The following is a 72,089-nucleotide window of genomic DNA, read 5'->3' on the forward strand; positions in this document are numbered from 1 at the left end:
TCTATCCATAGTTGTGAGTGGGGTATTAAAGTCTCCCACTATTATTGTGTTACTATTAATTTCCTCTTTCATACTCGTTAGTGTTTGCCGTACATATTGTGGTGCTCCTATGTTGGGTGCATATATATTTATAATTGTTATATCTTCTTCTTGGATTGATCCTTTGATCATTATATAGTGTCCTTCTTTGTCTCTTTTCACATCCTTTATTTGAAAGTCTATTTTATCTGATATGAGTATTGCAACTCCTGCTTTCTTTTGGTCTCCATTTGCATGAAATATTTTTTTCCAGCCCTTCACTTTTAGTCTGTATGTGTCTCTTGTTTTGAGGTGGGTCTCTTCTAGACAGCATATATAGGGGTCTTGTTTTTGTATCCATTCAGCCAATCTTTGTCTTTTGGTTGGGGCATTCAACCCATTTACATTTAGGGTAATTATTGATAGGTGTGGTCCCGTTGCCATTTACTTTGTTGTTTTGGGTTCACGTTTATACAACCTTTCTGCATTTCCTGTCTAGAGAAGATCCTATAGCATTTGTTGAAGAGCTGGCTTGGTGGTGCTGAGTTCTCTCAGCTTTTGCTTATCTGTAAAGCTTTTGAATTCTCCTACATATCTGAATGAGATCCTTGCTGGATACAGTAACCTAGGTTGTAGGTTATTCTCTTTCATTACTTTCAGTATGTCCTGCCATTCCCTTCTGGCCTGGAGGGTTTCTATTGATAGATCAGCTGTTATCCTTATGGGAATCCCTTTGTGTGTTATTTGTTGTTTCTCCTTTGCTGCTTTTAATATTTGTTCTTTGTGTTTGATCTTTGTTAATTTGATTAATATGTGTCTTGGGGTGTTTTGCCTTGGGTTTATCCTGTTTGGGACTCTCTGGGTTTCTTGGACTTGGGTGGCTATTTCCTTCCCCATTTTACGGAAGTTTTCAGCTATTATCTCCTCGAGTATTTCCTCATGGCCTTTCTTTTTGTCTTCTTCTTCTGGGACTCCTATGATTCGAATGTTGGCGCATTTCACATTGTCCCAGAGGTCCCTGAGGTTGTCCTCATTTCTTTTGATCCTTTTTTCTTTTTTCCTCTCTGCTTCATTTATTTCCACCATTTTATCTTCTACCTCACTTATCCTATCTTCTGCATCCATTATTCTACTCTTGGTTCCCTCCAAAGTGTTTTTGATCTCATTCATTGCATTATTCATTTTTAATTGACTGTTTTTTATTTCTTCTAGGTCTTTATTAAACATTTCTTGTATCTTTTCAATCTTTGTTTCCAGGCTATTTATCTGTAACTCCATTTTGTTTTCAAGATTTTGGATCATTTTTATTATCATTATTCTAAATTCTTTTTCATGTAGATTCCCTATCTCCTCCTCTTTTGTTTGACTTGGTGGCCATTTTTCATGTTCCTTTACCTGTTGGGTATTTCTTTGCCTTTTCATCTTGTTTAGATTGCTGTGTCTGGAGTGGGCTTTCTGTATTCTGGAGGTCTGTGGTTCCTTTTTATTGTGGAGGATTTACCCCGTGGATGGGGTTAGACGATTGGCTTGTCAAGGTTTCCTTGTTAGGGAAGCTTGTGTCAGTGTTCTGGTGCGTGGAACTTGATTTCTTCTCTTTGGAGAGCAATGGAGTGCCCAGTAATGAGTTTTGAGATGGGTCTATGTGTTAGGTGTGACCTTGGGCAGCCTGTATGTTGACGTTCAGGGCTATGTTCCTGCGTTGCTGGAGAATTTGCGTGGTATGTCTTGCTCTAAAACTTATTGGCTCTTGGGTGGTGGTTGGTTTCAGTGTAGGTATGGAGGCTTTTGGACAGTCACTTATTACTTAAAGTTCCTTGTAGTCAGGAGTTTTCTGGTGTTCTCAGGTTTTGGGCTTAAATCTCCTGCCTCTGGATTTCAGTTTTATTCTTCCTGTAGTCTCAGGACTTCTCCAACTATACAGCACTGATAAGAAAACTTCTAGGTTAATGGCGAAAAGATTCTCCCCTGTTAGGGACACCCAGAGAGGTTCACAGAGTTACATGAAGAAGAGGAGAGGGAGGAGGGAGATAGAGATGAGCAGGAGGAGAAAAAGGGGGACTCAAGAGGAGAGACAGATCTACGCAGCTGTCTGTTCCCAGAGTGTTCTCTGTAGCCCAGTCACCTACAAAGATTCACAGAATTGGATTGGGAAGAGAAGGGGAAAGGAGGAAATAGAGGTGTTCTGAGGTAGAAAACAGAGAGTCAAGATTGGGAGAGAATAATCTTCGGTTTAAAAATAGGGCTTCTCTTCTTTTTTTTTTGGTAAGGTTATAGTGTATTGAAAATGAAAATTAAGGAGTAGTAGAAAGGTACTAGAGGACTTTAAAAGAAATAAGAGAAAAAGAAAAATAGAAAATAGAAGAGAAAAAGGAACGAAAAAAAAAAAAGAAGAAAAAAGAAAAAAAAAGAAAAAGAAGAAAAAAAAAAGAAAAAAAAAAGAAAAAAAAATTTTTTTCCCCCCTAATTAAAAAAATCATAAAAATCTATGGAAATGAAAGTTAAGGAGTAATGGGGGAGTAATAGGGGATTTTAAAGGTAAATAAAAGAGAAAAAACAAAAAAGAAAAAATAAAAAAAGAAAAAAAAAAAGAGAAAAAAGTAAAATTATATCTAGGAGTTTCTCTGGAGCTGTTGCGGTCAGTGTGGGTTCAGCTCAGTTTCAGATAGCTACTCGTTCCAGCTTACACTTCTTGATATCTACAGGCCCCTTCCGGTGTAGTCGGTGTTTTCTACAGGGATTTTAGTCTGTTGCACCAGTCCCTTCTGAAGCGGTTCCCTTTGTTTATTTGGCTTCTGTTTGCCGGTCTCTTCAGAGCCTCATTTCCGCCCTGACACAGGTGGGCGGAGGTGGACTCTTATTCAGGTAGCTAGTTCCGGCGCGCTGCGGGGAGGGGCTTGCGCCGCGGGGCTTGCGCCGCGGGGAGGGGCTGGGGCTGCCAGGAGGGGCCGTCGCTGCTTTCTCCGTCTGCGCTGCTCAGGCTCCCGGCTGTTCTATATGGAGCGCGCCCCGCGCTGCGCGAGGTTCCAGCCCTCGGGTGTTCCACAAAAGCGCGGAAGGAAAAGCTGCGCCTGCTCTCTGTGCCTTCCCCGTCAGAGCGGACCAGGCAGCGAGGGGCTTGGTGGGCGCACTCTCCCCAGGTGTGGCGCGCCCACTCCCTTCCGCGGACCCAGTTTCAGTTTCCTCTGGCGCCAGTCGGGTGCACGCGCCTTCCGCCCTCCGCGTCCCCAGCCCCAGTCCCCGCCCGCGCCCTGTGTCTCGCCGCGACCTTCCCCTCCCCCCTGCCTCCTGCCTCCAGCGGGGCTGGGCCGGTCCGCAGCCTGCGAGCTCTTCTCTGGACTTTCTCGGTCTCTTTGTTCTGCAAACAGCCGGCAGTGTGTTCGGGCCGGTTAATTTATTCTCCCTCTTTTGGTCTCCCACAGTTCAAGTTGGCAACTCACAGAAGCTCCCTCCGATTGTTCTCAGGGCACTCAGGCCCGGACCCTACCCCAACCAATGCCGCCTGACTCCCTTCCCGGGACGGATCTCCGTCCTTAGCTCTTTTGTCTCACTTTTTATCTTTTATATTTTGTCCTACCTCCTTTCGAAGACAATGGGCTGCTTTTCTGGGTGCCTGATGACCTCAGCTAGCGATCAGAAGTTGTTTTGTGAAGTTTGCTCTGCGTTCAGTTATTCTTTTGATGAATTTGTAGGAGAGAAAGTGGTCTCCCTGTCCTACTCCTCTGCCATCTTGGCTCCTCCCCCACTGAATGGAAAAAGCTATTTGCAAACAATAGTCTCATAAAAGATTAATATCCAAAAGTACACAAGACTTCGACCTCTCAACATAAAAATAAACAAACAATTAATAGTGGACATAGGACCTGAATAGACATTTTCCAAGGAAGAAGATCAATAGCACGTGAAAATGTGCTCTGTATCACTAATCAAGAGGGAAATGCAAATCATAACCACAATTAGATATCATCTACACCTCTCAAGATGGTTGTCGTTAAGAAGATAACAAAAATAAGTGTTGGTGAGGATATGGAGAAAAGGGAATTCTTTGCACTGTTGCTGGGAATGTAACTTGGTGCAGTCACTATGGAAAACATTTTGGATCTTCTTAAAAGGATTAAAAATAGTATGGCCAGGCAGCTAGAACACTGGATTAGGAACCTTAGTTTTGCTGCTGCTTATTACTAATATTTGGGCAAGATTCTTTCTTTCTCTTATATCCACATTTCTTCACCTATAAAATAAAGGTAAAAGACTAGAAAAAAAATAAAATAAATCTTGCATAGGATCCAGCAATTTTACTTCTTGTATTTAAAAACAAAACACTATTTTGAAAAGATTCATGTACCCCTATTTTCACTGCAACATTACTCACAATAGTCAAAATATGGAAGCAACCCAAACTCCTATCAATAGATGAATAGATTAAAATATAAACACAATATTACTCAGCCATAAAAAAGAATGATATATTGCCATTTGGGATAACATGAATGGACCTAGAGCGTGTTATATGTGAAATATATGTGATAGAGGAAAATAAGTACCATATGATTTGAATTACATGTGACGTATATTAAAAAAACTACAAATGAACAAATATAACACAACAGAAATGTGTCATAGATACAGAGAAAAAAGATGGAATGGGGTTAAGGGATGGTTGAAACAGGTGAAGAGGTACAAAATTCCACTTACAGAATAAATGAGTCATGAAGATGAAATGCACATGGTTGGAATATAAGCAATAATAATACATTGTCTTTGTATGATTACTAACGTGGTCAAAGGTACAAATTTCTTGTTATAAGTCTAAATAGTTACCAATGTATATGGAGTATATAATGTATATATGTATAATGTATATAATGTATATATGTATAATGTATATAATGTATAGTATGATTGCTATATTTAACACTGCTGTATATTGCATATTAATATTATTTAGAGAGTAAATCCTAAGAATTCTTATCACAAAGAAAAATAATTTTTTCTTTAATCTAGAATTGATATGAAATGATGGATTTTCACTAAACATATTGTGGTAATCTTTTCATGTATGTGAGTCAAATTGTACCATAAAGAAGGCTGAACACTGAAGAACTGATGCTTATGAACTGTGGCATAGGAGAAGACTCTTGAAAGTCCCTTGGGATGCAAGGAGATCAAACCAGTCAATCCTAAAGGAAATCAGTCTTGAATATTCATTGGAAGGACTGATGGTGAAGCAGAAACTCAAATGCTTTGGCCACCTCATGTGAAGAACCAGCTCATTAGAAAAGACCCTGGTGCTGGGAAAGACTGAAGTAGGAGGAGAAGGGGACAACAGAGGATGAGATGGTTGGATGGCATCACAAACTCAATGGACATGAGTTTGAGCAAACTCTGGGTGTTGGTGAAGGACAGGTAAGCCTGGCATGCTGCAGTCCATGGGGTTGCAAAAAGTCAGACATGACTGAGTGACTGAACACCATCACCACCACCTTAACTTCAAATAATGTATATGCTAATTACATCTTCATCTAATGAAACAAGATGAAGAAAAATCAGAAAACAACAAAATCTCAACAAATTGAATACCGAAAGAACATACCTCAAAAAAAGAATGTACCTCAACATAAAAAAGGCCATATATGACAATTGCATAACATCATACACAGTGAGGAGGTTTAAAAGATTTTCCTTGAAGATTAGCAACAAGGCAATGGTGTTCTTGTTCACCACTCCTATTCACCACAGTACTGGTAGTTCTGGCTAGAACAATCAAGAAAGAAAAAGAAATAAAAGGCATCAAAATCAAAGAAAAATTAAAAATGTTTCTTTTCAGATGATATATTATATATGGAAAACCCAAGAGAACTGTTAAGAGTTAATCAACAAATTCAACAAAATTGCAGGATAAAAAGTATACATACAAATACCAGCTGTGCTTGTATATGATAACAACATACTATCTGAAAAAAAGTAACATTTAAATTCCATTTATAACAACACAGAAACAATAAAATACTTAAGAATAAATCTGACAAAGAAGGTGAAAGATCTGTAGATCTCAAATTATATAACATTGTAAAAAAATGGAAGAAGACACAAATATATGGAAAAGTATACTGTTCATGGACTATCAGAATTAATATTTTAAGTGTCCATACTACCTGAAGCCATGTATAGATTAAATAAAATCTCTATTAAGAGTCTAATGGTATTTTTTCAGAAGTAAAATTCACACTGACATACAAAAGACCCTGAATATCCACAGTAATCCTGAGGATAAACAAAGCTGGAGACATGACATTTCTGAATGTCGAACTATTTTACAGAGCTACAGGAATCAAAGCAGTGTGCTCCAGGTATAAACTCCGGGAGCTGGTGACGGACAGGGAGGCCGGCGGCGCTGCGACTCATGGGGCCACAAAGGGTCGGACATGACCGAGCGACAGAACTGAACTGAACTGAACAGGTATAAAAACATGCACACAGATACCGGAATTGAGTGCTTCAAAACAAACCAGTGCCTCTGTGCTCAAATAATATTTCACGAGGAAGTCAAGGATATTCAATGTGTAAAGATGTACCCTCAATAAATGTAATTGTGAAAACTGAATATTTAAGAGAATGAAAGTGGACCCATATCTTACAATACTCAACAAAAATTAACTCAAAATTGATTGAAAGCCTAAATGTAAGACTTGGAACTATGAAACCCTGAGACAACATAGGAGAAAATTCCTTGACATTGTTCTTAGCGGTAATTTTTTTGGATATGATACTAATAGCACGAGCAACAGAAGTTATTTTTTTGAAAAATTAATTCAATCTGTTAATATCTAGCAAGGCTAACCAAGGAAAGAGACACAAACTGCTAATATCAATAATGACGTAAAAGGTATATTCATGATCCCACAGACATTAAAAGGAAATAGGGAAAAATTACAAATGATATTATGATCATAAATATGATAACAAATGAAATGAACCTAGTCTTGAAAGACACAAAGTTAAGAAGCTCACTGAAGAAGGCATGACTGGCCCTGCATCTACTCAAGTGTGGAGGTGTGCTAAAAAGTGTGTTAAAGATCTCTCCCCAATAAAAAATTCACCAACTTTTTACTAGCATTATCCTAATCTGAAACTGAACTGAACTGAATCTGAAACCAGAAAAAGAAATTGTGAGGAGAGGAAACAACAGCTCAATATCTGTCTTAAACATTGATGAAAGATTTCTTAACAAAATTTGATTAGTAGTTAAAATACAGTAATATATGTAATATATATCTATCATATATATATAATATATACAGTAATATATATATATTCCTTCCTGTAGAGGAAGCACAGCTCAATATCCATCTTAAACATTCAGGAAAGATTTCTTAACAAAATTTGATTAGTAGTCAAAATATAGTTATATATATACTGTAATATATATTATATATACAGTAACATATATGTGTGTATATATATATGGATAACTCAAACTTTTATATATATATAACATTTTATATATATATAAATTTATATGTATACATATATATAAATATAAACATATTTATAACATTTTATATATATATAAATCAAGTTTGGTTGCATTTCTTTTCTTGGCTTAAGATGTATAAACATGAATTAAACAAAGGCCATTTCCTCCATATTATGTAGCATTAGAATGCAAAAAGATATATATATGGGTAATTACAATAGAGTAAGATAAAGTGTACAAAGTTTTAGGAGAGCAAAGAACAGAGGGAACCTAATCCTGGATTTGCAAACCATGGAAGATTTCAAAGAATATATGACATTTAGATAAAACCTTAAAGAAAAATATGTGCATGTATGTGTGTGTGTGTGTGCATGTGAGAAAGAGAGAGAGGGAATGCCTAGCAATACAAGAAATGATGAGCAATTTGATAAGATCAGAGCAGAAGTCACACAGAGCCTTGGTTCCAGAAAGATGCCATGAACTTAAGCAATATTTCAAGAGTAACGGAAAGAGAAATAACTGTCAAAGACAACTATCTGCATTAATGGGAATGCTCTGTAATCTGTGCTATTCAATATATTAGCTATGAGCCACATTTGACTTTAGAGTACTTAGAATGAAATTAATGTAACTGAGGATTTGAGTTTGTATTTTTAACTAATTTATATTTTTATTTAAATAGCCACACATGCAACTTACCACTTATACTGTGAAACTTACAGTCTAGTGAGAATGTGACCACGTGAGCAATTAAAATATAACCACTACTGCAAAGATGAAGTACAAGGCATTATGGAAACATGTAAGAGTTTAGGAAAATCAAAGATTCAGGGAATACTGCCATAAAGAATAAAGTTAAAGTAGATTTATCAGATGACTAGAAGAGAATTGAAGTTACAAAAAAATCATTTCCAAGAAGCATATTATCAGACTGTTAAAACAAATAAACAAAAAACACAGGCATGCTCAAGTGAAAAAGTGAAGGTGTATGTGAGGCAGTAGGTCTGAATGGAAGGAGGGGATCCAGCTTCCAGGACTTTGAATCTGTTATAATTAGACTATTTATACTGAAGTCAAAGAAACCTCCTTTTTTTGGGATATGAGAATTATGAGTTTCTCAAGGCAAGGCAATATTTCAGTTGAGTCAGTTACTTTTTCAGCTGAAAGATGACATAGAAATCTTGTTAATGAGAACAATGAGCTAGACAGAATCTGCTAACAGGGGATAACAGGACATTGGGGCTCTTAGCAACCCACTGTCCAAACTCTCATATTGTCTCTAGCTCACTGATGTCAGGGCAATTAGTTATTCATTTAAAAAGCAAAAAAAAAAAAAAAAAAAATCCATATCTCAAATAATAATAAATTCTGGATGGAACAAAGACAAAAATGTAGAAAGCAAAGTCATAGAAGTGTTGAATATAAGCAGATATTTATAGAATTTTAAAATACTTGCAAGGATGTACCAAGAGAATAGGTCACCAAGAATTCATGGCAGACTGTACAACTTTCAGAGTTGAACCACTCCATTAAAAATTAAAAAGGAAGGATTGTCTCTGAAAACAACCTGCCACAGATATGACTGGGGGTTATGATTCATAACAGATATATCCTACTAATAAATAAAAAGACAACAAAACCAAGGAAAAGTGAACACAGGTTAAAATAGACCATTCATGGATGAGAAATAGAAATAAAAATGTTCAATCTCTCTATTAATTGCAGAATATGAAATTTAAAGTAATATTAACATTTATACACTACTGCAGGTTCCCTGGTAGCTCAGTTGGTAAAGAATCCGCTGGCAATGAAGAAGAACCCGGGTTGATTCCTGGGTCAGAAAGATCTGCTGGATAATGGATAGGCTACCCTATCCTATCCATTGAATACCACTGGAGGCTTCCACTCCAGTATTCCTGAGCTTCCCTGGGGGCTCAGCTGGTAAAGAATCTCCCTGCAATGTGGGAGATCGAACTGAGAGTTCGATCCCTCAGTTTTGTTCAATGCTCAGTTATGTCCGACTCTTTGCGACCCCATGAATTGCAGCACGCCAGGCCTCCCTGTCCATCATCAACTCCCGGAGTTTACTCAAACTCATGTTCATCGAGTCTGTGACGCCATCCAGCCATCTCACCCTCTGTCGTCCCCTTCTCCTCCTGCCCCCAATCCCTCCCAGCAGCAGGGTCTTTTCCAATGAGTCAACTCTTCGCATGAGGTGGCCAAAGTACTGGAGTTTCAGCTTCAGCATCAGTCCTTCCAATGAACACCCAAGACTGATCTGCTTTAGGATGGACTGGTTGGACCTCCTTGCAGTCCAAGGGACTCCCAAGAGTCTTCATTAACACCACAGTTCAAAATCAACGATTTTTCAGCACTCAGCTTTCTTCACAGTCCAACTCTCACATGCATACATGACTACTAGAACAACAATAGCCTTGACTAGATGAACCTTTGTTGGCAAAGTAATGTCTCTGCTTTTTAATATGCTATCTAGGTTGGTCATAACTTTCCTTCCAAGGAGTAAGCATCTTTTAATTTCATGGCTGCAATCACCATCTGCAGTGATTTTGGAGTCCCAAAAAATAAAGTCTGACACTGTTTCCACTGTTTCCCCATCTATTTCCCATAAAGTGATGGGACTAGAGGCCATGATCTTAGTTTCCTGAATGTTGAGTTTTAAGCCAACTCTTTCACTCTCCTCTTTCACTTTCATCAAGAGGTTTTTTAGTTCCTCTTCACTTTCTACCATGAGTGGTGTCATCTGCATATCTGAGGTTATTGATACTTCTCCCAGCAATCTTGATTCCAGCTTGTGTTTCTTCAAGCCCTGCGTTTCTCATGATGTACTCTGCATATAAGTTAAATAAGCAGGGTGACAATATACAGCCTTGATGTACTCCTTTTCCGATTTGGAACCAGTCTGTTGTTCCACGTCCAGTTCTAACTGTTGCTTCCTGACCTACATATAGGTTTCTCAAGAGGTTGGTGAGGTGGTCTGGTATTCCCATCTCTTTCAGAATTTTCCACAGTTTATTGTGATCCACACAGTCGAAGGCTTTGGCATAGTCAATAAAGCAGAAATAGATGTTTTTCTGGAACTCTCTTGCTTTTTTGATGATCTAGCGGATGTTGGCAATTTGATCTCTGGTTCCTCTGCCTTTTCTAAAACCAGCTTGAACATCTGGAAGCTCACGATTCACGTATTGCTGAAGCCTGGCTTGGAGAATTTTGAGCATTACTTTACTAGCGTGTGAGATGAGTGCAATTGTGTGGTAGTTTGAGCGTTTTGGGATTGGAATGAAAACTGACCATTTCCAGTCCTGTGGCCACTGCTGGGTTTTCCAAATTTGCTGGCATATTGAGTGCAGCACTTTCACCGCATCATCTTTCAGGATTTGAAATAGCTCAACTGGAATTCCATCACCTCCACTAGCTTTGTTCATAGTGATGGTTTCTAAGGCCCACCTGATTTCACATTCCAGGATGTCTGGCTCTAGGTTGGTGATCACGCCATCGTGATTATTTGGGTCATTACGATTTTTTTTGTATACAGTTCTTCTGTGTATTCTTGCCACCTCTTCTTAATATCTTCTGCTTCTGTCCTTTAGCAAACCCATCTTTGCATGAAATGTTCCCTTGGCATCTCTAATTTTCTTGAAGACATCTTGAAGACATCTCTTTCTTTCTTTCTTTCTTTCTTTTTTTTTTTTTGACATCTCTTTCCCATTCTGTTGTTTTCCTCTATTTCTTTGCATTGATTGCTGAGGAAGGCTTTCTTATCTCTCCTTGCTATTCTTTGGAACTCTGCATTCAAATGGGAATTTTTTTCCTTTTCTCCTTTGCTTTTCACTTCTCTTCTTTTCACAGCTATTTGTAAGGCCTCCTCAGACAACCATTTTGCCTTTTTGCATTTCTTTTCAATGGTGATGGTCTTGAATCCTGACTCCTGTACAATGTCACAAACCTCTGCCCATAGTTCATCAGGCACTCTGTCTATCAGCTGTAGTCCCTTAAATCTATTTCTCACTTTCACTGTATAATCATAAGGGATTTCATTTAGGTCGTACCTGAATGGTCTAGTGGTTTTCCCTACTTTCTTCAATTTAAGTCTGAATTTCACAATAAGGACTTCATGATCTGAGCTACAGTCAGCTCCTGGTCTTGTTTTTGCTGACTGTATAGAGCTTCTCCATCTTTGGCTACAAAGAATATAATCAATCTGATCCGTGCTGACCATCTGGTGATGTCCATGTGTAGAGTCTTCTCTTGTGTTGTTGGAAGAGGATGTTTGCTATGATCAGTGCGTTCTCTTGGCAAAACTCTATTAGACTTTGCCCTGCTTCATTCTGTACTCCAAGGCCAAATTTGCCTAACTCCAGGTGTTTCTTGACTTTCTACTTTTGCATTCCAGATCCCTATAATGAAAAGGACATCTTTTTTGGGTGTTAGTTCTAAAAGGTCTTGTAGGTCTTCATAGAACTGTTCAAGTTCAGCTTATTCAGCATTACTGGTTGGGGCATGGGCTGCATTACCATGATATTGAATGGTTTGCCTTGGAAACAAACAGAGATCATTCTGTCATTTTTGAGATTGCATCCAAGTACTGCATTTTGGACTCTTTTGTTGACCATGATGACTATTCCATTGCTTTTAAGGGATTCCTGCCCACAGTAGTAGATATAATGGTCATCTGAGTTAAATTCACCCATTCCAGTCCACTTTAGTTCGCTGATTCCTAGAATGTCAACATTCACTCTTGCCATCTCCTGTTTGACCACTTCCAATTTGCCTTGATTCGTGGACCTAACATTCCAGGTTCCTATGCAATATTGCTCTTTACAGCATCGGACCTTGCTTCTATCACCAGTCACATCCACAACTGGGTATTGTTTTTGCCTTGGCTCCATCCCTTCATTCTTTCTGGAGTTATTTCTCCACTGAGCTCCAGTAGCATATTGGGCACCTATCAACCTGGGGAGTTTCTCTTTCAGTGTCTTATCTTTTTGCCTTTTCCTACTGTTCATGGGTTTCTCAAGGCAAGAATACTGAAGTGGTTTGCCATTCCCTTCCCCAGTGGACCACATGCTGTCCGACCTCTCCACCATGACCCGTCCATCTTGGGTGGGCCCACAAGTCATGGCTTAGTTTCACTGAGTTAGACAAGACTGTGATCCTGTGATCAGATTGGCTGGTTTTCTGTGATTATGGTTTTAGTGTGTCTGCCCTCTGATGCCCTCTCGCAACACCTACCGTCTTACTTCAGTTTCTCTTACCTTGGACGTGGGGTATCTCCTCAGGCCGCTCCTCCTGACCTTGAACTTGGAGTAGCTCCTCTCAGCCCCCCTCGCCCATGCAGCCGCCGCTCCTTGGACGTGGGGTAGCTCTTCTCAGCCGCCGCCCTGGCCTCGAGCAAGGGGTAGCTCCTCATGGCCTGAGTTGTGACTCTTTTGCTAATTTATATATTATCATTTTAATCTTTACAGTATACTGTGAATGAAGATTGTTAGGGTTCTTATTTTACAGGTAAAACAACCTCATAAAGCTTAAATCATGTTGGAAAGTTTACAAAGAGCTTGACTCTCTTTAACCTCAAAACCTAGTCATCTAGGCACCATGATGTGGTCTTTATGATATTATCTTTTTATTAAATTAGTTGTGGCGTCATTTTCATCCATTAAAATTTGTGAATGCATCCAGTACTGATTAGGATGCACTGAAAGAGTTCATTCATGTCTGTAGGAGAGACATTTTGAATCTATCAAAATTTAGCATATATGTTACATTAATACTTCTACGTATGCAAAAAATGCATAAAAATAGGCTTAGCATTGTAACCAATAATATGAAATTGGTAGCAGACTAATTCCATTAATCTCAGTCAACAATGGAATTACCAAAATATGTATGTGTCCTCTGGTATTTTATGCAATCGTTATAATGAGTTCCGTCTAGATAATTTGACAACAAATAATATCCATTACATATTATTAACTGAAAATAAAGGAAAATTGCCAATTATTTTCTGTAATAAAGTTGCATTAATGTAAGAAGGAAAAAATGTACCTCTGAGTGTGTGAATGTGGCTATGTTTGTAACTGAATATATAGAAAAATATGTAGCAGAACACAGTACAAATATTTGACACTATATAATTTTAAGCTTTGAGGGCAAACAAAAATTCATCTGGAAACATGAGGGTCATTTCATATGTCACAAAGTGCTGATTTGATGCTGGTTCTCTCATACTTGATCCTCATAACATTAAGCATGTGTAACTATTAGAATGAAAAATACTGAAGTTTCAAGTTCTCTTCTTATTTTTAAAGATATTAAAATGCCTTCTTTATTCATTCATTCTACTTTGTGCTGCTGGAGATGTTAAAATGAATGAAACATAGGTACTACGCTTAGTGAAGGGTCCACTGTGGTGTAACTCAGCCCTGTATTCAACCCACCCCAAAGGAACTGAGGATAAATTATCTCCCAAGTGTGGGCTGAGTGCCATGTGCTTATTAGAAAAATTAAGTCCAACCACAGGAAAACCAACTGGTTGGCACCCTTTTGCTTTTATTCTGCTCTATTCATTAGCTTCTGGAAAAGTGTATGTCATGACGTCACTACATTTCTTGAATTATTTCTCCTTATACCCTTTCTATCTTCCCTCTGGTTTCAGAGATTTAAGCAGTGACCAGAGAAGGTAACATTGTTTAATCTTTTGGTAATAGTCAATCTTCATCTTATCCAGGGAGCTTTGAAATGTTTTATCTTCCAGCCATTAAGCAGTGTTTCTTGAACTTTTCCTTCAAGAACTCTCAGGATTCCAAGAGTAATTTCTTAAAGTTTCAGTCAGGACAATGTTTACTTTTATATGGCAAGATGAAAGAAATGGAAAAAAAAAATTTGTAGCAGAGTTTATAGAAAAGTATTCATGAAATCAAGTCTGTGTTTTCTCCGTGTAAGATACTTTTATATAATAGAGACAAGGATGAGATAATGACCAAAAATCTCCTAATTTTTTGTAAATATTTTAAGTAAAGAAAATCTGGGATTATATTTCTGACTGGAATCATTAGATGTATCAGAAAGTAAGAGTGTTCCCAGTTTTTAAATGTGTATTTCACCTTTTTTCCACCCAAAAGTTTGTCAGAATAAATTAACTTATTTACTTTTTAACATATTTACTATTTACTCTTTAACATATTTACTATTACTTGTTTTGTATTTTAATATTTCAATCATTGTTCAAAATACAGCAATAGTTTCTGCCTTTTGATCTTCCAATTTTGCTATTATGTATAGCAAAATATGTTTATTCTTAAAGGAAGAAAATGCTGATTGTTAGGAAGGACTTAAAGAGAAAAAAGGAGACACTATACAAGCTTTGATACTTATCACCTGTTGACTGTTCTAGAGCCTGCTATAAAAAGAAAATAAATATTAATAAGAGTTTACAGATACAGGTCTGGTTGCTAAGAATAAAGAGAGATCAAGATGAATAAAAATTATATAGACTACTTTTGAACAGTTTTGGTTCCTAGACAGTAAATCTTAAACAGAATTTTATTTATTCTAATGATTTAGCCTCCTAGAAAGAAGTTAATGGGATATTTTGGCATCAGAAGGCTCCCTCTTGTGTTGTGTCCTGTCCTCAGACACATAAGGGTAAAAAGAGTAAATATAGCAAAATTTAAAAAATGAGACAACTGTAAATTTAAAGAGATGTAAAAATGATATAAAAGGATCAGTATGTCATAGAAATGCAATATTGATATAGCTCTATGTGGGCATTAATCAATGTCTCTAATTTCTTCTTTCCTATAATATAGAACTTTGTTCTTATTTATAAGCAAGGCAATTCTAGTTCTATGTATATGTGGTTGTAAACACATTTATTTATTTTGGGCATATTGAAGAAATATATACTAAGAAAGAAAAAATCATAGCTATTATTAAGCTCAGGAATTGTCATTGGGTCATCAGTTGCCACTGAAGCCTTCTAAGCCAATACAGTTTGTACATAGTATCAGAACCATAATTCAAAATTAGATATTTCAATCCTATAAGCACAGCATCCTGGCAACTAGAAGCTAATGTCTTAGTATCTAAACTACAGACTTGGCTAGTAAATAGGGTTGTAGAAAATGTAATTAAAAGATATTTGCTCACATAGAAAATTTAGTCCTATGGAGAAGGAAATGGCAACCCACTCCAGTGTTCTTGCCTGGAGAATCCCAGGGACGGAGGAGCCTGGTGGGCTGCCGTCTATGGGGTCGCACAGAGTTGGATACGACTGAAGTGACTTAGCAGCAGCAAAGGTTTTATGTCAAATCACTAATGTGGGGACTTTTAACATAGACCTGTAAATAGATTTTTCTCTTTAATAGACAATGTGTAAAGTATTTTGCTTTAGTAGGAGTGAGTGGATATTGCAAAAATTCTTATAGGGAAAAAGGTCCAGTGCTTCCTTTAATGAAAGCTAATAATTCCAATAGTTAAATCTTCAATTCTTTTACTATTCACTTATTCTTTGTTTTGTTTTATACCAACAGATTTGGCTTAAAGACAGTAAACTCAGTATGAGAAACCACACAATGCTGACAGAATTCGTCCTCTTGGGCATATCAGACAACCCAGAGCTTCAGGTTGTCATTTTTATCTTTTTATTTCTGGCTTATGTATTGAGTGTTGCTGGAAACCTAATCATCATCATCCTCACTTTAACAGACTGCCATCTAAAGACTCCGATGTATTATTTCCTCCGGAATTTCTCCTTCTTAGAGATTACATTCACCAGTGTTTCTATCCCCAGGTTTTTGGGGGCAATCATTACTAAAGTCAAGACTGTTTCGTATAACAATTGCTTGGCTCAATTATTTTTCTTCATCTTCATGGGTGTGTCTGAGTTTTTCCTTCTCACTGCCATGTCTTATGATCGGTATGTTGCCATCTGCAAGCCTCTCCATTACACCACCATCATGAACAAGAAAATCTGCATCTTGCTAGTCTTTAGTTCATGGCTAGGGGGATTTCTTACCATTTTTCCACTACTCATGCTTATCCTTCAGCTAGATTTCTGTGCTTCCAACATAATTGACCACTTCTCTTGTGATTACTTCCCCATTTTGCAACTCTCATGCTCAGATACGTGGCTTTTAGAGACGATTGGCTTTTACTTTGCTTTTGTGACTCTGCTCTTCACATTGGCATTAGTGATTCTATCTTACATATGCATTATTAGCACCATTTTGAAAATACCATTGGCTACTCAGAGGAAAAAGGCTTTCTCCACATGTTCCTCTCACATGATTGTCATTTCCATTTCCTATGGAAGCTGTATATTCATGTATGTCAAGCCTTCAGCGAAAGAAAGAGCTTCATTGACCAAAGGAGTAGCTATTCTCAACACTTCAATTGCCCCCATGTTAAATCCTTTTATTTATACCTTGAGGAACGAGCAAGTAAAACAAGCTTTCCAAAACTTGGTTCATAAAGTGATATTTTCTAAAAATAAATGAAAGTGTTTATTAACATGAATGAATGCAATTTAACTTCTACAGTATCCACCTAGCTCCATCTCACAGATATCATCTGCACTGCTGAGCTCATTAGCTCAAACTTCCTTTTTAATGGAATTAACTATGCTATGTCTTCCTTTCAAGCTATCGATAGCTTCCATATAATCACTGACTTGCAATTCCAAATAGAAAACCAGTAGCTTTAGAACATAAATTGTTTTATCCATTATTCTGAATAATAAAAATATAATATTTAATAAAAATATTTAATATGGTAATTTCTAAAGGAGTAAACATTGTTTTAATCAGCTTACTCTTAAATTTTATCTTTTGGTACTAATATGGCAATTTCTTAAAGTTGTAAGATATGAAATAATCAACAACTACATTTTTTGCACACTATCTACAGTATCTGTCCAGTTCTTTCCACTCATCTGATGTACTTGGATATTTATTTTCCTACTTTCAGATAACAAGAAGTTCATAATATCTCATAATTCTTAGTTATGCTGAAGGCATATGTGTATTTGATATACTCTCCTTATGTATCTACATTTTTACATAAATACATAAAAAGGAATAGTTAGACAGCTACCATGACTCTAATGCCACCTGAAAATTTAACAGGAATTTCTTGAATAGCATTTCTTCTATAGAGAGCATTCATTCCATTATGTATGCTGAATTAAGTATGTTCTGTTTCATATCTTGTGCAATCTTACAGGTATACGGCAGATTGCACGTGTACTCAGTCACTAACTTGCATCCGACTTTTTGCAACCCATGGACTGTAGCCCACCAGGCTCCTCTGTCCATGGGATTTCCCAGGCAAGAACACAGGAGTGGGCTGCCGTTTCCTCCTCCAGGGGACCTTCCTGACCCAGGGATCAAACCCGAGTCTCCTGCATCTCCTGCACTGGCAGGCGGATTCCTTACCACTGAGCCGTCTGACAGGCTGTCTGACAAATTAGGCATGATTACCTCTTACACAAATGTGTAAATAGATGCCCAGAAAATGTGAGTGTTTTGCCTGAGTGATTTGCCTAATTAATAAATGCTGCTGCAGCTCTTTAGTCATGTCTGACTCTTCTGTGACCTCATAGACTGTAGCCCTCCAGGCTCCTCTGTCGATGGGATTTCCCAGGCAAGAATACTGGAGTAGGTTGCCCTTGCCTTCTCCATCCAATCTAACCAATATGATGGCTCAATTTGAAAAGGCAAACAAAAAGTGTTTATATGTTTGACTGTATACTTGTTTGAAACTCTGTAAGGACCTGCAAATTTTACACAGTGTTTACTAAGGACCTGCATGATTCTATTGCCTTTCACCCCCATCATTTTGCTTGGGTGTGTTTATATTAATATAATTATAGTCTATTTACCCAAGGTACTAACTCCTAAAGTTATGCTTGGCATACAGATTAAAGCTTTAATCAAAACAAGATACTCTTCAAGTCCTGTTGTGCTGAGCAACAGAAGGAGTAGGAAAAAAGTATAAACTATTATACTTTTAATGTATAGCAGTATAATGGTAACACAATTTTTTGTTGGAAGACAGATTAAAAATAATGGAGTTAATGAATGTAGTTAGTTAAATGTGGTAGATTACTAGTTTTAAAAAATGACATGGAGTACTGGGTAGAAATCAGTACTGGAATTAACATAATTGGTTGCTAATATCAGTCTAAAAATGATCTCAAGGGAAAAGGCTTCACACTTAGTGTTGTTTTTTGTTTGCTTGTTTTGGTCTCATTGGATACTGTTCTCAAGCTTTCTTTTCTAATTCCAATACTAATGTGTCTTATGTTTTATATTCCTTCGTGTTTTGTGCACATTTCTGTTTTGGCAATTTTAACTCGCTGAATTAGGTCCCTTGAGCCTGTAGGAGAGAGAATAGATAAAACATTAGTAGCTTTTGCTACTTAAAATCTATACAGAAAGGATTCCAGAGGATGTTTAAACACCTGATATTTTTTTATCTTGCGTATATTTACTTTTTCTCATTCTCTATTGTCAAATAAACATTTCCTCTCACAACAAAAGAGAAATTTAAGACAAAAACTTTGACAATGGAAAGTAAATTTGTGCAATGAGAAGAAATGCTTTTTGCGGAAATGGATTACAACCATGGTAATTGCTAATATGTTTACATTGCAGCCATTCGAATGTTAGCGAACTAATACAAAAATCAGAGGTAAGTTTGGCAAATAGATAGCAGTGACAGTCTCTCAGATTTTATCAGTGATTTATTACTTATCATCTCAACAAATTAAATAGGATAAGACCTTGCTATACAGCACAGGCAACTGTACTCAATACTCTGCAATACCCGGATGGAAAGAGAATCTAAAAAAGAGTGGATGTATGTATATGTATAACTGATTCACTTTGCTGTGGAAGTGGAAGTGTTAGTCACTCAGTTATGTCCAACTCTTTGTGACCCCAAGGTCTATATAGCCCACTCCTCTGTCCATAGAATTCTCCAGTCAAGAATACTGGAGTGGGTTGCCATTTCCTTCTCCAGGGGATATTCCCCACCCAGGGATCGAACCAGTGTCTCCTCAATTGGCAGGCAGATACTTTACCACTGAGCCACCAGGGAAGCCCTCACTATTAAATAAAGGCAGGTTATTATTTCTGTTGTTTGTTTCTAACTGAATATAGGCTTTGCAGTAATTTGTTTAACAGAATAGACTTTAATTTCTGGTATATTCTTTGCTAGGTATATAATACATCTAAGGTACATAACCTAACTTAGTCTAGTTATTTATTTGGGAATAAAGATTAAAGATTCATAGGTATGTTATAAGGGCTAAATGAAATAAAATACAAAAGTTATTATCTCACTGAAATAAGTAATACCTTTTTCTAAAACATAATTGCTATGATTATCCTTCCCAGTGTTGAGAATTAATTACAATCAAAAGAAAATTAAAGTAAATAAAAATAAAGAAAATTAGTATTCTTAACATATATTGTCACATGATTTTAGAATAATTTCATTTATGTTATTGCAATTATTTCTAAGAAATACTTTTGAAATTTCAACTCCATTTTAAACACAGAAAACTGAAGCTTAAAAAATTAATTAGCAAAAAAAAATTAATTAGCTCATCCAGAGTCATACATCCATTAATGGCCCATTTATATTTTTAATTCATGTTTTTCTTACTGCAATGCACATATATTTTGTGTGATTAAAAATTTACCCTAGAATGCTATAACTAAGGAATTAATAGCATGTTAATAATCTTAACATAATAGTAGTAATAATTTTTGTTGATTTACTTTCCCTTCATTGTTCAAATTATAGATCACTAACAAATGAACTGAAAGGGTGAGGTTATGAATTGATATTCACCACAAACCTCCAAAGATATTAATGATACTATTTCTGGACTTCTTATTAAATGTGATTTATCATCTCTTTTTCCTCTTGTGTTGTCTCTGTGAACACTGGTACGTATGCTGAGAAATGAACCTGCCTATCCCTATTGAAATAAAGAAATGTAAATTAATCAGATTTCTTCAAAGAAATAGTCCTCTAAAATAATTGTGGGGGGGAAAAAAAAATCTAACGAAACAATCCTTCCAACCACTTGATTGGTTCACTTGAGGAGTCATAGCTTCATTCAAGATGAGACAAATTCTTAAAGGATCCAGTGTCATGGCCCAAAGTTCAGAATGACTGAGTAGTGTCCAGGATAATATGAAGCCAAACTAAATGTTACATAAAACATGTAATTAAACAACTGCCCTTTTCTTACGGCATTAACCTAAACCCTAACATACCCTTTAAACTCACAAAGTACAAAGAAATAATGATATGATGAATGAAGCACATTGTTTTTCTGGTATGATTTGTCAAAGTTGTCTAATGACCTGCAATGAAGTTTAACTGAAGAAGAGAGAATTAGTAGATGCAGTAAAAGTTGTACCAACTATGCCTTCAAAGTCATTGCATTACTAAGAGATTTTTCCTCCCAGTGTACAAAAACATTTTTCAAAACAACAAAGCACACCAGAAATAAAATGGACCCAATCTAAGATGCCTATCTCAGTCTCTCAAAGGAATATCTTTTGTTGCTTTAAAAAGAATGTGTTCATTAATATGGGTCTCTTTTTCAAGTTGGGTATCAAAGAAATCCTACATTTATCTACAGTTTCATTGTCAATGTTAACATGATAATGGGGGTTTAGGAAGGGCAGGAAGCAGGAATATTTTCAGAATGACATTTTGAAAATGATTTGCAGTCATCTTATTAACAAATTAGAAATAATATTGCTAATTTTAATTTTGAATAGCTCAAAGAGTCTGTCTCAAGGATTCTCAGAAAAGAAGTAAGACTTAATTTTTATGAAATGAGTGGAAGGAAATACAAAGTTTAGCAACCTAAACCACAACTTCCGGGGAGAAACATAGACTTGCGTTCAGAAATAAAAGCTTAAAACATGAGTTAAATACTTGGAGATATAGTTCATATTCTGCATGAATACATCCCTTGGATGGTTTAAATCTTTTGGAATCTTATGTACCCTGTTAAACACTGAAATGTGTTTCTCTCAAAAGGCTGATGAATGAAGGAATGAATGCTGATAAATTTTTATCAGGCTTATTTGATGTTAGTAAATGAGTAAAATCCATTGCATTTTCATAATTTTTTTTACATACAAAGTTTCATATACCACTTCCAATTTTATGCTATTAAATTGTCTCTTGCTAGAGTTTGCCTAAGCCTGTTTTCTCTGGTCCTATAAGACTATGTTAGTGTCCATTACCAGTAATGCTCATATGAATTCTTCCAATGTCTACTAACATCTTTCTTCACAGCTTCATACATTCTGTCTCAAGTTTAGTCAGCAGCAAAAAGTGTAAATCATGATATTATAAGTTCATCAAATAATTAAAATTATGAGGAAACGGAAGAGGAAAATGAATATGTAATGAAGTTGAAATAGGCTTAAAAACACAGTGCAATGACACATAGTTCATCATATAATAGTAATATAATTAAAAGAAACCTGACTCTCCAATGCCTGTAGGTTATTGCATAAATTTCAATCTTGAGATTGAAACCAAAATTTGTCAGTTTATGAGAATGTACCTTGTGACTTCAAAGTGTTATGAAAAACTAGTGCTGTCAATGAAAGGCAAATTCTGATGAAGGAAGAGTGATGTTACTGAGCAAGAGTAGAGTTCATTAAAAGAATGAATTGTAAAGAAATTAAGGATATTAATTTTGAAATAATATTTTACAATTTTTAAATCATATATCAAAAATTTAGCTTCCTTTACATGTTCTTTGTTATAAATTACTCAATACAGGATATTCAACTTAAGCAGATAATGCATCCTAAAAAGCAGGTAAAGTAGGAAAATACATCTTATAAATAAAGGTAGAACTGACATGAAATATAGTCTAGAATTTGGCTTAAAATGGCGAGTTGCACTTAGTTGCAGTATGAAATTCAACAACAAACAGCATTAATTACTTACTTAGCTAAGTGTTTATCTTAAATCTACTCTCACTAGACTAGGCACTGGATCATGCTGCCATAGCTTTGAAGGTAAGTCTTGGTCCTACACAGACCAGAGAGGAGTTCACAAGAGATTCTGTAGTATGTGAGGTGGGTTTGAAAGGGTGAATATAAATTCCTACAGAACTCATATCATGAGTATTACATCTGTTCGGGAATAAGGAAGAAGGTGATTTGAAAATCATTCAAATATTCTACCCTGTATGCTAGTCACATACATATATTTTATTTAATACAACCTTCACAGTCTTTCTCAGAAAGGTTACTAATAGTAATGAGGAGCAGAGAAATGAAGAGGCCACTGGTAGCAACGCTGATGTCTTGGCAAATATCTAACATGCCTCAAATGTGGTGATCAAATCCTAGCTGAAGATGAGAGAAGTGGATTGTTTGTGGAAAGTAGGGGAGCAGTGATGAGTAGAGAAGGCAGATACACTGTGTTGGGAGAAGTGACCATGTACCCAAAGTGGAAGAGTGAGGATAAGATTCACTTTCCAGAATGCCCGACAGGCACTCTACAGTCAGGTGATTCTCCTCTGTTTTCGTTGCCTTTGCTGTTATTGTTATCACGTGACTCCCTTGGTGCTAAATTTATGCACTACTGCGTATCTCAGACATAAGTTTTTACATAGCACAACATCTAAATCCCAAATGTTGTCAGCTCGGTGGTTAGGGAATGTTTTCTCCATTGAACAACGCCTTATATGGGTTTTATTAAATGATAAGCATTTTTCAAAATGCTTCACATGTATTTGCTCACTTAATGGTCAAAATAACTTTATGAGATAGACTTATGTTAGTGTGTATTTATAGATGGGGCATGAAGGGACTGAGTGACTTTCAGACTTAGTAAGTGAATTGGATTAAAACCTACATATCCTCAGTCTTCTGTAATATCATTTAAATTTTACCCCCCAAGAAAGAAAAATTAAAACTCATTATTTCCAAAACATATACTAATAAACATATTATTAACATTTGCTTTCTTTTTTTTTTTTTTTTTTTTCCTTTGTAGGGGCTTGTTTTATTTAGAATGTTTTCAAAGTTCTTTCATGTTGGTAGTGTGGGCCAGTAGTTCATTTCATTTTATTGCAGAATAATATTGTGTTGTTTGGATACACCTTTTATTTATCCAATCATCAATTGATGGGGCTTTGGAGTTGTTTCCTCTTTTTGGCTATTATGAATAATGCTGCTATGAGCTTTCCTATAGAAATTTTTGTGTGGACACATATTTTTATTCTCTTGGTATTTAAGTAGGAGTAGACTTGCTGAATCAAGTAGTCACTATGTTTAACAGCTTTGTGGAATTGTCAGACTGTCTTTCAAAGTGCCTGCACCATTTTACATTTCTACCAGCAGTGTATGAGAGTTCCAATTTCTCCACATTCTTGTTAATGCTCGTTATTACCTCTCTTTTTGATATAGTCATCCTAGTAGATGTGAAGTGATATTGCATTGTGACTTTTAAAAAAGAGGGGATACGTGTATACATACTGCTGATTCACTTTGCATACACCAGAAACATAACATTATAAAGTAACTGCACTGCAGTTAACATTTGCTTTCTTGAAGGGCAATTATCTTACTTATTAATCATCAGCATAATAATAGCATATAAGTAATATTTTAAATATAAAGGGAAATAGGTTGTATGAGAATAAAGTCCATAATGATGACACATACTTATGCTGTAATATTATAAAATGTTGCCAGGGATTAAGATGATATCAACCTTAAGCTTACATTATTGTCTATCTCATTTCCCCCTCTATCTCTAAAACCTGCAGTTGCCAGTGGCAGTGACTTTAGCATTTCTGACTTCCAGTGAGGTAGTAAGAGTTGAAAAAAATGAAGACTTCCTTGGTGGTCCAGTGGTTAAGACTTTGCCTTCCAATGAAGGGGGTGCTGGTTGGATTCCTGATGGGGAATCTAGGATCCCACATGCATCATGGCCAAAAAAACCTCAACAGAAAAAAAAAATTCTAACAAATTCAATCAAGATTTTAAAAATGGTTCACATATAAAAATCTTAAAAAAAGGAAAAAACTGGGTGTTAACAAAACTTGATTGGCTGTTTTGCTGTTGTTTAGTCACTATTGTGTTCAACTCCTTTGCGTCCCTGTTGACTGAGCATGCCAGGCTCCTCTCTCCATTCCCAGGCAGGAATCCTGGAGTGGATTGCCATTTCCTTCTCCAGGGATCTTTCCAACCCAGGGATCAAACCTGCTTCTCCTGCTTCTCCTATATCGCAGGCAGGTACTTTACCTCTGAGCCACCAGAGAAGCCAAGGACAAAATAGTCATTTTTTATTTAAAAATTGCAATATCTTTTCCATTTTAAAGATTCTCAATATAATTAAGCTTTTAAGTTACATGGGAGGAAAACTAGCACAAAGGCAATCCTCATGAAACCTGGTGGGTATGTTTCTGAAAGTTCACAGGTAGTATTTGGTGTCAGAAAAGTATAGAAACAAATTCTTGCCCTACAAGCTTTGTGATATTTACAGTTTTAAACTTCCCTTAATCAAAGAGTTTTTTTTACTTATTAAACAGAGGACACTTAAGGATCAATGTTATTATCAACTTGCTTTAAATTTCCCCTGAAGGTGAAACGACATACTAATTTCATCAAATTCTAGGTCTACACTAGGATATTTGGTAATCCTCTCTTCTAGTATATTCCTTGTGCTTTCTTTTGTAGATCTCCTGGAAGGAGAAAAGCAAACAAGCAAGTGAAGAATGAGGAACCATACAGAAAGAATAGAGTTTATCCTCCTGGGACTGTCAGATGACCCACAAGTTCAGGTTGTGATCTTTGTCTTTCTGCTCATCACCTACACGCTCAGCATCACTGGGAACCTGACCATTATCACCCTGACCCTGCTGGATGCCCACCTCCAAACGCCCATGTATTTCTTCCTCAGAAATTTCTCCATCTTAGAAGTATCATTCACAACTGTCAGTATACCCAAGTTCCTGGCCACCATCATTACAGGAGATAAAACCATTTCTTTTAATGATTGCATTGCTCAGTTATTTTTTTTCATTCTCTTGGGAGTCACTGAGTTTTACCTTCTGGCTGCCATGTCCTATGACCGCTACATTGCCATCTGCAAACCCCTGCATTACATGACCATCATGAATCACAGAGTCTGCACACTGCTTGTCTTCTCTTCCTGGCTAGTTTCATTCTTAATCATATTCCCTGCACTCATGTTGCTCTTAAACCTTGATTACTGTAGGTCTAATATTATTGACCATTTTACCTGTGATTATTTTCCTTTGCTTCAACTGTCTTGTTCAGACACAAACTTCCTCGAAATGATGGGATTTTCCTCTGCTGTGTTTACTCTAATGTTCACTTTAGCATTAATAATTCTGTCCTATACATACATCATCAGAACAATTTTAAGAATTCCTTCTACTAGTCAGAGGACAAAGGCCTTTTCCACATGTTCCTCCCACATGATTGTCATCTCCATCTCTTATGGCAGCTGCATTTTTATGTATATTAAACCCTCAGCACGGGATAGGGTGTCTTTGAGCAAGGGAGTGGCTGTGCTAAACACCTCAGTAGCCCCCATGCTGAACCCCTTCATTTACAGCCTACGGAATCAGCAAGTCAAGCAAGCCTTCCTGGATATGGCAAGAAAGACTATTTTTCAGAAGGAGACTAAATGATGTACTATAATAAATTAGAGATGTTTTGCAGGGCAACTTTAAGAAATATATAATCAAGAATTCTAATAACTTATTCAAATCACAATGGCTTCCCTGTCAGCCTTGTTCATTCTTTTTATTCCTAGGAGTTTAAAATCATATTTGTTTATATATTTCTCATTCAATTTAAACAACTTTTCTTATGCCTTTCTGACTCCCATTCTTCTGAACATTTTGTTAGTTGCAACTTCTTAAATTAAAAATTGTTTAATATAAATTCCTGTTTTGAGTTTGGATGTGATATTTAGTTTACTCAGCACAGGAAATATAACCTTATGAATTTTGTTTACAGTATATTTGACAGAAACTCTTTTTACCATTTTATAGTTTTTAAAAAGTGTGTCTATTATTTATTTGTTGACTGCACTGAATCTTCATTGCTGCTCATAGGCTTTCTCTTCTTGAGGCAAGATGGAGCTACTCTGTTGCAGTGCATGGGTTTCTTTTTGCATTAGCTTCTCTTGTTGTGGAGCAAGGGCTCTAGGCATGCAGACTTCCTTAATTGTGGTTCATGGCATCAGTAGTTGCAGCAGGTGGGCTCTAGAGTGCTGGCTCAGTAGTTGTGGCGGAGGGACCTAACTGTTCCATGGTATATGGGATCTTCCTGTCCCAGGGATTGTACTTGTGTCTCCGGATTGGCAGATGGATTCTTAGCCACTAGAGCTTCAGGGAAGACCCTTCACTATTTATCTGGGTAAATGTTTTTAAATGCTGTATAGTTTATTGAAAAATGTGAATATTTTCATTTATAAACAGAGAGATTATTTATGGCACACTTTAATAAGGTATGTCCTAATAATTTCTTCCCTGCCCTTATGGCAGAAAGTGAAGAAGAACTAAAAAGCCTCTTGATGAAAGTGAAAGAGGAGAGTAAAAAAGTTGGCTTAAAACTCAACATTCAGAAAAAAAAGATCATGGTATCTGTTCCTATCACTTCATGGCAAATAGATGGGGAAACAGTGCTTGACTTTATTTTCTGGGGCTCCAAAATCACTGTAGATGGTGACTGCAGCCATGAAATTAAAAGACACTTGCTCCTTGGAAGAAAAGTTGTGACCAACCTAGACAGCGTATTAAAAAGCAGAGACATTGCTTTGCCAACAAAGGTGTGTCTAGTCAAGGCTAATGTTTTTCCAGTGGTCATGTATGGAGGTGAGAGTTGGACTATAAAGAAAGCTAAACACCAAAGAATTAAAGCTTTTGAACTGTGGTGTTGGAGAAGACTCTTCAGAGTCCCTTGGACAGCAAGAAGATCCAACCAGTCCATCCTGAAGGAGATCAGTCCTGGGTGTTCATTGGAAGGACTGATGCTGAAGCTGAAACTTCAATACTTTGTACCTGATGCGAAGCGCTGACTCATTTGAAAAGACCCTAATGCTGGGAAAGATTGAAGGCAAGAGGAGAAGGGGATGACAGAGGATGAGATGGTTGGATGGCATCACCAACTCAATGGACATGGGTTTGGGTCGACTCCGGGAGTTGGTGATGGACAGGGAGGCCTGGCGTCCTGCAGTCCATGGGGTTGCAAAGAGTCAGACACAACTGAGCAATTGAACTGAACTGAATAATTTCTTCATTAATTCAAAACATAGACTTTTAACAATATGTAATTTTTTCAATATAATGATAGATATATCACTATTTATTTCCAAATCCCATAGTAACTCAATAGATGTCAGTAAACACATACATATGTAGTAGAATATGGTAAAGAAATAGCCATTTTAGATATGTGGATTAAGTTCACTTTCTCCAATTCCACAGAAAGTAAGCTCCATTTTCTGATCTGGCTGAAATATATACACAGCTCCTTCTGAAGTTCAGGACTAGTTTGAGACAGGGTATATATCTAAATTATTTAATCTCTAAAATATTTATTTGTTTATTTATACCTTAAATTATTTTATGACAAAATCACTTAAGTTTTGTAGAAGCTAAAATCTTGATAACAAAACAAAATCTCCCCTCTTTATAGAAAATTATGATTTCATGTGCTAAAATACTTTTCCACTTATTAAGGTCTTAATAGGTGCCTAAAGTATTTGGAAAGGTGGGTGTATGTGTGTAGGTGAAGTGACTACAGATACCAAAAACCCCTCATTTATATAAACCACATTTTAGTAATAGAAAATATAAACCTAATTAGTGGTACAACATTCTCATAATCATTAAGAGATATACACACTTGAGAGATATACCGCAGGTTTTCTTTAAAAAAAAAAAAAGGGAGAGGTGAGGATGGGAGTGATGGAAAATTGAAGGGGATTCAAATGTTAAAGGTAAGTTAATAGTGGGTTCTCCATTTCTTTCTATCCTCTCTCAAACACTATTTGTATATTATATAAGGTGAATATCTGACAGACTTTAGGCCTCTACAACCTCTAAGCACATATTTCCCCATCAGTGAGTCAGGTGTAAGTTCAGGTAAGCCAGGTCTACATAACTTACTGTAGAAATGAAAATGAATTTGCAAAGCATATAACATAATTAGCTATCAATAAATTATAATAATGATTATTAACATTATCCTGCATATCTAGCCATTACAGATATATACAGATTATACTTTTGAGGTGATAAGAACTCTTAATATGAGATTCATCCACTTAATCATTTAAAACACAATACAGTGTTAACTATCACAAATTTTATGTCAATTGATTAGCAATATCCACATTTCCCTCTCCCTCTACCCCCTGGCAAGCACCATTCCACTATCTGAATCTATGAGTTTGAGAATTTGAGGTTTATCACCTAAGTGAATTCATGTGGTTTTTAACATTTTATGACTGGCTTATTATACTTAGCATAAGAACCTCACACTTCATCCATTCTGTTCTATATATTGGGATATTGTTCCTTTTTTAGGGCTGAGTAATAGACCAATACTATTCCATTAAGTGCATTTACTGTATTTTCTGTGTCCATCCATCCTTCCCTAGACATGTAGGTTGTTTCCATGTCTTAACAATTGTGAATACTGCTGCAGGGAACATGAAAATGCTACCACTTAGATACCCTGATTTCAATTATTTTAAATACATATCTGGAGATGGTGTTGCAAGATAACATGGTGGTTCTGTTTTTAATTTTTGAAGAAAATCTGTGCTGTTTCTCATAGTGGCTGCACAATGTGCATTCCCACCGACAATGGATCTGGATTCTAAATTCTCCACACCGTCTTCAACACTTGTCTTTTATCATTTTGATAACAGCCATCCTGATAGGTGTGAGGTGATTTAACATTGTCCTTTTGATCTTCCTTTCTCTGAACATTAGTGGCATTAAGCATCTAGCATATATCTGTTGGCCATTTATCTCCTTATACTTGTTTGTCTTCTTTGGAAAAATGTATACTTGAGTCTTCAGTCCTTTTATTAATTAAGCTATTAGGTTTTGGGGGTTTGTCCTGGTTTTGTTCTACTGAGTTGTAAGACTTTCGTACATATTTTAGACATTAACCCCTTATTGGATACAGTGTTTGTAATATTCTTTTCTATCCTATAGGTTGTTTCTTTACTATTTGTTGACTCTTTCTTTGGTGGTGAAAGTGCTTTTCATTTTGATGTAATCCCACTGTTCTATCTACTTTTGTTGCCTATGCACCTGGGGTCATATCCATTAAATCATTGCCCAGTCCAATATCATGCAGCTTTTCCCCTATGGTTTCTTCTAAAGAGTTTTAAAACTTTATGTCTTATGTTTAAGCTTTAATCTGTTTTGAGTTGATTTTGTGTGCAGTGAAAGGTAAGGGTAGAATTTCCTTCTTTTGCTTGTAGATGCCCAATTTTCCCATAACGACTCTTTGAATAGATTGTCTTTTCCCCTCCATGGGTTTTTGGCACCCTTTTCAAAGATCATTTGACTGTGTGTGCCTGAGTGCTTACTGGGCTCCCCATGCTGTGTAATTGGTTAAGATGGCTATTATGCTAGTACTCCATCAATTTAATTATCATAGCTTTCAATATATTTTGAAATCTGAAAGCCAGCTTTAGTTTTTATTCTTAAGATTTGTTTGACTATTCATGGTCTTTTGTGATTCCTTATAAATTTTAGAATATTTTTTTTTTATTTCTGTAAAAAAATAATTCCATTGGTATTTGACAGGATTGCACTGAATCTGTCGATTTTGTTGGGGAGCAGGACATACACATAAGTTTCCTAATCCATGAGTACTGAATGTTTTCCCATGTGTTTATGTCTTTAGTTTCATCAAAGTTTTGCATTTTTCAGTGTATGTATCTTCTACCCCTTTAGTTAAGTTTATTCCTAAGTATCTTATTCCTTTTGGTACTATTGCAACTTTCATTTTTTACTTAATTTCTTTTTCAGATAGGTTATTAATAGTATAAAAATGCAACTTAAATTTTTAATGCTGATTCTATCTTCTGCAACTTTAAAACTTTTTAACAAAATGTGTGGAGTTTTCTATTATAAATCATGTCACCTGCAATAGAGATGACTGGTTTATTGATTGATCAGTTTTGTCCAATTATCCTGACTAGTACTTTCTGTACTATATTGAATATTAGGGCCTCCTTGCTTGTTTCTAATTTTAGAAAAAAAAAGCTTTCAGTTTTTAACTTTTGAGTATAGTGTTTCATCTTTTTGATGAGGGTGAAAAAGGAGAGTGAAAAAGCTGGCTTAAAACTCAACATTCCAAAAGCTAACAGCATGGCATCCAGTACCATCACTTCATGGCAAATAGATGGGGAAAAAAGTAGAAACAGTGACAGGTTTTCTTTTCCCGGGCTCCAAAATTTTTTTGGCTGTGTATGGTGACTGCAGCCATGTAAATAAAAGACACTTGTTCTTTGGAAGAAAAGCTATGACAAACTCAGTGTATTAAAAAGCACAGACATCACTTTGCCAACTAAGGTCTGTATCATCAAAGCTACGGTCTTTCCAGTAGTCATGTGTGGATGTGAGAGTTGGATCATAAAGACTGAGCCCCATAAAATTGGTGACTTTGAACTGTGATGCTGGAGAAGACTCTTAAGAGTCCTTTGTACTACAGGGAGATCAAACCAGTTAATCCTAAAGAAAATCAACCCTCAATATTCACTGGAAATACTGACGCTGAAGCTGAAGCTCCAATACTTTGGCCACCTGATGCTAAGAGACAGCTCATTGGAAAGACCCTGATGCTGGGAAAGCTTGAAGGCAAAAGGAGAAGGTGGCAGCAAAGGAATGAGATAGTCAGATAGCATCACCAGCTCAATGGACATAAATCTGAGTGAACTCTGGAAGATGGTGAAGGACAGGATCCTGGAATGCTACATTCCATGGGGTCACATACAGTTGGATACAACTTAGCAACTGAACAACAACAGATAATACTAGCTGTGGGCTTTTCATATATGCTCTTTGTTGTGTTGAGGTAACTTCTACTACTAGTTTGTTGAGAGATTTTATCTTGAAAGCTTTTTGAATTTTGCCAAATGCTTTTCCTACATATATTGAGATACTCATGTGATTTTTATCCTTTGTTCTGTTAAAGTAGTGTCTCACATTGATTGATTTTTGTATACTGAACAATTCTTCATTCCAGGCATAAATTGACATACCTAGTTCAGCATATGAACTAAAAGAATAAATGCTCTCTACAAGAAATATGTATTATTTATAGTATTCCTATAAAACTCCAGGTAGTGTAAGAGTAATGGTGATTCTCTAAATATTTGTTTTCACATATTTTAAAAAATAATTATTTAAACTTCAGAACTAATTGGCAGATTAGACACTACTTATTTTTACAAATATGTAAATTGATGCTCAGAAAAGTTGTGTAATTGCACGAGGTTGTGAGCTATAATAGCCAACATAAGAGACTGATTTGAAAAAACACAACAAACAAGAAACTTGTGTTTGCTTAATTTTATAGTGTTAACATTAATCAATAAAAACAGATAACTTCAAACTATCATCCCTGACTGTCAAGAAACGGGAAAAATGTATAAAGTGTTAGCAATATTATGGCACAAAATTCTTACTGGAAAGCAGATTAAAAATAATAGAGCCATTTTGTACCACAAAAAATAATGGCTCCAGCCATTGATCAACAATGGATATTAAAGATGAAAAAAAATCAATTCAACATATTTTTGAAGTATCATTGCAAAAGAAAAAAAAACAACCCAGATCTAAACCTGGATTAAGCCTCTATCATGAAGATGAGGGTTTAATCTAGTCACCTTGCTGCTTGTTAACTGGGCTCTTAGGGTAAAGGCATTCATCATATCGCTATCACCACAAAGCTGATATCAGAATACTGTGTTATATAATTGAAAATTGCTGAGAGAGTAATCTTAAATTCTCTCACCACAAAAAAAGTAAATAGGAACTATGTGAGTGATAGATATGTTTACTAACCCACTGTGATAATCACTTCACAGTATATGTGTATAAAATTAACATAAAAATAAATAAAATCAACATGTACATTTTAAACTTACACAATGTTATATGTCAATTGTGTCTCAATAGAGTTGAAACAAAGATGAAGTGGACAAAGGTATCAGTCCTTGGGATCTAGAGACACATCTGCCAAAATGCTCCTTTCCTGAGTTAAATAAAAACAGTACATGTCCTGTCACAGATATGTTATGCTATCATTTTCTTCTATTTTCCTTTGTACTCTGTCCTAATGCCTCTCTTCCAGTAAATAATTCTCATGCAGACTTCCCCCCAGCAGTGATCTAGTTCTGCATTAGTGACTCTATTATTATTTTATTATATAAATTCATTATTGTATTCTTTATGTTAAATAAAGTTATTTCATTGAAATATATAAATGTACTTAATATAAAGTAGCTATTCTATGATATGTGTTATGTATATATTAATAATTATATAGCAATGTATGGCATATTATTACCTGATTACATATAATTTTCACTATCAAAGTATTGGGGAAAAATGAAAACAACAACAAAGGAAATAAGGAACAATAATTCACTGACTAGAACCTGAAAGAAACAAAGTATTTGTATTTTGTGATATTTCTCACTAGTATGTCAGACATGATAAAGACATGCAAAGGCTAAGATGAAAAATAAGATAAACAAAATTGACACTGCAATTAAGTATTGCTATCGATAGTGAGGATATCGTAGGTTATTCAGTTAACCTACGTAACAGCAATTTTTAAAAACGATGAGGACATTATGTGCATTATAATAGTTATCATATAACTTAGAAATGTGAAATAACCTTGTTTTGTGAAGTTCCAAAAATAATAAAGTCAAAGGATAAGCAAAAAATTTGTATATGTAGAAAATGTTCATGTATAAAGATTAAAAATAAAGTAGATTGAGTATATTTTGTAAGGTTTTACATCTATTTTATTACTCATGAAATAAATAACTGTGATTAATGAAAGTGATTGCTTTGTAGATGTCATCATTGAGGGCTTCTGTAGGATGAACATAACCATTCTCAAGGGACATTGCTGTAGAGGAGAGTCAGGAGGTTACTGGGAACGCCAAGGGGACCTTCCAGAAATCCCCCATGGTCCACAGCAGAACACAGATGTAGCCTGGACTTTGCTTCGTTCCTAGGAGATCAATACATGTCTTTCTTCATAGGTCAAAACAACTAGATTTGAGTATTTGGCTTTTAGTGCAACCAGAGGGACCCCAGATCCTAATCCTAGAGACACCAGAATAAATACTTGTAAAACTAAATGTTGCAATATCCCTTGCCATTCTTTCTGTAAATATTTCTCCCTTAAATTTCTAGATCAATGTTACTGAAGAGGATAGTATATTTCTATATTTTCTTAAGGTTTCTGAATATTTTTATTCTCGTGAATCATCATAAAACAGAGAGAAAACTCCAATTTGGTTAGTGTGACATTTGGTAGTGTCTAGCAGAGAAGCAATTATTTTGCATTCTATTTTTCATAGCAGAAGTATGAATATATGAAATAAGGAGAAGGGAGATTTCACGGTTTTTAGCAAACCTAATACACAGAAAGATGTATGCAGCAGAGCTGGGAATTAACTGGAGAGGTGTGAATGCATAGGTGAGGCTTTGCTATACATATCTGGAATATCCCTTTGAATCAGTCATCTCATGCAAATGAAAAATGTGGAGCAGAACTGCAAGGGAATAAAACATTTTTTCATAAAGCTTAAGAGCTAAGAGACGACGTTCAAGCAGAAAATGCACTGGGCTAAAATATGGGTAACAGTACTGCTAAGATCTGAGGCAAGAAATTACTTTTCAACTTGTGTTTTAGTGCAAAATGAAGAGTATATAAATACTGCATATCGTTTTAAGCTAAAACATAAAACTGTTTCCATATGTACATTCCTACAAAATCATAGTAGATGCCAAATATTAATGATTTCAATGGAATTATAAGACAAATCATTAAATAAGTGAATATGTCCACTATTAAATAAAATAATTAGGTTATTTATTCTATTTATTGTAAATACATATGTAAAACATATACAGTGTTCTCATATTATCTTGATAATTACATTCATAAATACTAATAAAATAAAATTAGTAATTAAATTATTTCATCATTAAACATTTATTTTATTTGCTAAGTAAACATTACTTATATCATAAAAGTATTGGGTTGTTACTTTTAGTTTTTTAAGTTTTTTTAGTTTTCTAAGTTTCATTTTGATCTTGTGAAGGAAGCGAGATCATCCATTTCTGTTTTAGGTAGTAGTATCTTCTAATAAATACATGACAGAAAAAAAGAAAAACATATATTTTATAGGATTATTCCAACAAAATTACAGTGATTTAATTGGACAAAGCAAAAAAGCATTGATTTATTTCACTTATCATCTCTCTATAATGCAACTTACTGTATGAAGATTTCCTATCATCAGCTAGATTTAGAATCAGAGAATTAGTATGTGAAGCAGGATTCACAAATATGTTTTAAGTAATGATGCAAATAAGATAATCAAAATAAGATACCATTGACATGAATTTTAGAGAATGTTTTAGAACTGCATTAATGATGATGATATTGGTCACAATGAGTTATCTCTTTCATCTCTTCCCTTTAATGTGCTTTCGACCTAAGTATGTTTAAAAGAAGAAAAAAAACAGAAAAAAAGAGAGAAAAGTGAACCACACCGTGATCACAGAGTTTGTCCTTCTAGGCCTTTCTGATGATCCTGACCTTCAGATTGTGATTTTCCTCTTTTTATCTATCACATATGTATTAAGTGTCGCTGGAAGCCTGACTACCACCACCCTAACCTGGGTGGACTCCCATCTCCAGACGCCCATGTATTTTTTCCTCCAAAATTTCTCTTTCTTAGAAATCTCCTTTACTGCTGTGTGCATCCCTAGATTTCTGGGTGCAATTATCACCAGGGACAAGACCATTTCTTACAATTGTGCAGCCCAACTATTTTTCTCTATTTTCATGGGCGGGTGACTGAATTTTACACTCTAATTGCCATTGTCGTATGTTGCCATCTGCAGGCCCCTGCATTACACAACCATCATGAGCAGGAGACTCTGCAGCCTGCTTGTGCTCTGCACTTGGCTGGGTGGGTTTCTGACCGTTTTCCTGCCCCTTACGCTTCTCCTCCAGCTGGATTAGTGTGCTCCCAATGTCATTGATCATTTTTTGTGTGACTATTTCCCCCTTTTACAATTGTCTTGTTCAGATACATGGTTCCTAGAAATAATTGGTTTATACTTTGCTTTGGTTACCTTGCTATTCACTTTGGTCCTAGTGATTTTGTCTTATATGTACATTATCAGGAGTATTCTGAGAATCCCATCTGCCAGTCAGAGGGAAAAGGCCTTCTCCACTTGTTCCTCTCACACGATTGTCATCTCCATCTCCTATGGAAGCTGCATATTCATGTATGCTAATCACTCGGCCAAAGAAAAGGCGTCATTGACAAAAGGAGTAGCTATTCTCAATACCTCTGTGGCCCCCATGCTGAACCCCTTCATCTATACCCTGAGAAACCAGCAAGTGAAACAAGTCTTCAAAGACATGGTCTATCATCAGTGTTTTATAGTTTTCTATGTATAGGTCTTTTGTTTCTTTAGGTAGATATACTCCTAAGTATCTTATTCTTTTTGTTGCAATGGTGAATGGTATTGTTTCCTTAATTTCTCTTTCTGTTTTTTCATTGTTAGTGTATAGGAATGCAAAGGATTTTTGTGTGTTAATTTTATAACCTGCAACTTTACTATATTCATTGATTAGCTCTAGTAATTTTCTGGAAGAGTCTTTAGGGTTTTCTATGTAGAGGATCATGTCATCTGCAAACAGCGAGAGTTTCGCTTCTTCTTTTCCTATCTGGATTCCTTTTACTTCTTTTTCTGCTCTGATTGCTGTGGCCAAAACTTCCAACACTATGTTGAATAGTAGCGGTGAGAGTGGGCACCCTTGTCTTGTTCCTGATTTCAGGGGAAATGCTTTCAATTTTTCACCATTGAGGGTGATACTTGCTGTGGGTTTGTCATATATAGCTTTTATTATGTTGAGGTATGTTCCTTCTATTCCTGCTTTCTGGAGAGTTTTAACCATAAATGGGTGTTGAATTTTGTCAAAGGCTTTCTCTGCATCTATTGAGATAATCATATGGTTTTTATCTTTCAATTTGTTAATGTGGTGTATTACAGAAACCAAAGAGGACACAAACAGATGGAGAAACATACCGTGTTCATGGATTGGAAGAATTAATATTGTCAAAATGGCTATTCTACCCAAAGCAATCTATAGATTCAATGCAATCCCTATCAAGCTACCAACAGTATTTTTCACAGAACTAGACCAAAGAATTTCACAATTTGTATGGAAATACAAAGAACCTCGAATAGCCAAAGTAATCTTGAGAAAGAAGAATGGAACTGGAGGAATCAACCTGCCTGACTTCAGACTATATTACAAAGCCACAGTCATCAAGACAGTATGGTACTGGCACAAAGACAGAAATATAGATCAATGGAACAGAATAGAAAGCCCAGAGATAAATCCACGAACCTATGGGCACCTTATCTTTGACAAAGGAGGCAAGGATATACAATGGAAAAAAGACAACCTCTTTAACAAGTGGTGCTGGGAAAACTGGTCAACCACTTGTAAAAGAATGAAACTAGATCACTTTCTAACACCATACACAAAAATAAACTCAAAATGGATTAAAGATCTAAATGTAAGACCAGAAACTATAAAACTCCTAGAGGAGAACATAGGCAAAACACTCTCCGACATAAATCACAGCAAGATCCTCTATGACCCACCTCCCAGAATATTGGAAATAAAAGCAAAACTAAACAAATGGGACCTAATGAAACTTAAAAGCTTTTGCACTACAAAGGAAACTATAAGTAAGGTGAAAAGACAGCCCTCAGATTGGGAGAAAATAATAGCAAATGAAGAAACAGACAAAGGATTAATCTCAAAAATATACAAGCAACTCTTGAAGCTCAATTCCAGAAAAATAAATGACCCAATCAAAAAATGGGCCAAAGAACTAAACAGACATTTCTCCAAAGAAGACATACAGATGGCTAACAAACACATGAAAAGATGCTCAACATCACTCATTATCAGAGAAATGCAAATCAAAACCACAATGAGGTACCATTACACGCCAGTCAGGATGGCTGCTATCCAAAAGTCTACAAGCAATAAATGCTGGAGAGGGTGCGGAGAAAAGGGAACCCTCTTACACTGTTGGTGGGAATGCAAACTAGTACAGCCGCTATGGAAAACAGTGTGGAGATTTCTTAAAAATCTGGAAATAGAACTGCCATATGACCCAGTAATCCCACTTCTGGGCATATGCACTGAGGAAACCAGATCTGAAAGAGACACGTGCACCCCAGTGTTCATCGCAGCACTGTTTATAATAGCCAGGTTATGGAAGTAACCTAGATGCCCATCAGCAGATGAATGGATAAGGAAGTTGTGGTACATATACACCATGGAATATTACTCAGCCATTAAAAAGAATTCATTTGAACCAGTCCTAATGGGATGGATGAAACTGGAGCCCATTATACAGAGTGAAGTAAGCCAGAAAGATAAAGAACATTACAGCATACTAACACATATATATGGAATTTAGAAAGATGGTAACGACAACCCTATATGCAAAACAGAAAAAGAGACACAGAAGTACAGAACAGACTTTTGAACTCTGTGGGAGAAGGTGAGGGTGGGATGTTTTGAAAGAACAGCATGTATATTATCTATGGTGAAACAGATCACCAGCCCAGGTGGGATGCATGAGACAAGTGCTCCGGCCTGGTGCACTGGGAAGACCCAGAGGAATTGGGTGGAGAGGGATGTGGGAGGGGGGTCAGGATGGGGAATACGTGTTAATCTATGGCTGATTCATATCAATGTATGACAAAACCCACTGAAAAAAATAAATAAATAAATAAAGGAAAAAAAGAAAAAGAAAGAAAAAAAAAAACAAAAACAAAAAACAAAACCAAAGACATGGTCTATAAAGCAGTCTTTTCTGCCAATAAATTTTTTTGGGGTCAAAAATAAAGGACACTTTAAAGAACAATTAGGTTAAATCCTGAAATTCCTAACCATCTATTCATTAATAACTACCTCTGCTCTTTATAGCCTGTTAAGCTGCCACATGACAGTTATTATATTTCCTAATCTGTTACGTTCACTTCCAAGCTAAGATTTTCCAGTGCATTGCTTATTGACATTTCCAAATATATGAAGTTACTTCTCCTACAGAATTTTTGTAGATTGAAATGTATTTCTCTAAGACAAAGTGTGTTGTGAAAAGATCATTTTAATTCTGTTAATCAGTCCCTGAAAAGATCCTATGAAGTGCCACACTGTACTTCAAATGTAGAGTTTAATTTCCTATGTATTTTCTAGGTGAAAACTGTTAGTTTCCTGTGGTTTAGAGAAGCTATATATTCTGTGTGATAGTACACGAAATTCAGTCCAAAGAGATAATATCTATTCGTGCATTGGACTTTTAAAGTAGAGGTTTTTATTTTGTGAAATTCAATATATATATTGAAGGTAAATATTGATCATGATATTATGCATTTTTATAGAAGTTATATGTGAATTCTATAAAAATGCATAGTAAATTATATTTATAATCAAATAATTAAAAATAAATATAATATAACTAAAACACTGCCACTTTCCGGAACTTAATACTCATGTCTATGATAATTACTTTGAAATCTTTGTCAAGTATTCATAAACCTACATTTATTTAGGGTCTATTTTTTGAGATTCATTTTATTTGCATCATTTTCTCTTCTTTATGTCCCTTGTAAATTGGTGTTGTTATGTACACATTTGATGAAACAGCCACCTCTCCCAGTCTTTTAAAGCTGGATTTGTTCAGGCAAAACCATCACTGCTCAGTCCACCTAGAGACTCTGGGGGCTTCTCCAATCTTTTCTGAAGATGTCTGTCCTCAGATTTGTGTTTGGAGATTCCTCAGCAAGCTGAGAAAAGCTGGGTTCATATCTATTTTGAGTCTATTGTGTCTACAGTGTTCCTATAGTGTCTAAGACAGCAGTTTCTCAATGTTTGTTGAATGAATAGTAGTGATTGAGTCAACAGATGTGGAGATTTTTGGTCATTTCTAAAATTAGATTAAAGGAATCTGAATTGTAAATGTTTGCAGATTTCCTAGGTATTACGGTTTTGTTAATTACCAGAACCAAGCCCACCAGTCAAATGAAAAGAGGCCTCTGGAAAGTAGATAGTTCTCAACAATTAGCACCATTATTAAGTAAAATGACCTGTGAAAATTCTTGGAACATATTGAAGACTTTAAAATTTATTTAATCTAACTTTTCTCATGCCTTCTATGGGAATTCACTGAGCATGATACTGTATCTCATTCTACTTTTCATTGTTCTCTATTTAATCTTTTGAATACTTTATTTTATACTTAATAGCTTAGTGAGCCACTTTATGGGGACATTTTATTACACAAGAAAGGAAATGTAGTGTTTACACATGAGATTCATTCATCCCAATATTTCAGTCAGCAAGATCAATAAATGTCTATACTTTAGGGAAATCCTGATTTACCGAATTCAGAAAACCTCTTCCAAAAATTTTGCAACTATTCCATATGTTTCTGCCCTACTTACGCTTTTCTATCTCTTTGGACATCGTCCACCAAGTTTTCTAATTCAATATTGGTACAAATATTGATAACATATGTATAATCCTTAGAGTATTTTCCTCTTGGCTCTGTTGGCACATTTGATTCACTAGAATATTTCAAATGAGCCATGGACATATGTTGTGATAAAACAGCATGTGGCTTATGCAGGTTAAAAATCCATACAAAGATCATGTCCATAAACAACCACAGTAATGATATCTTGCTATCCTTCACCATTTTTGCTCCCATGGCTACAAAGCAAAATGCATCAAAGAAAAATAGCTATAGAAAGAAGATAATTGCAAATGTGTTGAGACAGAGTATTTTTACAAATGCTAAATATTTTAACCTAAACTTGAAATAGCTACCAATATTTTTTAATAGTTTCTGCCTCTTAATGTGATGCGTTTGTAGAAATAGAGGTAAGATAGTAATATTAAAGCCAGTGAAAACTTTCCTTTCATTAGCACTGATTTCTTAATTCTTAGCTTAGCAGTTCATCAGGTGAAATAAATAATGAATAATTTTGGGGTGCCATTCCTTCCTGTATATACCAAGGATTCTGAAGAATGAGTCTTTTTATGTTTCCTGTTTGTCACACTAATTTATTATTTTCAGAAAATTACTCTGAGTTTGGTCCTGCTCATTGAATATATGTCTGATAAGTAACACATGCTTCAGTTTCAGGAGGAAAAAGTATAGAATTCCAATTTGACCTTTAACTAGCTGTATGCTTTTGTTTATAATAATTAATCTCTCATTGTCCATTTTTTCAAAGGTAACATAAGGTTATTGCAATGAATCAATGCGATCAATGAGATAAGAACATAAACCTTAGCACTGTCTCTCAAGTAAGTTTCCTCCAATGGTCGTTATTGTTTTATAGTGGGTCCATCTTCCTCAAATGTAATAATTGATTTTATTTGTAGGAATAATAAGGAGAACAGTATTTACTGTGTGGGAATACATGCTTTAAAATTTTATATAATTTAATTTTACTTTTAATTAAGTTAGCCATCACAATAATTCTATGAAATATTATCCTCATTTTCACAGTGGGGGGAAAAGCATATAACTTAGAGAGAGTTGTATTTTTATTTATTTATTTATTTTCATTTTTTTTTTTTTTTCATTAGTTGGTGGTCAATCACTTCATAACATTTCAGTGGGTTTTGTCATACATTGATATGAATCAGCCATGGATTTACACGTATTGCCCATCCCGATCCCCGCTCCCACCTCACTCTCCACCCGATTCCTCTGGGTCTTCCCAGTGCACCAGGCCGGAGCACTTGTCTCATGCATCCCACCTGGGCTGGTGATCTGTTTCACCATAGATAGTATACATGCTGTTCTTTTGAAATATCCCACCCTCACATTCTCCCACAGAGTTCAGAAGTCTGTTCTGTATTTCTGTGTCTCTTTTTCTGTTTTGCATATAGGATTGTCGTTACCATCTTTCTAAATTCCATATATATGTGTTAGTATGCTGTAATGTTCTTTATCTTTCTGGCTTACTTCACTCTGTATAAGGAGCTCCAGTTTCATCCATCTCATTAGGACTGGTTCAAATGAATTCTTTTTCATGGCTGAGTAATATTCCATGGTGTATATGTACCACAACTTCCTTATCCATTCATCTGCTGATGGGCATCTAGGTTGCTTCCATGTCCTGGCTATTATAAACAGTGCTGCGATGAACATTGGGGTGCACGTGTCTCTTTCAGATCTGGTTTCCTCAGTGCATATGCCCAGAAGTGGGATTACTGGGTCATATGGCAGTTCTATTTCCAGATTTTTAAGAAATCTCCACACTGTTTTCCATAGCAGCTGTACTAGTTTGCATTCCCACCAACAGTGTAAGAGGGTTCCCTTTTCTCCGCACCCTCTCCAGCATTTATTGCTTGTAGACTTTTGGATAGCAGCCATCCTGACTGGCGTGTAATGGTACCTCATTGTGGTTTTGATTTGCATTTCTCTGATAATGAGTGATGTTGAGCATCTTTTCATGTGTTTGTTAGCCATCTGTATGTCTTCTTTGGAGAAATGTCTGTTTAGTTCTTTGGCCCATTTTTTGATTGGGTCATTTATTTTTCTGGAATTGATTTAAGGCAAATCCCCAATAATCCCACAGAAAATAATTTAAATTAAGACCTGACGCTATATTTTTATAAGAATTTCTTTTCCTTTTTAGGTTAAACATTATCTTCAAATATAGATACTAGTTAACAAACAGACATTTAGGGAGAAATAGAATATCTCTATGGAAACCCACAGATCCTAAGAGTGATTTAGGTGATTACATTTTTTTCCTTCATTATTCCTAATCATATGGGTTTGTGTGTTGAGCTGACTAATTTGATTTGACTCCCCTTTTCCATTAAGAAAAAGTAAGTTGTCTTCTTTCAGAGGAGTCAGAGAAACAGAATTCTGAAATAACTGTAGGACTATTCAAAAATAGTCTTAAAGTAATAATCTGAAAATAATCTAAATTGACTCTTCTTATGAATTTTTTAAAAATACAGTCATGATGAAGTTCTTACATGGTATTAGATGTCAGCAAGCACAGTCAGCAGTGGAACAAATCATTCTAGAAAAATTAAGGTTGTTATAAATCAAAATTATTACCCAAGATATAAAATTTAAACAATATTCTGTTCTCTTCTATGACAAACTATCCTAACTTATAAACCTAACACCAAGAAAAAGATCTTTTATTAATAGGGAAAGACAGATAATTGGAATGCTGTGTAATAATTCTAGAGTTTCCCACGTGGCTCAGTGATAAATAATCTACCTGCCTGTGCAGGAGATTCGAGACCCAGGTTCTTGATCCTGGGGTTGGAAAGATCCCCTGGAGAAGGAAATGGCAACCCACTCCAGTATTCTTGACTGGGAAATCCCAAGGACAGAGGGCCCTGGTGGGCTACAGTTCATAGGGTTGCAAATATTTGGGCATGACTGAGCACGTATGCACCTTTATTAATACTGATGGTGCAAACTCTCTTGAGTTTATATTTGTTCATAGCATTACTTGTGACTTCTTAGGAGTCTTAAAGTTAGGAATAGTAAAGTCAGTACATAAAGAGAATGTGAGAAGATAATTTATGTTTCCAATTATATTGTGGAATTTATGGAGCTTCCCACCCATGTCTCACAATTTAGATAAAATAAGGAAAACAATTTCTCAATGCTTAATAGACATTTACATATTGTCGCTTTCTCAAATTGTAGCATTTAGGGAATGCTGGTGATATTTTCTCAAAGAAGTCATACTTATACTTTACTATGGAGTAGTGGATGCTTCCTGAAAATCACTTCCAGTTATTTTATTTAACCCCAAATTTTATTTAGCTCAGTGGCAAACATTTGCTTATTATATAGGTTGATTTTCATCTTCAAAGATCCACAAGCCTAATTTGACCCTGAACTATCCAAGACACTAGAGTTCATTAAACAGAAAGAGACAGAAAGGAACATGAAGCTTGTTATCCTAAGTTCCTTGGGACTAGAAAAAATGTGAATGAGCCATTAGTAAGGAAATTATGAAATGATGACTTAGAGACTTGGATATATTCTTTATTACATTACCAAAAACTGGTGTTAATCAGGAATGGTTAACACCTCACATCTCAGAAATTATTTACAGATTAGAGTCATAAATAGCTGTTAATTGTAGAGGATTGTTGATTGAGAACAATGATTTTAAATTTTAAATATCTATCGAACACTTGAGTTGCCATAAATTTGCCTACAGAAATTATCCTTGTAAGGCTTGTTTTTCTTATACGTGCTCTTAAACTTTTTTGTCTAGTCATTGAGGATTAGCAAAAGGATAGGTTCATTTTAACATGAACATCACATTTTTTTCCCAGTGCACTGGCCACCATTGACGTCAGTTGGAATTTTCCCTAAATCAACAGCAGCCCTACTTTTTGCTATACAGAGGAGTAAATGAAAAGAGAGCTCAGGTTTGTAGAGAAAAAAATTGTGAGAATTTTCACAATGTTACGATAAATTATATGCTACAAATCAACAAACCCACACCTTGAAATTAAGTATTCTATTGCAAAAACTTCTCTCCTGACACTAGAATGTAAAAGCTACAAGTCAATGAAAATTCACAAAATGACTTATATTGAAATTTGTTATTGTTGTTGTTATTCAGTCACTAAGTCATGTCCAGCTTTTTGCCACCCCATTGACTGCAGCATGTTAGGCTTCCCTGTCCTTCACTATTTCCTAGACATTGTTCAGATTCATGTCTATTGAGTCAGTGATGGTATCTAACCATCTCTCCCTCTGCCGCCCCTTTATCCTTTTGCTTTCAATCTTTTCCAGAATTAGAGTATTTTCCAATGACTTGGCTCTTCACATTAGGTGGCCAAAGTATTGCAGCTTCATTCACCGACAGTCACTCCATTGAATATTCATGGTTGATTTCCTTTAAGATTGACTGGTTTGATCTCCTTGCAGTCCAAGGAACTCTCAAGAGTCTTCTCCAGCACCATCACTTGAAAGCATCAATTCTTGGGCACTCAGCATTTCTCATGGTCCAACCCTCACATTCATACATGACTACTGAAAAAAAAAAAAAAAAAAAAAAAACAACTATAGCTTTGACTATATGGACCTTTTTGATAAAGTTATAGCTCTGCTTTTAAATATGTTGTCTAGGATTGTCATAGCTTTTCTTCCAAAGAGCAAGCATCTTTTGATTTCATGGCTGCAGTCATTGTCCTTAGTGATTTTGGAGCCCAAGAAAGAAAATCTGTCACTGCTTCCACTTTTTCCACTTATATTTGCCATGAACTGATGGAACTGGATGCCATGATCTTAGTTTCCTAAATATTGAATTTTAAACTAGTTTTTTCACTCTTTTCTTTCACCCTCATCAAGAGGCTCTTTAGTTCCTCTTCACTTTCTGCCATTAGAGTGGTATCATCTGTGTATTTGAGGTTGTTGATATTTTTCCGGGCAATCTTGATTACAGTTTGTGCACAATCCAGCCTGGCATTTCACATGATGTACTCTGCATAGAAGTGAAATAACCAGGGTGACAAAATACAGCCTTGATGTATTCCTTCCCCAATTTGGAACCAGTCCATTGTTCCATGTTTGGTTCTAACTGTTGCCTGCATACAGGTTTCTCAAGAGACAGGTAAGGTGGTTTGGTAGTCCCATCTGTTTAAGAATTTTCCACAGTTTGTTTTGATACACACAGTCAAAGACTTGACTGTTGTCAGTGAAGCAGATTTTGAAATAAACTGGTTCAATGATTTCTGCTACTGTTAGTTATGATGACAAAATAAAGACTTTATTGCTCTTTCATGGACTATACTAGTAGACTGACAAAATAGAACTTCTATTAAGGGAATATTAATGTAGATAAAATAAAAACATAATGTAAAAATCAGAATATATACACACACACACATATATAAAGAGAGGATGCTAATAATATGTAGATAGGAGAAATTTGGAAGAAAAAGAGTTTTCTCCTGAAGATAATGTTTGGTTTTAGATATTGACACACTTTGGTTTCCTTAGCTCATGACACAGATCCAATACACTTAATGTCCACTCTGCCTCCTTTCCACTCTTGACTATCTAATATCAGAGCAGACCACCATAACAGATACATGACCTGGATTTCTTTATTCCATTATCTGGGGCTTCAGATGAGTAGGAGATTGAGAAGATGAGTGCAAGTCTGACTCAACATTTAGAAATCTGTCATGTAGATAAATATTTATCTTCAATGATTTTCCTTTTGGAAACATATGCACTGAATGGCCTTTTTCCTGACACATTTGGCTCTTCTATATTACACTAGGAAACAATCAGTATACGAGAAACTAGGTGACAGACATTCAGTTCAGCTCAGTTCAGTTCCTCAGTCCTGTCTGACTCTTTGCGACCCCATGAATCGCAGCACGCCAGGCTTCCCTGTCCATCACAAGCTCTCAGAGTTTACTCAAACTCATGCCCATCAAGTCGGTGATGCCATCCAGCCATCTCATCCTCTGTCGTCCCCTCCTCCTCCTGCCCTCAATCCCTCCCAGCAGCAGGGTCTTTTCCAATGAGTCAACTCTTCGCATGAGGTGGCCAAAGTATTGGAGCTTCAGCTTCAGCATCAGTCCTTCCAATGAACACCCAGGACTGATCTCCTTTAGGATGGACTGGTTGGATCTCCTTGCAGTCCAAGGGATTCTCAAGAGTCTTCTCCAACACCATAGTTCAAAAGCATCAATTCTTTGGCGTTCAGCTTTCTTCACAGTCCAACTCTCACATCCATACATGACCACTGGAAAACAATAGTCTTGACCAGACAGACCTTTGTTGGCAAAGTAACGTCTCTGCTTTTTAATATGCTATCTAGGTTGGTCATAACTTTCCTTCCAAGGAGTAAGCGTCTTTTAATTTCATGGCTGCAGTCACCATCTGCAGTGATTTTGGAGCCCCCCAAAAATAAAGTCTGACACTGTTTCCACTGTCTCCCCATCTATTTCCCATGAGGTGATGGGACCAGATGCCATGATCTTAGTTTTCTGAATGTTAAGCTTTAAGCCAACTTTTTCACTCTCCTCTTTCACTTTCATCAAGAGGCTTTTTAGTTCCTCCTCATTTTCTGCCATAAGGGTGGTGTCATCTGCATATCTGAGGTTATTGATATTTCTCCCGGCAATCTTGATTCCAGCTTGTGCTTCATCCAGCCCAGCGTTTCTCATGATGTACTTTGCATATAAGTTAAATAAGCAGGGTGACAATATACAGCCTTGACGTACTCTTTTTCCTATTTGGAACCAGTCTGTTGTTCCATGTCCAGTTCTAACTGTTGCTTCCTGACCTGCATACAGGTTTCTCAAGAGGCAGGTCAGGTGGTCTGGTATTCCCATGTCCTTCAGAATTTTCCACAGTTTATTGTGATCCACATAGTCAAAGGCTTTGGCGTAGTCAATAAAGCAGAAATAGATATTTTTTCTGGAACTCTCTTGCTTTTTCGATGATCCAGCAGATATTGGCAATTTGATCTGGTTCCTCTGCCTTTTCTAAAACCAGCTTGAACATCTGAAAGTTCTTGGTTCACATATTGCTGAAGACTGGCTTGGAGAATTTTGAGCATTTCCTTACTAGCGTGTGAGATGAGAGCAATTGTGCAGTAGTTTGAGCATTCTTTGGGATTGCCTTTCTTAGGGATTGGAATGAAAACTGACCTTTTTCAGTCCTGTGAGGATAGGATGATTTACTGAGTTTGAAGAAAAGACAAAGAGTGTCCCGGTAGGAGGGGATCCTGTGGAGACTCTTTTTAAGAGTCAACAGGTAGCAAATACTAGATATGTTGTTTGTATAAGATTTTTAAAAATAGTTTTAGCCTGATGCCGGTTTGTAAACTAGGAATTTTATAAAGTAACATCCTATGTGAAACACAAATCCGACATGTAGTAAAAACTTACTTCAAAACAAGTTATCTATATCATTAATTTTTAAACAATCTCCTGAATTATGTTAGCAGAGCATAGTAGGTTTACTTCCAGAGACAAATCCCAGTGCTATACATGGATAATCCCCTTTTTGGTGTCTTTTTGTGTTTTCTCCTGAAGGTTACTCAAAAGAAGAAGAAGAAAAAATGAGAAACTACACAGAAATAACAGAGTTTATCCTCCTGGGACTGTCAGATAACCCACAACTTCGGGTTGTGAGCTCTGTCTTTCTGCTCATCACCTACATGCTCAGCATCACTGGGAACTTGACCATTATCACCCTGACTCTGCGGGATGGCCACCTCCAAACCCCCATGTATTTCTTCCTCAGAAATTTCTCCTTAGTAGAAGTTTCATTCACAACTGTCAGTATACCCAAGTTCTTGGCCACCATTATTACAAGAGATAAAACCAACTCTTTTAATGATTGTATGGCTCAGTTATTTTTTTTTTTTTTTTTCATTTTCTTGGGAATCACTGATTCCAGTTTTACCTCCTGGTTGCCATGTCCTATGACTGTTACATTGCCATCTGCAAACTGCTGCATTACATGACCATCATGAATCACAGATTCTGCACACTCCTTGTCTTGGCCTCTTGGCTGGCTTCATTCTTAATCATATTCCCATTAGTAATGCTCTTCCTACAGCTTGATTACTGTAAGTCCAATGTTATCGACAATTTTAGTTGTGGTTATTTCCCCTTATTATACCTTTCTTGTTCAGACACCAAATTTCTAGAGATAGTAGGGTTTTCCTGTGCTGTGTTTATTCTATTGTTCACTTTAGCATTAATAATTCTGTCCTATACATATATCATCAGAACAATTTTGAGGATCCCTTCTACCACTCAGAGGACAAAGGCCTTTTCCACATGTTCTTCCCACATGATTGTCATCTCCATCTCTTATGGCAGCTGCATTTTCATGTATATGAATCCATCAGCAAAGGACAGGGTGTCTTTGAGCAAGGGGGTGGCTGTGCTAAACACCTCCATAGCTCCCATGCTGAACCCCTTTATCTATACCCTAAGGAATCAGCAAGTCAAGCAAGCCTTCATGGAAATGGAAAGGAGGACTGCATTTTTCTCAAGCAAATGAAAAAATAAAAGTTCTGTTTTATGAATTAGACACATATGAATGAAAAGCAATTAAATGAAAATCCAGGAATTTCAAAATCTACTAATATCTACACAGCCTCCCTAGATTCATTTTTCATTATTCATATTTTTATTGCCAGCAGTTTATCAAGGATATTTGCATATGTATATTTTCTTTTTGCTATTCAAATTTGAATTATTAATATATATATATATACACACACATATACACAAATATATGGTTATACATATGCATACAGTTTTTTTTCCATTCAATTTGCAATCCTTCTCTCATGTACTTTTCTTCCTTTAGGGCTGGTTTTTCCAGTCTGTAACTATGAGAGTGATTTTATTTCCTTCTTTGAAACATTTTTGATTTCATTATTTCACACTAATTTTTAGAAAATTAAAGTCAGAAAGAGGCAGAGCAGGTGCACACAAGAGAGAATAGTGTTTTACAATTTGACCAGAAATCAATCTTTCTAGAAATTAAATGAATATTAAATCATATTTAACTTTATTTTTAGTTTACTACACAAAGACTATGAACATAATGTGACAGTCTTACTAGAATCTTGCACATGCTCTCCTTTTCATACTGTGGCCTACTTTATAACTATGTGAAAAACAGTATAACTAAAAGAAAATTGTAATTACATTTTCTTGAGAAATCAAAAAGCTTTTCCCATAATCGAGTTTAGCATTGTCTGTGCTGTTGTTCAGTCGCTCACTCATCTCTTTGCGACCCCATGGGCTGCAGACTCCCCAGCTGCAGAAGACTGGAGCCAAGCTTCCCTGTTCCTTACTATCTCCTGGAATTTGTTCAAACTCATGTCCAGATCTGGTTTCCTCAGTGTGTATGCCCAGAAGTGGGATTGCTGGGTCATATGGCAGTTCTATTTCCAGTTTTTTAAGAAATCTCCACACTGTTTTCCATAGCGGCTGTACTAGTTTGCATTCCCACCAACAGTGTAAGAGGGTTCCCTTTTCTCCACACCCTCTCCAGCATTCATTGCTTGTAGACTTTTGGATAGCAGCCATCCTGACTGGTGTGTAATGGTACCTCATTGTGGTTTTGATTTGCATTTCTCTGATAATGAGTGATGTTGAGCATCTTTTCATGTGTTTGTTAGCCATCTGTATGTCTTCTTTGGAGAAATGTCTGTTTAGTTCTTTGGCCCATTTTTTGATTGGGTCATTTATTTTTCTGGAATTGAGCTTCAAGAGTTGCTTGTATATTTTTGAGATTAATCCTTTGTCTGTTTCTTCATTTGCTATTATTTTCTCCCAATCTGAGGGCTGTCTTTTCACCTTACTTATAGTTTCCTTTGTAGTGCAAAAGCTTTTAAGTTTCATTAGGTCCCATTTGTTTAGTTTTGCTTTTATTTCCAATATTCTGGGAGGTGGGTCATAGAGGATCTTGCTGTGATTTATGTCGGAGAGTGTTTTGCCTATGTTCTCCTCTAGGAGTTTTATAGTTTCTGGTCTTACATTTAGATCTTTAATCCATTTTGAGTTTATTTTTGTGTATGGTGTTAGAAAGTGATCTAGTTTCATTCTTTTACAAGTGGTTGACCAGTTTTCCCAGCACCACTTGTTAAAGAGGTTGTCTTTTTTCCATTGTATATCCTTGCCTCCTTTGTCAAAGATAAGGTGTCCATAGGTTCGTGGATTTATCTCTGGGCTTTCTATTCTGTTCCATTGATCTATATTTCTGTCTTTGTGCCAGTACCATACTGTCTTGATGACTGTGGCTTTGTAGTAGAGTCTGAAGTCAGGCAGGTTGATTCCTCCAGTTCCATTCGTCTTTCTCAAGATTACTTTGGCTATTCGAGGTTTTTTGTATTTCCATACAAATTGTGAAATTCTTTGGTCTAGTTCTGTGAAAAATACCGTTGGTAGCTTGATAGGGATTGCATTGAATCTAAAGACTGCTTTGGGTAGAATAGCCATTTTGACAATATTAATTCTTCCAATCCATGAACACGGTATGTTTCTCCATCTGTTTGTGTCCTCTTTGATTTCTTTCATCAGTGTTTTATAGTTTTCTATGTATAGGTCCTTTGTTTCTTTAGGTAGATATACTCCTAAGTATTTTATTCTTTTTGTTGCAATGGTGAATGGTATTGTTTCCTTAATTTTTCTGTCTGTTTTTTCATTGTTAGTATATAGGAATGCAAGGGATTTCTGTGTGTTAATTTTATATCCTGCAACTTTACTATATTCATTGATTAGCTCTAGTAATTATGACCCAGCAATCCCACTTCTGGGCATACACACTGAGGAAACCAGATCTGAAAAAGACACGTGCACCCCAATGTTCATCGCAGCACTGTTTATAATAGCCAGGACATGGAAGCAACCTAGATGCCCATCAGCAGATGAATGGATAAGGAAGCTGTGGTACATATACACCATGGAATATTACTCAGCCATTAAAAAGAATTCATTTGAACCAGTCCTAATGAGATGGATGAAGCTGGAGCCCATTATACAGAGTGAAGTCAGCCAGAAAGATAAAGAACATTACAGCATACTGACACATGTATATGGAATTTAGAACGGTGATAACGATAACCCTATATGCAGAACAGAAAAAGAGACACAGAAATACAGAACAGACTTTTGAACTCTGTGGGAGAATGTGAGGGTGGGATATTTCAAAAGAACAGCATGTATACTATCTATGGTGAAACAGATCACCAGCCCAGGTGGGATGCACGAGACAAGTGCTCCGGCCTGGTGCACTGGGAAGACCCAGAGGAATCGGGTGGAGAGGGAGGTGGGAGGGGGGATCGGGATTGGGAATACATGTAAATCCATGGCTGATTCATATCAATGTATGACAAAACCCCCTGGGAAAAAAAATAATAATAATAATAAAAAAAAAATAAAAACAAACAAACAAAAAAAAAAAACAAAAAAAAAACTCATGTCCATTGAGTCTATGATACCATTCCAACATCACTATATTATTCTTCAATTCAAAAACTATTATAATGAATAGTTGCTTAGAGAAAATTATGATACAGACCCTGCTTTGGGGGAATGTCAATATTAACATGTATAAGATAAGAATTCTTTTAAAAAGCCTGAAGAAACTGGCAACTTAAAAAAACTTGAGAGTTGTGTGTTAAGTTTTTAGCTGGGCAATATGAGCAACCCAGCAGACAGTGCCTCAAATAACTCTGAGAAACTTGAGAAACTGTTCCAAAGAGGTACAGGGGAAGGATAGTATACATATGATTTTGATAAATGGGGATTATATGCAATTAAAACACATCTTTATTTTAGAATTTCTGCTGGTCTTGTGAAGCTTCTGCCAGTTGTGAGAAATAATTTGCACCATGAAGAATTTTAGTACTTTTCTAGATATGGGGAGATACAATAATTGGGTTCATAAAATCAGCTGCTGTGTGTATCTAACTATTTGAAGACCTGTCCTGGCAGTTTTCCTGGAGCAGAGAGTGCCTCATTTCTTCTCTCTACCCTCACTCCTTCAGGGGGTGTTGAAGGTCAGCAGTTGCAGTAGCACATGATTTAGTCCTTGCAGCGGTTATATGGCAAGTACCCAAGCCAACTGCCAATCTGTAGTTGCTGGATACTAAATATGACTACAGTTGCTATGGTCAGTTGTATATTTAAATAAATGCTTGATGTTGAGCTGGTCTTTTGATAATCAATAACTAAGGTTTTTTTTTTTTTTTTTAAATAACTTTCTCATATTTGTGGCTATTTTGAGATAATACCTTATACATAAAATTCTTTTAATTGCCTCTTTAAGTGGTATGCCTAATCAGTAGTAGAGAAACTAGCAGTAGCAAAGTTTTACTATATACAAAATTGAGATTTTTTTGTTAAAAATGCTTGTTTTAAGCATTAGAGTATGACATCATATGGAAAATGTATTGATTAGAATTTATATGAACAATTGTACAAGATCATGCAATTCTGGCCCTGAACATTTTTTTTTTCTGTCTTCCATGAAGTCAAAAACTGAAATAATAATGGAGAGTGCTCAAACTCCTCCTAAATTTTTAAACCATTATTATAGAAAGACTGTAATCATAATTCATTGAACTAAGTTCTGATATTTATGTACTATACTCAGTTGAGAGTCTTAGATACATCATTTGCTGAAACACAATGAAAATAACTTATAAACCATACTGAGGAGATTCCACACTGTAGGGAAATCATGCAGTTACTTTTTCCTCCCCTCATGCTGGACATTTATAATTTCTAAGCTTAATTGGAAATGTGAAAATACTGAAGTTAGACTTGATTGATAACTGTAACTTCTTAATGACTCAAAAAAATATACCATAGACTGTAGATAGGTGTAGTTCTGGTAATTAAAAGAACTGTTAGATTATTGCAAAAGATATGAGAGAGTTTATGTTGATATTATCAGATAATACAGTTCTCTACATAACACTATTCAAATTCCTTAGTGATTATTATAAATGTTTGCAATCTGTATGAGCATTTTGATTATCAATATCACAAGTCAAGATATATTTTTTCTATAAAAAGGTCATATATGAATAATTTAGAATTTGGAGACCATAAGTCCTTGAGGTAACTAACTCTCCCCCTCCGTAGTGTGGCTGCAGCTATGAACAACATGTAAATGAAAGGGCTAAGTCGTGTTTAATAAAGCTTTTAATAAAAATAGTTCATGAACCAAATTTGCCCAATAGGCTATAGATAGTCCACTTGCTGTCTTAAAATTTCCCGTAAAGTTTGACCAATTGGGCAACAATCTTATATTTCCAGATAAAAAGATAAAATAAATATTTCTGCAAGAGAATAACAATTACAGGTACCTCATAAAGTTGTTGGCAGGATTCAAAGAGGCAATATGAAGAAAACAATTAGAATAGATCTGGACTATAGTAATTGCTGGAAAAAATTATTTCTACCCTCCTCTTTCTTTTCCTCCTCCTCATTATTAGCAGAAATACTATTAATAATATAAAGAATGTATATATATATATGTATATATATATATGAGTTTCTAATCTTTTTTTAAGCTCAGTAAACATTGTAATGTTCTGTGACATTTTATTGATTTTTTACATAGTCTTTTACATGCTTAAAAGGCTTTATAGTGTAGAATAATTTTCTATAGTGATCTTAAAATACTTTGCAGAATCTCATCCTTGAGTACCATAAAGCTACATTTCTTTCTTAAAATTTCATAGCATATATACTTTATTGAAGCATAGTTGACTTAGAGTGTTTCAGGTACATATCCAGGTAATTCAGTTACACATATACACATATATTATTTTTCAAACTATTTTCCATTATAGGTTATTACATGATATTGTTTATAGTTCCCTTTGTGATACAATAAAACTTTGTTGCTTGTTGTATATCTATTTTTATAATTAGAAATATAGCATTATATTAATACTAAGTCAAACAAGCTGAGTCAAAATGTCAAATTTTTCACTTAGGAAAAAATTCATAAATTGCCTAAGATATATATATATATATGTGTATATTCTACAAATACTATTTATATATATATATGTATATGAAAACTGTTTTACTATGCTTGATAAAGGCTTGAGAAAGGACATAAAAAAAAGTAGAAAAGATGGAGAAATCTGAAAACAAAAGCTAAATGATATGGGAGCACTGAATATGAAATAGAAAAAGTGAAACCTACTAGATAAAAGTAAAAGATCATGCTATGGTCCAGTTCTTTTTAAACATGGCTGCTCCTTAGAAACATATCTGGAGCTTTGGAGGAAATAAACAATACCTGGGCATTTGTATTTTTCAAAAAATTCCAAGATAATTCAGATATGCATCTTAATTTTAAAATGTGATTATAGGTTTTCCTATTAAATGTTAGTGTTGATGATAAAGAATTCTATTGTTGGCCAATAATGATATTAAGTGAGTAATAGTTACATAATCACAATAGTAAACGATGTTTATCAGTTTTCACAATCATTAGCCAGACAAAAAAATTAAAGATCACTGCAATTGCAAGCTATGATGGGAACGTGATTAATCTAATAATATAAAATAATTACATACAGTTTGGGAGGTTAAGCAGAGTGATATAGTAATTGGAAGTACATACATGCACATGTTTTCATCCACCCAGTCAGTTTATGTCTTTTGGTTGGTGCATTTGACTCACTTACATTTAAGGTAATTATCAATATGTATCATCCTATTATCATTTTCTTAATTGTTTTGGGTTTATTTTTTGTAGGTCTTTTCCTTGTTTCCTGCCTAGAGAAGTTCCTTTAGCATTTGTTGTAAAACTGGTTTGGTGGTGCTGAATTCTCTCAATTTTTGCTTATCTGGAAAGCTTTTGATTTCTCCATCAAATCTGAATGAGAGGCTTGCTGGGTAGAGTATTCTTGGTTTCAGGTTCTTCCCTTTCATCACTTTAAACATATTATGCCATTCCCTTCTGGCTTGTAGTGTTTCTGTTAAAAAGTCAGCGGATAACCTGATGGAAGTTCCCTTGTATGTTATTTTTCTCTTGTTACTTTTAATATTTAATAAAGTTCTTATATAACTTAGAATTATGAAAGAAACTTGAAACTCCAACAATAATGAAGTCTAAGGATAAGCAATGAAATGTATATGTAGAAAACTTTTATACGTCAAAAATATGACTTAAAACTAAAGTAGATTGAGTGCTATTTTTGTAAGATTTCACATCTATTTTATTACTCAAAAATATTAAATAATTGTGATTAATGAAAGGGATTATTTTGTAGAAGTCCTCATTGAACTCTTCTGTGGGATGAACATAAACATTCCCCAGAGAGATTCACTATAGGAGAGAGTCAGGAGGCTCTGAGAACACCGATGGAAGCTTCCAGAAATCCCCGATGTTCCACGTCATAGCAAAGCTGTTGCCTAGACTTTGTTCCCAAGAGATCAACACATGTCTCTCTTCATAGGTCACAACATCTAAACTTGAATATTTGAGCGTTTAGTGCAACTAAATGCCAGATCCTAGTTTAAGAATCTACACTCCTAATACCCCCAAGTTGCCATGTCACTTGGAGTTCTCGCTTTAAATATTTCTCCCTTAAACTTCTAGACCAACATTATTGAAGGGATGATAGTATACTTACACATCTTCTTAAGGTTTCTGATATTCCATTTTTATTTCCATGAATCATCATAAAATAGAGAAAAATAATCAAATTTGATTCATGTGATGTTTACTAGGGTCTGGCAGAGTAGCAATGATTTATCTTCTATTATTCACAGCAGAAATGAGAATATCTAAAATAAGATAAGGGAGCTATCATGATTTTAGCAAACCAGACACAGAATGATAGATACATCCAGTGGAGCTGGGCATCAGCTGAATGGCTTTGGATTATTAGGATAGGTTTTCCTTTATGTTTCTGGAATATCCTTTTGGATCAGTCACCTCACGCAAAAGATAAATGTGGGGTAGAACTCCAAGGGAATAAAATAGTTTTTCATAAAGTTTAATAGCTGAGAAGCAAGGATGTTCAAATGGAAAATGCACTGGGCTAAAGTCTGGGTGACAGAGCTGCTACTATCTGAAGCAAGTAGTTACTTTTCAGTTTGTGCTTCAGTGCAAAATAAAAAGTTGACTTATGCTGCATATCCTTTTAAGTTCAAAAATATACACAGTTTTCTACATATAGAGTTTTTATACATATATTCATAGAAAGTCTTACAGAATATCAAACATTAATGATTTCAAAGGAATTACCAGACAAACCATTAAGCGAATGTTATTTAATATATAAAATAATTAGGCTATTTATTCTACTTTCTTGTAAATACTATCTAATACCTATAGTATATTTTCATATTGATATTTACATTCATTAATACCAATATAAAAATAAAGATGGTAATTAAATTATCTAATTATTAAACATTTTAAAGTTTATTTTATTTGCTAAGAAAATCATGAATTGATTTCTTGTTTCATAAAAGGTGTTGTTACTTTATTCTTCTAAGTTTCATTTGTATCTTATGATGGAAGTAAGATCATCCATTTCTCTTTTAGATGGCAGTGTCTTCTGATACATATATGACAAAAAATGATGTGTGTTTTATAGGATCATCCCAACAAAACTGCAATGACTTGCATAAATCAGACAAAGCAAAAAGTATCGAATTCATTTATCATCTCTGAATAATATGACTCGTATAAAGATTTCCTAACTTCTCCTGTTAGATTTAGAATAAGAGAACTATTATATAAAACATGACCCACAAATACGTTTTAAGAAAAATTGTAAATAAGGTAATTAAAAGAAAACAATATGGGCATGAATTAGAGAGACTGCTTTAGAGTTGGTGATGATATTAATCATAATGAATTATATTTTTCATCTCTCCCTTTTATTACACATTCTACCTAAATATATTTAAAAGAAGAAAAAAGGAGGAAAAAAGAGAAAGAAATGAACCACACCGTGATCACAGAGTTTGTCCTCCTAGGCCTTTCTGATGATCCTGAGCAGATTGCGATTTTCCTCTTTTTATCTATCACATATGTATTAAGTGTCACTGGAAACCTGACCATCATTACCCTAACCTGGGGGGACTCTCATCTCCAGACACCCATGTATTCTTTCCTCCGAAACTTCTCTTTCTTAGAAATCTCCTTTACTACTGTGTGTATCCCTAGATTTCTGGGTGCAATTATTACAAAAGACAAGACTAATTCTTACAACAATTGAGCAACCCAACTATTCTTCTTTATTTTTAGGGGTGACTGAATTTTACATCCTAACCGCCGTGTCCTATGACCGCTATGTTGCCATCTGCAGGCCCCTGCATTACACAACCATCATGAGCAGGAAACTCTGCAGCCTGCTTGTGGTCTGCGCTTGGCTCAGTGGGTTTCTGACCATTTTCCTGCCCCTTACGCTTCTCCTCCAGCTGGATTAGTGTGCTCCCAATGTCATTGATCACTTTTTGTGTGACTATTTCCCCCTTTTACAATTGTCTTTTTCAGATACATGGTTCCTAGAAATAACTGGTTTATACTTTGCTTTGGTTACCTTGCTGTTCACTTTGGCCCTCGTGATTTTGTCTTATATGTACATTGTCAGGACTATTCTGAGAATCCCATCTGCCAGTCAGAGAAAAAAGGCCTTTCGTAAAAATGAAATGTATTTCCTTAAGACATAGCACAATGTGAAAGATAGTTTTAATTTTCTTAATCTGTCCCTGAAATGATCCTATGATACCACCTTGTACTTCAAATATAGAGTTTTAAAATGAGTGTATAATTTCCTGTGTATTTTCAAGATGAACATTGATATTTCCTATGGTTTAATTCCTATATATTCTGTGTGATATTACATGTAAGATGAAAATATCTCCTGTCATATCAACAAACAAGAAACGTCACAGCCATCAGCAATTTCTGGTCTCCAAACGTGAATGAGGGCTCCCCAAACTGAGATCCAGCAGAGTCTCATTCCCTCGTGGTGATTGCTGAGTCCCTGGGGGGTGATGCAAGAAGTAGCCACTTGCAACTCTTTCACGTGAACAAGGGAACAGGATTTGGCCCCAGATAGTTGAGGTGTCTATGAAATGAATTAATTCAGTGAACCTAGAGGCTTGCATCTTCTCATATCTAGAATGTTAAATTCCTTAATTTGATACCTGATCTTTGGTGTTCAGATTGCCTGCTCTCTTTGTTGCAAACTTATATAGTCTGACTCCCTCTCCTGTCTTCTTGAAGCAGTTTTCTCAAAGCTACTGAGATGCTGTTTCCTGGGCTCAGAGTCCTAAACATTCCCATCAAATAAAATAGCTCTCTTCTTTCAGGTTGTGACTGTATTTTTTAGTCATCATACACTAAATTCAGTCCAAAGAGATATGCACTCTTGCATCAGACTTTTAATGTCAAGATATTTATTTTGTGAAATTCAATACACATTTTGAAGGTAAATGTTGATCATGATATCATGCATTTTGTATATAATTCAAATATTCTCTATTATTTGGGAAAAAAATTCAAATAATTCAGAATACATTCAATAAAACTAAAACACTGCCACTTTCCTGAATTTAGTGATCATATTTATGACAGTTATTTTGATGTCTTTGTCAAGTGTTCAAAAACTTCCATTTGTTTAGGGTAGAATTTTTGAGGTTTATTTTATTTGATTGGGTTATTTTCTGTTTCTTCTTGTCGCTTGTGACTTGGTGTTTTTACCTACACCAAGGGGCCGTCCAGTATTTTGGAGTTGGATTTGTTCAGGACTTCATCATCATCAAGTCCACCAAGAGATTTGGGTGCATCTCACATATTTTATGAGGATGATTTTGGGATGCTTCAGAGGGCCCCTGAGACATCCCAAAGAGCTATTAAACTACCTGGGTTCATTAGACATGTTAAGTTACATGGAAAGTATTGTCGAAGGGATGATAAATCTTCTCAGGTCATACTATATGGTTGATTTACTAATATAGATATCCTAAAATTATGTGGAATTCATATAGATCTGATATGACCTGATAAAAATGCGGTCAATTAAAATTCTAGTTATCATATTAGTGTTAAAGGAAGGGAGGAATGTGGTGACCCAAGGACTAAAAAACAGATAAAATCAAGGAGGATTAATGCAGGAACGGAAAAACCAGACACATACGGTCCTTTCCTCCCCCAAGTTGTAACTATTAACGGATTTCAGGTCCTCCTGAGCAGTATAACCTGTTTGCCCTCCAACCCCACACAGGGAAGGTATTTGCCTTACTCTTCCCTACCCAGTATACCCACCTCATCCAATCAGCAAATGACCCACAAGTCTTTGTAAATTTATTTATTTATTATTTTATTGAAGGGTAATTGCTTTACAGAATTTTGCTGTTTTCTGTCAAAGCTCAACCTGCAGCCATAGGTATGCATATATCTCCTCCCTTTTGAACCTCCCTCCCATCTCCCTCCCCGCCCCACCCCTGTTGATACAGAACCCCTGTTTGAGTTTCCTGAGCCATAAAGCAAATTCCCGTTGACGATCTATTTTACATATGGTAATGTAAGTTTCCATGTTACTCTTCCCATACATCTGACCCTCTCCTCCCATCTCCCCATGTTCCTAAGTCTATTGCTTCTCAGCCTTTGGGCTAAGATTAAGTGTAGTATTTGTTCTTATCAGCATCTTCCACTCTAATAAACTTTATTTCCCTCTCATTCTGCCTCATGTCTAGAAATTCTTTCCCAACCTGTGCACGAACCACACAGTATCTTCTATATTTTTGTTTGGAGAGTCCTTGGTAGGCTGATTAAAGTTTGGGTCATATCTAATTTTGTCCTGTAGTGTCAGTGCTCCTATAGTATCTAAAGATAGAAGAATTTCAATAAATGTTTGTTCAATGAATAACAGTGATTGAGTCAATAGATGAGTTTATTTGATTCTCTGTCCTTTCTAAAATTAGATTAAAAGGAATCTGAGTTGCAAATTCTTGTAAAAATTTCTAGATTTTACGCTTTCAATAATTACTGGAACACAGATCATCAGTCAGATGAAAACAGGACCTCTGGTAGATCCTTCTCAACAATTATTATCATTATTATGGAAAAATAACTTGAAAATTTTTTTGGAAGCGTTTGAACAGTTTAAAGTGTATTTAATCCAAAATTTCTCGTAACTTTCATGGGATTCACTGAGTATGATATTTTATCTCATTCTTGTTTTTATTGTGCTCTATTTGATTTTTTAAATTTTTTTATATCTAGTAGCCTAGAGAGCCACTTTATAGAGACACTTTATTACATAAGAAAGGAAAATGTAATGTTTACACATATGATTCATTCATCACAGTATTTTAGTCAGCAAGGGGAAAAAGGTCTATTCTTCAGAGAAAAGGTGATTTAGGATATTTAAGAAATCTCTTCCAAAATCTTGTACATTTAGATATCTTCACATAGATAGTAAGCAAAATAACTTGCTTCTGGCCAAGTTCTCATGCTTTTCTATCTTTTTGGATATTATCTGCCAAGTTTTCTGTTTCAGTAGTGGTATAAATGTTGATAACATGTTTATAATCCTTAGTGTATTTTCTTTCCTTTTGGCCCTATTGTCATATTTGATTCACTGGAGTATTTCCCATGAGCCTTGGCCATATGGTGGATAAAGCAACATTTGCCTCATGTAGGTTAAAATTCATATAGGAATCACATTCAGAAAGGACCACAGTAACTCCATATCTTGCTTCCCTTCCCTGTTTTTGTTCCCATGGCTTCCATGTAAAATATATCAAAGAAATTTATCTATAGAAATAAGGTAATTCCAAATGTGTTGAGATAGAGCATTTTTAGAAATGCTCGATATCTTATCCTAAAATTGATATAGTTACCAATTTTTAAAAATAGCTTCAGTCACCTGAAGTGATGCATTTGTACAAATAGAGGTAAGACTGTAAAGTAAAAGCCAATGACAACTTTTTCTTAGCATTGATTTATATGTTCTTAGCTTAACTTTTCATTACATTGAGATGAATAATTTGGAGTTGCCTTTCCTTTCTGTAAATACCAAGGGTTATGAAGAATGAGCACATCAATATTTTCTGTTTGTCTTACTAATTATTTATTCATTGTTAGAAAATTACTCTTTGAGTTTGGCCCTCCTCATTGAATATATGTTTAATAAATAACACATGCGTCAGTTCAAACAGAAAGAATTTAGAATACCAACTTGACCATTTACTAGCTGTATGATTTTGTTTAATATTTAGCCTCTCATTGTTAGCTTATTCAAACACTACACAAAACTATTGTAATGAGTCTGTTAGATAACTACATAAATCTTTTTTTTTTTTTTTATTATTTTTTTTTTTCCCAGTGGGTTTTGTCATACATTGATATGAATCAGCCATGGATTTACATGTATTCCCAATCCCGATCCCCCCTCCCACCTCCCTCTCCACCCGATTCCTCTGGGTCTTCCCAGTGCACCAGGCCGGAGCACTTGTCTCGTGCATCCCACCTGGGCTGGTGATCTGTTTCACCATAGATAGTATACATGCTGTTCTTTTGAAATATCCCACCCTCACATTCTCCCACAAAGTTCAAAAGTCTGTTCTGTATTTCTGTGTCTCTTTTTCTGTTCTGCATATAGGGTTATCGTTATCACCTTTCTAAATTCCATATACATGTGTCAGTATGCTGTAATGTTCTTTATCTTTCTGGCTTACTTCACTCTGTATAATGGGCTCCAGCTTCATCCATCTCATTAGGACTGGTTCAAATGAATTCTTTTTCATGGCTGAGTAATATTCCATGGTGTATATGTACCACAGCTTCCTTATCCATTCATCTGCTGATGGGCATCTAGGTTGCTTCCATGTCCTGGCTATTATAAACAGTGCTGCGATGAACATTGGGGTGCACGTGTCTCTTTCAGATCTGGTTTCCTCAGTGTGTATGCCCAGAAGTGGGATTGCTGGGTCATATGGCAGTTCTATTTCCAGATTTTTAAGAAATCTCCACACTGTTTTCCATAGCGGCTGTACTAGTTTGCATTCCCACCAACAGTGTAAGAGGGTTCCCTTTTCTCCACACCCTCTCCAGCATTTATTGCTTGTAGACTTTTGGATAGCAGCCATCCTGACTGGCGTGTAATGGTACCTCACTGTGGTTTTGATTTGCATTTCTCTAATAATGAGTGATGTTGAGCATCTTTTCATGTGTTTGTTAGCCATCTGTATGTCTTCTTTGGAGAAATGTCTGTTTAGTTCTTTGGCCCATTTTTTGATTGGGTCATTTATTTTTCTGGAATTGAGCTGCAGGAGTTGCTTGTATATTTTTGAGATTAATCCTTAATCAGAGCAGAAAAAGAAGTAAAAGGAATCCAGATAGGAAAAGAAGAAGTAAAACTCTCTCTGTTTGCAGATGACATGATCCTCTACATAGAAAACCCTAAAGACTCTACCAGAAAATTACTAGAGCTAATCAATGAATATAGTAAAGTTGCAGGATATAAAATTAACACACAGAAATCCCTTGCATTCCTATATACTAACAATGAAAAAACAGACAGAGAAATTAAGGAAACAATACCATTCACCATTGCAACAAAAAGAATAAAATACTTAGGAGTATATCTACCTAAAGAAACAAAAGACCTATACATAGAAAACTATAAAACACTGATGAAAGAAATCAAAGAGGACACAAATAGATGGAGAAACATACCGTGTTCATGGATTGGAAGAATTAATATTGTCAAAATGGCTATTCTACCCAAAGCAGTCTATAGATTCAATGCAATCCCTATCAAGCTACCAACGGTATTTTTCACAGAACTAGACCAAAGAATTTCACAATTTGTATGGAAATACAAAAAACCTCGAATAGCCAAAGTAATCTTGAGAAAGAAGAATGGAGCTGGAGGAATCAACCTGCCTGACTTCAGACTCTACTACAAAGCCACAGTCATCAAGACAGTATGGTACTGGCACAAAGACAGAAATATAGATCAATGGAACAGAATAGAAAGCCCAGAGATAAATCCACGAACCTATGGACACCTTATCTTTGACAAAGGAGGCAAGGATATACAATGGAAAAAAGACAACCTCTTTAACAAGTGGTGCTGGGAAAACTGGTCAACCACTTGTAAAAGAATGAAACTAGAACACTTTATGACACCATACACAAAAATAAACTCAAAATGGATTAAAGATCTAAATGTAAGACCAGAAACTATAAAACTCCTAGAGGAGAACATAGGCAAAACACTCTCCGACATAAATCACAGCAAGATCCTCTATGACCCACCTCCCAGAATATTGGAAATAAAAGCAAAACTAAACAAATGGGACCTAATGAAACTTAAAAGCTTTTGCACAACAAAGGAAACTATAAGTAAGGTGAAAAGACAGCCCTCAGATTGGGAGAAAATAATAGCAAATGAAGAAACTACATAAATCTTAGCATTGTCTTTCAAACGAGTTTCCTCAAAAAATGGCTATTATTTTTTATATTGGGATCATCTTCCTCAAAGGTAATAATTGACTTTACTTTTAGGAATAATAATAAAAATAATATTTACTCTGTGGGAATACATGTTTTAAAGTTTTATATAATTTAACTTTTCTTTTAATTAAATTAGCCCTCATAATAATTCCATGAAATATTATAATCATGTTCATAGTAGAAAAGAAACCTATAACTCAGAGAGTTGTATCTTTAATAATTTATCTTGCAATGCAAATCCCTAATAGTCTCACACATTTTTAACTAAAATTAAGTCCTGATGCCATACTTTTATAAGAATTTATTTCCTTTTTAAGTTAAAAATTATCTTCAGACACAGATAATAGTTAAAACTGAGACAATTAGGAGAGAAGCAACATTTCTAGGAAAATATACAGATTTTGAGAGTGACTTAGGTCTTTACAGTTTTTCCTTCATTATTCCTATTCATACTTATTGGTGCTTTGATTTGATTTCCCTTTTCCATTAAGAAAAAAACAAGGACTTAAAAAAAAATCTAGAGGACTAAGAGAAACAGGATTCTGAACTAATTTTAGGACTAGTCAAAGGCAGTCTTAAAGTAATAATCTGAAAATAATCTAAATTGACTCTTATGAGTTTTTTTTTTTTTTTTCCCCTACAGTCATGATGATGTTCTTACATGGTATTAGATGTCAGTGAACACAATCAGGAGTGGAACAAATCATTCTAGAAAAAGATTAGGATTGTTATAAAACCAAGCTATTACACAAGATATCAAATTTAATAAATATTCTATTCTCTTCTGTGACAAATTATTGTAGCTTATAAACCTAATACCAAGGAAAAGATCCTCAAGTGGAAGGAAAAGATAAGGAAGTGGAATATTATATAGTATGCAAAGGGTGCAAGCTGCCCTGAGGATATATGTGTTCATCGAATTACTTACGATTTTCTTAGGAGTCTTAAAGTTAAGAAGAGAAAATTCAGTACCCATAGAGAATGTGAGAAGCTAATTTGTTTTCAATTATATTGTGGAATTTAGAGAGTTCCCCACTCATGTCCCACAATTTATATAAAATAAGGAACGCAATCTTTAATAGACATTTAAATATTGTCACTTTTAAATTGGTGAATTTGGGGAATGCTAGTGATCTTTTCTTAAAGAAACCATGCTTACAATTTACTATGGAATAGCATATGTGTCCTGAAAATCACTTCCGGTTATCTTATTTAACAAAATGGCCAACATTTGTTTGTCATATAGATTAATTTTCACTTTCAATGAGCCACACGCCTGTTTCGACAATGAGATATCCAAGACACTGCTTCTGACTCTTTGAGACCCTATGGACTGTAGCCTGCCAGGCTCATTTGTACATGGGCATTCTCCAGGCAGGAATACTGGAGTGGATTGCCATGCCCTCCTCCAGGGGATCTTTCCCACCCAGAGATGGAGCCCACAGCTCTGATGGCTCCTGAATTGGCAGGCGTGTTCTTTACCACCAGCGCCACCTGGTAAGCCCCTATCCAAGACACCAGAATTCATTAAAAAGAAAGGGACAGAAAGGAGTATGTAACTTGTTATCCTAAGATCCACGGGACTAAGGGGGGAAAAATGTGAATGAGTTGTAAGGAAAAAAAGCCTGAAATGATGTCTTAGACATTTGGATATATTCTTCATTACTTTACCAAAAACATCCCAGGAATGGTTAACACCTCACATTCCAGAAATGGTTTACAGATCAGAGTCATACATACTAATAACATACTTATAACATTTAGATGGGAGAAATTTTGAAGAAAAAATGTTCTCTAGAAGGTAATGTTTGTTTTTAGATATTCATACACTTTGGTTGAGAGCTTAGCTGAGGAGCCAATGGAGCGAAGCTACCATCTGTGGGATTATGACTGAACACCTCTAAGTCAGAATCCTGCCCCTACAGAATGATATGGCAGCATCGCAGGAGCCTTGATCGGCCTTGGATAGCTGGTCCCCCAACACCCCTGCTGGCAGGCCTCCACCGGGTCCCTAAGGGAGCGACACCCTATGCTTTGGGACCAGGGTCAGGAGCAGACAGCCCTTCTTCCTGGGACACTGGGTGCAGCCAGAAGGTAGCCACCCCCTCCCCCATCACAGCACCCCAATTTGTGCCTGGTGCTAAACCATTCGCAGATGACCTAATTCTTGTCAGGGATTTCCCATGTAGCAGAGCAGCGTTGCTGCTATCTACTGAAAGCTTCAGTAATTTGGCCAGTTGAGGCCAACAGCTGACGCATTGGAAAAGACTGTGATGCTGGGAAAGATTGAGGGCAGAAGGAGAAGAGGACTTCAGAGGCATGGCATCACCATAGCATGATGGCATGGATGGCATCGCCAATGCAATGGACATGAATCTGAGCAAAGTCTGGGAGATGGTGAGGGACAGGGAAGCCTGGCGGGCTGCAGTCCATGGGGTCACAACAAGTCGGACATGACTTGGGGACTGAATAACACATTTTGGTTTCCTTAACTCATAACGCAGATCCAATCTACTAAAGGTCCACTCTGCCTCCTCTCTTGACTATCTAATATCTGAGAAGACTGCTGAAGCAAATCCACTGTCTGGATTCCTTTATTCCATTATCTGGGGCTTCAGAAGAGGGATATGAGGTTGGGAGGTTGATGTGAGTCTGAGTGAAAACTTAGAAATCTGTCATGTTGTTAAAGATTTCATTCCAATCACTTTTATTTTGGAGACACATCCAATGGGTGACTTTTTCCTGAGACATTTGGGTTTTCTATATTACAGTAGAGAATAACAATACAAGGAACCAGGTGACACGAATTAGGATAGGATGATTTTATGGGGCTTGAAAAAAGATGAAGTCTTTTCCAACAGGAGGGAATCCTCTAAGAGTGGGGGGTGAGGCATTTTAAAAGTCAACAGGTAGCATCTATTTTACTGTATTTCCTAGGTTTTAGAAAGATCTAGGGTATAATCCCTGCTTTTTCAATTCAGGGTATGTGATTTGGAGAAGATTTTTAAAATTATTTCTACTCTGATTCCAACCTGTAAAATAGGGATTTTAGAAAGAAATATTCTATGTGAAACACACATACTGGCATACGGTAAAAACTTACTTCAAAGTAAGTTATCTATTTTTATTAACTTGTTTTTAAAGATCTCCTGAATTATGTTAGCATGGCATAGTAAATTTACTTTCAGAGACAAATCCCAGTGTTATACATTCATAATCCCCTTTTCTGTGTCTTCCCTTTGTGTTTTCTCCTGAATGTTACTTAAAAGAAGAAGAAAAATGAGAAACTACACAGAAATAACAGAATTTATCCTCCTGGGACTGTCAGATGACCCACAACTTCAAGTTGTGATCTTTGTCTTTCTGCTCATCACCTACATGCTCAGCATCACTGGGAATCTGACCATTATCATCCTGACCCTGCTGGATGCCCACCTCCAGACCCCCATGTATTTCTTCCTCAGGAGTTTCTCCATATTGGAAGTTTCATTCACAACTGTCACTATTCCCAACTTCTTGGCCACCATTATTACAGGAGATAAAATAATCTCTTTTAACAATTGTATGGCTCAGTTATTTTTTTTCATTTTCTTGGGAATCACTGAGTTTTACCTTCTGGCTGCCATGTCCTATGACCGCTACATTGCCATCTGCAAACCGCTGCATTACATGACCATCATGAATCACAGAGTTTGCACACTGCTTGTCTTGGCCTCTTGGCTGACTTCATTCTTAATTATATTCCCATTACTCATGTTCTTCATACAGCTTGATTACTGTAAGTCTAATGTTATCAACCATTTTACTTGTGATTATTTCCCTTTATTATACCTTTCTTGTTCAGACACCAAATTCCTAGAGATACTGGGGTTTTCCTGTGCTGTGTTTATTCTATTGTTCACTTTAGCATTAATAATTCTGTCCTACACATGTATCATCAGAACAATTTTGAGGATCCCTTCCACCACCCAGAGGACAAAGGCCTTTTCCACGTGTTCTTCCCACATGATTGTCATCTCCATCTCTTATGGCAGCTGCATTTTCATGTATGTGAATCCATCTGCAAAAGACAGGGTCTCTTTGAGCAAGGGAGTAGCTGTGCTAAATACCTCAGTAGCCCCCATGCTGAACCCCTTTATCTACACTCTTAGGAATCAGCAAGTCAAGAGAGCCTTCATGGACATGGCAAGGAAGACCATGTTTTTCTCAAGGAAATGAAAATATAAAAGTTCTGTTTCATGAATTAGAGGCATATGAATGAAGAGCAATTAAATTAAAATCCAGGTTTATCAAAATTTGTTAATATCCACACAGCCTCCCTAGATTCATTTTCTTTTTTTTTTTCCTAGATTCATTTTCATCATTTATACTTTTATTGTCAGCAGTTTATCAAGGATATTTGCATATGTGTATTTTATTTTTGCCATTTAAATTTGAAATCTTCATATATGTACATATATATATATATATATATATATATATATATATATACATATCCATTTTCCATTCAGATTGTAAACCTTCTCTCATGTACTCTTCTTCTGGTGAAATTTCAAAATGCAAGAGAGAATAGCATTTTGTGATTTCACCAGAATTACTCTTTTCAGTAATTGAGTAAATATTGGATCTTGTTTAACCTTATTTTTTATTACCACACAAGGACAATGAACATAATCTGACAGTCTCATTAGAATATTGCATATACTCTCCTTTTCATATTGTTGCCAATTTAGTAACTACATGAAAAACAGTACAACTTAAAAGAATAATGTAATTACATTTTCTTGAGGAATCAAAAAACTTTTCTCATTATTGAATTTTACATTTTCTGTGCTGTATAATTTATCAACTCAAAGACTATCATAATGAAGAAAACTATGAAAGCTATTAGGGAAAACTATGAAATAGCCTCCACTTCTTGGGGAACTCCAAAATTAACATATGTATCATAACAATTCTTTTTTTTTTTTTTTTTTTTGCATTCTTCCATGAGCTTTTATTTTTTTTTTTTCAGTGGGTTTTGTCATACATTGATATGAATCAGCCATGGATTTACACGTCTTCCCCATCCCAATCCCCGCTCCCACCTCCCTCTCCACCTGATTCCTCTCGAAACATCCCACCCTCACCTTCTCCCACAGAGTTCAAAAGTCTGTTCTGTATTTCTGTGTCTCTTTTTCTGTTTTGCATATAGGGTTATCGTTACCATCTTTCTAAATTCCATATATATGTGTTAGTATGCTGTAATGTTCTTTATCTTTCTGGCTTACTTCACTCTGTATAAGGGGCTCCAGCTTCGTCCATCTCATTAGGACTGGTTCAAATGAATTCTTTTTAATGGCTGAATAATATTCCATGGTGTATATGTACCACAGCTTCCTTATCCATTCATCTGCTGATGGGCATCTAGGTTGCTTCCATGTCCTGGCTATTATAAACAGTGCTGCGATGAACATTGGGGTGCACGTGTCTCTTTCAGATCTGGTTTCCTCAGTGTGTATGCCCAGAAGTGGGATTGCTGGGTCATATGGCAGTTCTGTTTCCAGTTTTTAAAGAAATCTCCACACTGTTTTCCATAGCGGCTGTACTAGTTTGCATTCCCACCAACAGTGTAAGAGGGTTCCCTTTTCTCCACACCCTCTCCAGCATTTATTGCTTGTAGACTTTTGGATAGCAGCCATCCTGACTGGCGTGTAATGGTACCTCATTGTGGTTTTAAGCAAAACTAAACAAATGGGACCTAATGAAACTTAAAAGCTTTTGCACTACAAAGGAAACTATAAGTAAGGTGAAAAGACAGCCCTCAGATTGGGAGAAAATAATAGCAAATGAAGAAACAGACAAAGGATTAATCTCAAAAATATACAAGCAACTCCTGCAGCTCAATTCCAGAAAAATAAATGACCCAATCAAAAAATGGGCCAAAGAACTAAACAGATATTTCTCCAAAGAAGACATACAGATGGCTAACAAACACATGAAAAGATGCTCAACATCACTTATTAGAGAAACAATTCTTTTAAAATGCCTGAAGAAATTATCAATTAAAAAATTGCACAAAGTGAGAGTTGCAAGTTAAATTTTATTTGGGGCAATATGAGGATTGCAAACTGGGAGATAGATCTCAGATATCTGTGAGAAACAGATCTAAAGAGGTATAGGGGAAGGACAGTATATATATATATATATATATATATATATATATATGTAATTTGGTAAAACGGGAGCATGTGTATTCAAGCACATTATTTTTTGTAGAAAGTTTCTGCTCATCTCATGAAACTTCTGCTAGTTATGAGAAACAATTGTCACCGTGAAGAATTTTAGTGTTTTTCTTGATATGAGGAGACACAAGAATTGGGCTCATAAAACTCAGCTCCTGTCCTGCCAGTTTTCCCAGAGCACAGAGTGCCTCACTCCTGCTTTCCACACTGAACTCCTTCAGGCGTGTTGAACATCAACAGCTGCACAGCACATGATTTAATCCTTGTAGAGGTAGATGGCAAGCACTCATGGCAAGTGCCAACTTGTAGCTGACAAAATAAATATTACTGGATACCAAATATGACTGAATTTACTGTGGTCAGTTGTATATTTAAATAAAAGCTTGATGTTAAGCTGATTTTTGATAATCAGTAGCTAAGGGGTGTTATAACTTTGTCATATTTGTGACTATTCTGAGATAATACCTTGTACATACAATTCATTTAATTGTCTCTTTAAGTGATATGCCTAATCAATAGGAGTAAAGAAGGTAGCAAGAGCAAAGTTTTATCATATATAAACTTGAGTTTTTTTTTTTTGTTAAAAATGCTTATTTTAAGCATTATCATATTGGAAAATGTACTGATTAGAATTTATATGAATAATCATGCAAGATCATGCAATTCTGGCCCTTAACACTTTTTTCTTTTCTGTTTTCCATGAAGTCAAACATTTATATAATGATGAAAATTTCTCAAACTCATCCTACATTTTAAAAACATTATTATAGAAAGACTGTAACCATAACTCAGAGGCTAGTTTTTCCTGATATTCACATACTATACTCAGTTGAGAGTCTTAGATCCATTATTTGACGAAACACAAAAAAAACAACTTATTAAAAAATACTGAGATTTCCACTTTGTAGGGAAGTCATACCATTACTTTCTCCTTCCCTCATGCTGAAACATTTATAATTTGTAAGCTTAATTGGAAGCATGTGAAAATACTGAAGTTTAGACTTGATTGAGGATTATCAGTTCTTATTCACTCAATAAAAATATACCATAAACAGTAGATAGGTTAGTTCTGGGAATTAAAAGAACTGTAAATTTTTTACAAAAGATATGAAGGAGTCTATGCTGATATTATCAGATAATATAGCCCTCTACATAATTCTATACAAACTCTTTAGTGTTTAGTTTAAATATTTGCTATCAGTATAATCATTTTGATTATCAATAGCGGTGGTCAACACACACTTTTTCTGTAAAAGGGTAATATATTAATAATTTAGAACTTGCAGGCAGTGTCCCTGATGCAATTACTCAGTTCTTCCTGTCTTTATTTTGGATGCAACTATGAACAGCATGTAAATGAAAGGGCTCAGGTGTGTTCAATAAAACTTTTAACAAAAATAGGTGGTGGGCCAAATTTTCCCAGTGGGCTATGGATAGTCCACCGACTTCCTGTCGTAAAATTTTCCTAAACATTGACACATATATTATTTCTTATTTAAAATAAGGTTCAGTTCAGTTCAGTTCACTTGCTCAGTCTTGTCTGGCCTTCGCGACCCCATGAAGCGCAGCATACCAGGTCTCCCTGTCCATAACCAACTCCTGGAGTTCACTCAAACTCATGTCCATCGAGTCAGTAATGCCATTCAGCCATCTCATCTTCCGTCATTCCCTTCTCCTCGGGCCCCCAATCCCTCCCAGAATCAGGGTCTTTTCCAATGAATCAACACTTTGCATCAGGAGGCCAAAGTATTGGCGTTTCAGCTTCAGCATCAGTCCTTCCAATGAACACCCAGGACTGATCTCCTTTAGGATGGACTGGTTGGATCTCCTTGCAGTCCAAGAGACTCTCAAGAGTCTTCTCCAACACCACAGTTCAAAAGCATCAATTTTTTGGCGCTCAGCTTTCTTCACAGTCCAACTCTCAC

At 35.8% G+C, this 72,089-nt stretch overlaps 3 protein-coding genes and 4 pseudogenes across 3 annotated transcripts; all 7 read left to right on the forward strand.

Moving 5' to 3' along the window:
• The first annotated feature begins 16,068 nt into the window (after positions 1–16,068).
• LOC133043380 (olfactory receptor 6C3-like) lies at positions 16,069–17,007 on the forward strand. The gene has a single exon (XM_061124185.1). The coding sequence runs from the start codon at positions 16,069–16,071 to the stop codon at positions 17,005–17,007; it is 939 nt and encodes a 312-aa protein (XP_060980168.1).
• Positions 17,008–25,286: 8,279 nt separating this feature from the next.
• Positions 25,287–26,228, forward strand: LOC133043147 (olfactory receptor 6C1). Its single transcript, XM_061123997.1, has one exon. It carries the CDS (start codon positions 25,287–25,289, stop codon positions 26,226–26,228), a length of 942 nt encoding a protein of 313 aa, XP_060979980.1.
• Positions 26,229–29,417: 3,189 nt separating this feature from the next.
• On the forward strand, positions 29,418–41,056 carry LOC133043148 (olfactory receptor 6C3-like; annotated as a pseudogene).
• Positions 41,057–48,017: 6,961 nt separating this feature from the next.
• On the forward strand, positions 48,018–48,970 carry LOC133043381 (olfactory receptor 6C1-like; annotated as a pseudogene).
• An 8,437-nt stretch (positions 48,971–57,407) lies between these two features.
• Positions 57,408–58,140, forward strand: LOC133043149 (olfactory receptor 6C3-like; annotated as a pseudogene).
• A 1,927-nt stretch (positions 58,141–60,067) lies between these two features.
• LOC133044116 (U2 spliceosomal RNA) lies at positions 60,068–60,179 on the forward strand (annotated as a pseudogene).
• Positions 60,180–67,219: 7,040 nt separating this feature from the next.
• Positions 67,220–68,158, forward strand: LOC133043382 (olfactory receptor 6C1-like). Its single transcript, XM_061124186.1, has one exon. The coding sequence runs from the start codon at positions 67,220–67,222 to the stop codon at positions 68,156–68,158; it is 939 nt and encodes a 312-aa protein (XP_060980169.1).
• The last annotated feature ends 3,931 nt before the right edge of the window (positions 68,159–72,089 follow it).

The sequence above is a fragment of the Dama dama genome, chromosome 22, assembly GCF_033118175.1.
Source record: "Dama dama isolate Ldn47 chromosome 22, ASM3311817v1, whole genome shotgun sequence".
Taxonomy (NCBI): domain Eukaryota; kingdom Metazoa; phylum Chordata; class Mammalia; order Artiodactyla; family Cervidae; genus Dama; species Dama dama.

Excerpts from the sequence above, each read along its gene's own strand:
- LOC133043380 (XM_061124185.1), top strand. The coding sequence starts at position 16,069 with ATGAGAAACCACACAATGCTGACAGAATTCGTCCTCTTGGGCATATCA.
- LOC133043147 (XM_061123997.1), top strand. The coding sequence starts at position 25,287 with ATGAGGAACCATACAGAAAGAATAGAGTTTATCCTCCTGGGACTGTCA.
- LOC133043382 (XM_061124186.1), top strand. The coding sequence starts at position 67,220 with ATGAGAAACTACACAGAAATAACAGAATTTATCCTCCTGGGACTGTCA.